Source organism: Gymnoscopelus braueri (genome assembly GCF_963280865.1).
Source record: "Gymnoscopelus braueri genome assembly, chromosome: 20".
Taxonomy (NCBI): domain Eukaryota; kingdom Metazoa; phylum Chordata; class Actinopteri; order Myctophiformes; family Myctophidae; genus Gymnoscopelus; species Gymnoscopelus braueri.
This window is the reverse complement of record NC_137622.1, coordinates 27,557,811-27,629,899: the sequence shown is the minus strand read 5'-3', so window position 1 is coordinate 27,629,899 and position 72,089 is coordinate 27,557,811. Positions and strand designations below refer to the sequence as shown.

At 40.1% G+C, this 72,089-nt stretch overlaps 1 protein-coding gene across 1 annotated transcript; it reads right to left on the bottom strand.

The window, feature by feature from the left end:
• Positions 1-24,587: 24,587 nt before the first annotated feature.
• Positions 24,588-39,046, bottom strand: slc25a48 (solute carrier family 25 member 48). Its single transcript, XM_080416196.1, has 7 exons — positions 38,890-39,046; positions 34,464-34,507; positions 33,984-34,055; positions 32,328-32,580; positions 30,216-30,503; positions 28,335-28,468; positions 24,588-26,182 (listed from the first exon to the last, which is right to left on the bottom strand). The coding sequence occupies exons 1-7, from the start codon at positions 38,969-38,971 to the stop codon at positions 26,078-26,080; spliced, it is 978 nt and encodes a 325-aa protein (XP_080272322.1). The 5' UTR covers positions 38,972-39,046; the 3' UTR covers positions 24,588-26,077.
• Between the last annotated feature and the right edge of the window lie 33,043 nt (positions 39,047-72,089).

Here is a 72,089-nt window from a genome sequence, read left to right as displayed (position 1 = left end):
TGTGTACAGAAATGTTAATGGGTGAAGTCTTTCGTACATTCCAATTCTTCGGTATTTGCACTAGAATATGCTTAGACGTTACCAACGGTTATGGGATCAAAGAATCTAAACTAAAAACTACCTGTATGATTCACCATCGCCCACCACAGGGCTACTGTTTCATACAAGACAACGATAAAGTTGAAAGGTTAAAATGTTCTTAAAAAGGGATTTTTATTTATTTATTTGTTTTGTTATTCAGGGTGAAAATGAATTCAGGGTGCAGAGGTTGAGAATGTAAAATATGAGTTCTTATGATATTTTTTCCTTTAAATGCATGTCATATACTCTATGTGGAACCCAATCACTGTAGAATTGTCTCATCAATGGAAATGAATCATACTTTTTGGAAATTAAATGCATTACACAAATAAAGAAAAATGTTTATAAAAAAGCTTTCAGTTTGTTTTCAATGAATATTTACAGTGCATTTGCATTATTACTGTAAGATAGTTTACAGGTAGGGTAAGAGCTATTTTTATAACGAGTGGGGCATGCATTCCCAACTTGCATCGTTTCCCAGTTGCATCGTTCCCGAGTAGTATCTGCAATTGGAGGGGAAAGGAACTGGTTGGAATAACGTGTTCCTTCCACGCGCTACGTCCAACCAGGGAAACTCCCCCCTGTCGGGTAATAAGAAGGCTTGTTAGCTCTCATGCATTGAAGGAGGCATGAGCTCGGCTCTGAGCTCTCCCTAGGTTGGCAGAGGGAGTGTAGTGCCCAGGATTACTTAGACAATTGGCACTGGGTGAAAAAAATGGGGTTACAAAAATCGTGGGATAAAAATTTAAGATAAAAAAAACTAAAAAACAACAGCAGTTCACCCTAAAGTGCTTTCCAAGAGACAATAGCAACATATAGACTGTGGTCTATTCACAAAGCAATGATAAAAGCCTATAACGTAATCAGAAAACAAAAATAAATAGAAACAAAACAACAACAAACAACAACAGACAATGACAAGAGAAAAAAGGGGCCCTGATCCAGAAAAAGTTGAGAACCGCTGTTCTAAACCATGCCCATCCAGGTCAAACACCTGTTCTGTTGTGAGTCCCCAAAGTGATGAAAGTATTGAGTGAATGGTACTGGAAGTGACAGATAAAATGTTATGCCTAGAATGTGATGTTTGCGTTTCTGTTTTATAGGCCCTCTATGGTATTCTGCAATTTGTAGGTTGGTAATTATTTGGGAGTTGAGTATTATTTTGTAAGCAATCTGCTTGTGTGTGTGTGCATGCAGTGGCACAGTCCTAATTAATCAACTCAATAAGGGAATTCATAGTTGGTGCTTTAAATACGTATGTGGCAGCATGGACTAGCCTTCCTCCATGTTAAGTATTTCCCATGGTAACTACTCTCTTAATTAAACACATCTCTTCTATAATTGTCTCCGCCGAAGGTGGAGAATATGTTTTCGCTTTGTGTGAGCAAACATTGTTAGCCAAGCTAACATTGGGCAAGCTCCACGTGACACGTGTCAATTTGTTGACACCAATGCCTCTGATTGGCTAGAGGGACGCGTGACGAAATAAAATTCTATAAATAGGTGTGTCACTTCAAAAAGCCCCTACTTTTTGAAGTGAGGTAAAACAGGATCAATCAGACTTGATTGGAACAGTACCTTCAGTAAGTCCAAGTCACCCGTCTGTGCGTGTGTGTTTCCCTCTGAGAACACCTAACATTGGTCAAGCAAAGGCGCAGAAGGCCAAAGCTAAGAAAGCATACTCATCTACAATTGTAACGTAGAAGAGGACTAGAGTTGAAATGATCCCACAACAAAGCCGAACTCTTAATACGTGTCAATATGTTGACATCAATGTCTCTGATTGGCTAGAGGGACGCATGACGAAATACAATCCTATAATAAAAAGGTGTGTCACTTCAAAAAGCCGTTTACGTTTTTGAAGCGAGGTAAGACAGGATCAATCAGTCTTGATTGGAACAGTATCTTCTAGTCCAAATCACCCGTCTGTGCGTGTGTGTGTCCCTTTGAGAACACCTGACATTGGTCAAGCAAAGGCGCAGAAGGCCAAAGCTAAGAAAGCATACTCATCTACAACAGTAACACAGAAGAGGACTAGAGTTGAATTGATCCCACAACAAGACCGAAATCTTAATACGTATTAATATGTTGACACCAATGCCTTTGATTGGCTAGAGGAATGCATGACGAAATACAATTCTATAAATAGGTGTGTCACTTCAAAAAACCGTTTACGTTTTTGAAGCGAGGTAAGACAGGATCAATCAGTCTTGATTGGAACAGTATCTTCTAGTCCAAATCACCCGTCCGTGCGTGTGTGTGTCCCTCTGAGAACACCTAACATTGGTCAAACAAAGGCGCAGAAGGCCAAAGCTGATCAAACACACCAATCAACTGCTGAAACTGTTCAAGACAATGAAGATGAAGAAGACAGACAAGTATTTGAACAAACCAGTCAATTATGACGACTCCCATATGATAGATTGCTTCAATGTAAACAGAGCATTGCTTCAATTAAACAGAGCTAAGAATCAAAGAAAGAATGAAATTAATCAGAGACAAAAAATCGCTAAATGACAAAAGACGAAGACTATAGCCATGAATGCTGACAATATGACACAGCAAAGATTGCTACAATCTCTGGAAGAAAAAGTAGAAGAGTCTGAAGAGAACATCGAAAGGAAAAAAAGGAACTGGTCAGAGTATTTAAATAATGAAAGACAACATCAACAAGCACATAACACGAGTAAGAAGAAACAATACAGATCACAAGAATTAGAAGTTAATGAAGCTGCTCTCGCATTCTACTCTACTGTATCTCATTAGTTATTGCTATGATAATATACTTGCTATAGTCTGCTGGCGGAGACTTGTGCTCCGAGGAGCACATTTTCTAGTTAAAAATATTGCTGCTTGTATTCCCCGGCATTGATAAGGCTCCTCATGAGTCATGTGTTAATCACCAAAGGCCTGTCTAACAATTGTTCACAAATCCTGCAAAGTCTTCTGTATTGTGCGTGGAGAGGTGATAAAGTGTAGCCGTTTATCGGCCGCTGTGTGTGTGTACTGTACCTGTTTGTGTGCCTGCGTGCGCGTGATTAAGGGGACAAGTGTCTTAAGCTCTTGGAAACATGCAGGGCCAGAAAGCCTTATTTTGAGTACATTGTAATACAACATGGTTTTCATTTGGCAAATACTCTGCCAATCACGTGCATGCAATTTGCCGCCACAAACCAAGGTTGGAGACGGAAATGCTAACTCTAGACAAATTGCATTGTGGTTGATAATCTTTGCATGTAAAAAATATATATCTTTTCAGCCAAGTTCTTTAGTTACACCATTGTTCTTGTGAAGTCGTTTTGGTGAAGATATTAAAGATTACTATGTACATTTAGAGATAAGCCTATTTTAACCTGCCTTGCTAACTTCCTCTTGTGTATGATTCCACGTTGAAGGTGGGGCAGCCAAAAACCCATCACTTAAATTTAAAAATGCAACCTTTTATTTAATGGTGATATAACATTACCGACAAAGGCCTTAACGATCAGACTATGATTACAGAGACATTTGAATGACCGGTAACTGAGAGAAAGATGGAGAGAGGTAGACAATGAATGTGTAGGGAGACGGCAGAGTGAGGCAGACATACAACTGTAAATCACATGCCACGGTGCCAGAATGACAGTCACTGGAAGAAAGCGTAAGCTAAATGTTGATTCAACTTGATCATTGCAACAACACTAAATTGTTTGGGGAAATCCACTGGGTGCTCTGTGCCTGAATGAACCCATTTGCACTCACTCATCTGCAAACGGTTTCTCTATGCATGACAGAAGTAGGCTAGCAGAAAATGGAGTTGAATTGGAGGGTTAATCCAGCTTAATTGCTAATATTATCAAAGATCTCAATGATCAACGGAGCTTTTTGGAACATCTTCCACACATCCTAGAATGATCATTACGGCTAAAAGCTGCATTCTGTGATAGATGGCGGGATGGATGGATAGATGGATGGATAGATAGATAGATAGATAGATAGATAGACAGACAGACAGACAGACAGACAGACAGACAGAAAGACGTCACTGACCTTTATTGATCTCTCTTTTCTCTTTCTTCGGACCAGTGTAATAACTGGATGGGGGGTGCACTACAAATACCGAACCTATGAACCTATGGTCGACCATTTGGTAGAGCACATTTTAAGTCACCATTTCGAAAACAATGCTGAATTTAACTCAATCTGATTGGGCCATCTCTATTTGGTTGAGGTGTGTTATGACAAAAAAAAACTCCACTAGATGCCACTTTGCTTTCCAATAGCATGCGGCCTCCGTTTGGTTGAAATTTCAAAGGTAAGAGTATTATTATTATTATTACTTTTTTTTTTTTTTTTTTTTTTTACATATATATAACGTCTCAGAGATCTTAAGCCTACTCAACATGATTATGTAACTTTATCCACTAAAATAATGTCTAAAAATAATCCAAATTAATAATAGGTGGTGAAAGTTAAACTAAACTAATTAAAATGTATTATTTGCTATGAATGTTATTTTATTATAATATAAGCTTAAATTATTAGAGCAGCCCTAGTGTAGCGGTCAGAGCACATGCCTCTCGTGCGGATGGTGGTTGGTTTGAACCCTGCTTGGGGTCGACGTCAGCAAGGGCTTATGATCTGAAGTGGTTCCTAGCACAGAACCTAATGGGTCCAAATCTCCTGAGGCGGTACGTTTGAAGCATGTCCTGACGGGAGTCTCCAGACATAAAAACAGATGATGAAAAATTGAAATAATTTTATATTTATGATTTTATAACTATATATAAACACACAAACACACACACACACACACACACACACACACACACACAGACACACACACACACACACACACACACACACACACACACACACACACACACACACACACACACACAGAGGAAACTAGAGAAAACTACTTGTAACTGGTGTACTGACCATGGTGTTACTGTGCTTGACTGACCAGCCAACTGGCCTGACCTGAACCCTGGTGAATCTAAGTAGTATTGTGAATAGCAAGATGGGAGACACCAGACCCAACAATACAGATGAGCTTAAAGCTGCTCCATAAGTTACACCAGCAGTGCCTAGGCTGATCATCACCTCCATGCCACAGCACGCCCTATTGATGAAGTAATTTGTTCAAAAGTAGCCCAGAAGTATTGAGTGCATAAATTAACATACTTTTCAGATGGTCGACATTTCTGTATTATAAAAATGTGTTTAGAGTGGTCTCATGTAATATTCTAATATATTGAGATATGGATTTTAGATTTTCATGCTGTATGCCATAATCATCGAGATTAAAGCAGGTTTTAAGTATTTCATTTCACTTTTCCCACAATATATATTTTTGATGGATCTGTGTGTGTGTGTGTGTGTGTGTGTGTGTGTGTGTGTGTGTGTGTGTGTGTGTGTGTGTGTGTGTGTGTGTGTGTGTGTGTGTGTGTGTGTGTGTGTGTGTGTGTGTAGTATTGTGCGTGTTTGAGGGGAAAAACACTGCATATTTAGCCTGGTTCCAGACCCTAGACCCCGCCCACTCTCTGAGTGAACTGCCCGACTGAAGCTCCACGCAGCTTCAGTCTGATAATCAGGCTACTGCATATCAGGACTGAAAACTCAAGCTGTTCTGTTATGCTAGTGAACATTGCCACCTACTGGTCAGTATATCACATTACCTTTTAAAAGTCAATTCCAATTCCGTTGTTCCTCACCATCTGATGATTGTTCAGAAAAAGACCATCATTACAGCATCATTTATTACAGTGGTTAATTTGGGGGTCCTTGACACGAAAAAGATTGAGAACCACTGATGTGTTCAAATAATGTGCAAATAACTTTTGCTTTCTATTCAATAACAGCTGTGCTAGTCAGATTTTTATTAGATTTTATAGATCTGCAGATTCACGCAAAGTTTTGTAAGTGTTTTTTATTAAACATAACAGTAAAAAAAACTTTCTCTGAGTGGATTCTCTCACATACCCCCTGCAGTACCTCCATGCATACCCCTTTTTTAGAAACAGTTCCATATTTTATTTGCAGATGAGTTCACAACATAGAACTGCCTGAATGGATGGATGGATGGATGAATGGATGGGTGGATGGATGGATGGATGGGTGGATGGATGAAAATCACCTGTTCTCAAGTCTCCTAGCACAGCGGTTGTCAAAGTGGGGACTAGGGACCCCCAGGGGTCCTAGTGGGGGTTCCAGGGGGTCCCCAGCAAAAGGAGTTCATGTAGCATCAAAATCAGTTCAACCACTTTAACCCTATTTTATATTTCGGCTGTTAGAAAGTAGAAGATCTACAAGCTCACAACTACGAGCTTGTAGATATAACAAATTATGAAAACTTAGAAAACTAGATAATGTTTGAAGAAAATATCTTAATTAGTCTTATTAAAGCATCAGGTATTAATTTACCCAGTGACTGTAGTTATTTTGATTCGTAAATGAATACCCTTGATCATACTACAGCGTCACACAAAAGCATAAAAAATAGCAGATCTACAAGCTCAAAACAAATTAAAATATGACCCAGGAAGTATATAGGGCAGTGGTTCTCATACTGTTTATGTCAAATTAATATGTATTTGACCATGGACCCCCATCTGAACATATTTTGTGCCACGGACCCCATAAGTGAAAATGATTCCAGATTTAGTTCGACAAGCTGCTTGTTAACTTTTCTTCAAACATCAAATATAACTGTCCAGAAGAGGAAGTTTCTCATAGCACTAGCAGCTGCACTAACCACTAACCAGTTGGCTAAAGCACCAGCAGGTCCACTAGGGAGCAGTCAGATATTTGTTACATTTATACCAAGCTCATGGAAGTGATGTCATTGGGCAGCCAGGTGTCAATCAACTCTAGTCAACCTAGCAGGTTTTGAGAGGAGGTGGGACAACAACAAAAAAGCAGGAAGGAGAACAGGTGAAAACAAAGATGTTTATAAAATGATCTGGTAAATGTTGTCACCAAGAGCCAGGGATAAATATCAGTGTGGATATATGTTTGTGTGTTGTTTGGAGCTGAGTTTTTGCTGAGTATTTCTACCATAACCAGCTGACATTAATAACTACAAGATGGGCTGTGGCTGGCCAACTAACTCACTAGCCAGGAGGAGAAGAGAGTCTGTGAGACATTTCAACACGTTTCTGAGTGAGTATGGACGCTTTCTGAGAACTGTAATGACATGGACATTTAGTTAAAGTATAGGACCTTTATAGCCCTAGAAGGCTGTGATACATTTCACTGCCACAGGAGGGCATAGGAGTGATCTATGGCTTTGTATATGGAATACATGGAATGTATGTAATATCACAGCCATTCTAGGGCTAGGACCTTTAATAATGTTGTGGTGTTTTGGATAGTGTGGCCAAAAGTACTTTTACTTTTGGTACTTTAAGTACAGTTTGATACCAATACTTTTGTACTTTTACTTAAGTAAATTTAGAATTACAGACTTTTACTTGTACTACTTCTACATTGCAGTATTAATACTTTTAATTAAGTAAAACATTTGAGTACTTTTTCCACCACTGATGAAGACTCCACGGGCGACCGTGGCTTTGCTGTGTTGGCAGTGGCACCCAAAGCTGTTGCAGTAGAGGTGCTCAGGACTTGTCACTGCATACCAGAGTATCCAGGTGCACACAGACAGACAGGTGGGGTATTATCCAGCACTCAGACACACAGGTGGGGTACTGGGTTCTTCAGCACACACGGGTGGGGTAGTGGGTTATCCAGCACACAGACAGACAGGTGGGGTAGTGGGTTCTCCAGATCATCTTGTTGGGAAACTGTTTGCAGCAGCTGTCTAAAGTTTTCAGTTCAAAGGAACTGAGAGACAATACTTTCATTGAGGATTTCAAATCAACTCCAACAAGCCTTCAGGACAAAAATAAATGTGGTTTGTGAAGCTAACTGTTTAAAATGTTCCTTTGGACTCGATGGGTCCTTCATGTTAGAATCATTTAGAAATTAAAGCAGAGTGATCCACTGCTTCTTTCTCTTTTTCATCTGTGATTGAAATGTCACTGAGAGGCCTGTCACAATTATGATATAATCGGCGTCATAATCGTTTCCATGTTGCAAAATGTTCAAATCAAAGGTTTTCCAAAGTAATGGAAATAGCTGATCAATAAGCTCACAACGCATCGCAATGTGACACGTTGTGAGCTTGTAGATCGGCTATTTCCACTTTTTTTAAAAACAATAATTTTGAAGAAATGAAAAATGTTTTTCTTTCTCCACCCCCGTCACTCACAGTGGATGTCTTGTCTACTGCTCACACAAGACCGAGCTTCTCTTCTTCCCAGGTAAGTCCTGCCCCACGCAGGATCTCACTGTTTCCATAGACAACTCCCTGGTGGCTTCTGTTCTAACGGCCAAGAACCTTGGTGTTGTCCTGGACAGTCAGCTCTCATTCAAGGCACACATTGCAGCGGTCACTCTAGCCCCTTTCGGGACCCTGTTTACCTTTTTTATATTTGGGAAGGCGGTATACCAGGGTCCCTTGTTATACCACGCTCTCTCGTACCGGCGGCTACCACTGTCTGGTCTCGGGCGTACAGCTCGTCGCTTAGAAGTTGCAGAGATTTCTCAAAGGTACCAACAAGAGCAATACTAACACGCGAGAAAGCGGCATCAAAAAGCGGGGATCGGCGATGCCGTTTAACATTTTTAATAATTTAGTAAACCTTAAGCTCCTTTCTCAGACTCTGCTCCTGCAGCTCCACTTCCCATGTCCCGCCTCCCCGCGTTGTGATTGTCATGCAAGCATGTAGGAGCTCGCCAATCAGAGGCAGTAACGTAGGACGCGCAGCTTGTCAGTCACCGCGGGGGGGCGGAACATGGGCAGTGGAGCAGAGTGTGAGAAAGGAGCTTAAGGTTTACTAAATTATTAAAAATGTTAAACGGCATCGCCGATCCCCGCTTTTTGATGCCGCTTTCTCGCGTGTTAGTATTGCTCTTGTTGGTACCTTTGAGAAATCTCTGCAACTTCTAAGCGACGAGCTGTACGCCCGAGACCAGACAGTGGTAGCCGCCGGTACGAGAGAGCGTGTTCTAACCAACAAGGGACCCTGGTATACCGCCTTCCCAAATATAAAAAAGGTAAACAGGGTCCCGAAAGGGGCTACGGTCACTCCATCCTGTAGGTTTACACTCTACAACAGTGGTTCTCAAACTTTTTCATGTCAAGGACCCCCAAATTGACACTTTGACACCCATTTGAAAAGATATGCCAAGGAGAAGATTTTTACGGCTCTAGCAGTGATTTTCAAACATTTTAATTTCAATGACCCCCAGTTTGACATGCATTAGGCACCCCCATTTAATGGCATTTCTATCTCTTCGACCCCAATTTATGTTGTAAAATCAATGTTAATTTAACTCTGAGAGTGTACAAATGGAACCAAATGGACCCTAACGGGTCCATTTGGTTCCTAACTATCTATCATTTAGCGGGGACCCCCTGGAACTCCCTCAAGGACCCCACTTTGAGAACCAATGCTCTACAACAGTCGAAAGATCAGACCCTTCCTCACCCCGGAGTCAGCCCAGCTCCTTATCCAGATCTCAGTCATATCAAAACATGACTACTGTAACTCGCTCCTTACTGGCCTCCCGGCATGCGACTTAAGCCCCAGCAAATAAAGCATGACTGGTCTTCAACCAGCCAAAGTTTTCCCCCCTTCTCCGCTCCCTCCAATGGCTCCCAGTTACTGCTCACACAAAGTACAAATCACGGATGCTGGCCTACAAAGCAACCAAAGTCATAGCCCCCGCCCCATACCTTCAAATCCTGATTCAACCCTATAACCCCTCCCACTCACTCAGATCAGCTAACACAGGGAAGCTGTCAGAACCTTCGCTAAAACATCCGGGACAACGCTCCACACGTCCCTTCTGGCTCCCAAACTGTGAAACGAACTCCCCATTGCAGTTAGAACTGCAGAATCACTCCCAATCTTCTGCCGTAATCTGAAGACTCACCTCTTCAGTCTCAGCCTCAGCCCTTAGCACTTCACTCTCCCCTTACTCCTTCACCCAGTATTGCCACCATAACCAGCTGACATTAGTAACTACAAAGTGGGCTGTGGCTGGTCAACTAACACAGTGGTTCTCAAACTGTGGGTCATGGGTCGATCAGGTCCCGACATGATTTTTGGGGGGGTTCCCAGATGACAGTGAAGTGTCAATTTAAGGTCTTTTAAGACCTTTTTAATAATGTTTTTGTTTTAAAAAAGACCATTACTCCATCAAAATTAATCCACACACTATACTATAACAATGTGTTAAATATTGGCCAAATTGTCAAATAATATAAGAAAAAAGCAAAAATGTTGAACATAGGCTTTGTGAGCTTGTAGATCTGCTATTTGCACAATATTTATCTGTGGAACCGAGTCAAACTAAATGTAATGCCTCAACTACTACAATTCCAAGTGCTTGTCAGGGTGGGGGTCCCCTGTTCAAATAGGATTATTTTGGGGGGTCCCCTGTTCAAATACGATTATTTTGGGGGTCAGGGCCTGATAAGGATGAGAACCACTGGACTAACACACTAGCCTGGAGGTGAAGAGAGTGTGTGAGACCCTTCACATTCTGCTCCATTGATGCTAGCGACTGACCTAGACGACCATGCAGACATACCCTGGTCATTTGTTCTCATGTGTTTGTTACTTTCTTGACCATAATGTTAACATTTTGATTTAGATAGCATGTTATGTAGACAGATGCTATGTTTACCTGGTATCATATAGTTTCAATGTACAGATACAATTGTGTCGCAGATCAAACTTTCTCATAGATTTCATAGATAGCCTCATAGACTACAGCGCTGTCATCAGTGTCGTGTTGGATTCATGTTAATGTGTATTTTCAGACATTTAACCACTTAAACCCTCAATACTTGACCTTTGGCTCTGTACTTGGTTCTGTTCATTTTTCCCTCTACACCAAATCTCTGCGATGCGTATGTAGATTGGCTATTTTACGTCAAATGTTTCCACCAGAATAGGGATGCTATAGGGTTCAAGTTAATGTAAAAAAATAAGAATTTCCTATCACACAAAGATTTGGTGGCCCCCCTGTAGTAACTCTGAGGACCCCTTTGCGTCCCGGACCCCCTGTTGAAGACCCATGGTTTTTAGACTGATGCTAGGTTCTTGGTTTACCTGTGATCCTAGTTTACTGAGTCACTACACTGTCTCTCTGCATTCTATGTACTGTGTATGTGTTTACCTTGCTTAATGTAAGTTGCTCTGGATGAGAGAGTCTGCTAAATGCCTACATTTTAATGTCACTGATCTACGATTTGATCCTTAGACACACACACACACAAAAAGGAGCACAATGGAAATCCTTTTGACAGATGTTTATTCATTATGCATTTGTGTCAATAAAGATGTCTTGAAATCAAAACCCACCTTTCCATGTTTTTTGACAGTATTATATTAGAGTAAGTTGTCATGGGATACTATGTAGTGTCCTATGACATGAGTTTTTTTTACTATATTGATGGTTATATTGAACATAGCATAGTATGTCATGAGGTTTTTATGTTGTAACAAAGACATTGAATGGACGTGATTGGCATCAATTCAATGTAAATTTCAAACAGGCAGAATGCTGTCTAAAATCTGTTAAAAAAACTGAATGCAGTTTGGCTCAGTTTATAATTGTTCATTAATGTGATATGCTGCATGCCATGAGTGATATATATATTTTTCAGTTAAAAAATATATTTTATGTAAAGACCTAAATTAATGTAAAAACCCAACAGCTAATGTGTTTGATTAGAAAATAACTTCAATAATTTTGGTCACCTAAAACTAATAATCAAATTACTTAAATATGATGAAAAAACGAAACACCACATTAATAATTCTAATATTAATATGGTAATATTCAAACATTTGAATATTTGTATCTTTTGACCAGCCAGCTCTTCCTTCAACATCAAGTATCACCTAAATTAATCGTTTTATGTGAAAGGCCTGGTGGCGTGAAGGTAAAGCACAGGATTCATAAGCAGAAGGTTGGGGGTTTGAATCCTGGCTATAGCTGTTTTCGTTTTTTTGTTCATTAGAAGAGGATGGATTTAGCCCGCCTTCTTCAGGTTGTAGAGGGAGGGGCTTAAAAAAAAAGATTTTAAGAAAAGATTTTTCCCACTCAGCTCTGCCTCCTTTCATCTCTGCCACCTTGCACCGTTGCCTTGGGAATCTCGTTCATATTGCGCCGTTGCTTTGGGAATCTCGTTCGTATTGAGGCGTTGCTTTGGGAATCTCGTTCGTATTGAGCTGCTGCTTTGGGAATCTCGTTCGTAGCGACACGTTGCTGAGTGTCACGATGGTCCGAACTGTCACTTTTACCATCTTTCGAGATTTTCTTTTTACCATCTTTCGGAGTTTTCTTTTACCATCTTTCGGGGTTGCCCTTTTACCATCTTTCGGGGTTTCTCTTTTACCATCTTTCGGAGTTTCTCTTTTAACATCTTTCTCTTTCATCATCTGTGAGGTTTGAACTCACAGTCTTTGCACTCCGAGGCGTTTATCTTAACCACTGCACCACGGTGGTTCATACTTAAGGTGTTCTCTTGCACCTAGTAAAGTGAAAGGTTAGAGGTACAGGTACAAGAGCCAGGTACAAACTTGGAAAAATGGTATTGCTGGATTTGAACTAAGAACCTAGGGTTTGTTAGTCCTGTATCTTAACCACTGCACCACCGTGGTTCATGCTTGAGTAGTTCTCTTGCGCGCTGTTCAGTGAAAGATTAGATAAAGGTGCAAGAGTCAGGTAAAAGTTGGAAAGATTTCCATGCCGGATTTGAACTAGGAACCTTCTGAGTACATGCCCTGTATCTTAACCTCTGCACCACTGTGGTTTACACTGATTCTGTTCAATTGCGAGCTCTTCAGTGAAAGGTAAGATAAACGTAAAAGAGCCAGGTAAAAGTTGAAAAGATTTCCATGCTGGTTTAGAACCCATAACCTTGTGTGTGCAAGTCCTGTATCTTAACCACTGCTCTACTGTGATCAATACCTCATCTGTTCTATTATGCGGCTTTCAGTGAAAGATTAGGTTACAAGAGCCAAGTAAAACGTGGAAAAATGTTTAAAAAAAAGAAAAGCAACAACAAATGTTTCTGCTTGTGGTAATGCAGGTACAAACTTGGAAAAATGTGATTGCTGGATTTGAACCAAGGACCTTGGGTTTGTTAGTCCTGTATCTTAACCATTGCACCACAGTGGTTGATAGTTGATTGGTTCTCTTGCGCGCTCTTCACTGAAAGATTAGATAAAGGTGCAAGAGTCAGTTAAAACTTGGAAAGATTTTCATGCTGGATTTGAATTGGGAACCTTCTGGTTGCAAGACCTATATCTTAACCACTGTACCACTGTGGTTTACACCTGTTCTGTTCAATTGCAAGTTCTTTAATGAAAGGTAAGATAAATGTAAAAGTGACAGGTAAAAGTTGAAAAGATTTCCATGCTGGTTTAGAACCCATGACCTTCTGTGTGCAAGGTCTGTATCTTAACCACTGCTCTACTGTGATCAATACCTCATCCGTTCTATTATGCGGCTTTCTTTGAAAGATTAGGTTACAATTAAGAGCCAGGTAAAACGTGGAAAAATTTAAAAAAAAAAGAAAAGCAACAACAAATGTTTCTGCTTGTTGTAATGCAGGTACAAACGTAATTGCTGAATTTGAACCAAGAACCTTGGGTTTGTTAGTCCTGTATCTTAACCACTGCAACACCATGGTTCATACTTGATTGATTCTGTTGCGCGCTCTTCAGTGAAAGTTTAGATAAAGTTGCAAGAGACAGGTAAAAGTTGGAAAGATTTTTCAATGTGATCAATTAGATGAAGGTAAAAGCCCCAGGTAAAAGTTGGAGAGATGTCCTTGCTGGTTTTGAACTCAGGACCTTCTGTGTGCAAGGCCTGTATCTGAACCACTGCTCCACCATGGTTCATACTTTCCCTGGTCTCTTGCACGCTCTTCACTGAAAGATTAGATAAAGGTGCAAGAGTCAGGTAAAAGTTGGAAAGATGTCCTTGCTGGTTTTCAGCTGTACGTTTTAAAAGTTAAACATCTCCAAAACTACAAAACATTTCAAAGTAAAAAGTTCAAGCATTTGTGTCCACAGTAAGATGAATTATAAAAAGGGTGAATGGAGTTTCTAGGTGAAAGTGTTTCTTGAGGTGCCAAACCTTTTAAAGGAGTATATTCATAAACTATGAAACATTTCAAAGATTTGTTTTCAGGCAAACATGTTCACAGTAAGATGAACATTTTAAAGTTTGAATGGGGTTTCCAAATGTTAAGTGGTCATTGTTGCTGTCTCTGGACTCCAAGTCTTGTCCTTCTGCTGTATTGCTGGATACCTGAGAGGTGGACATTGAATTATACAAAAGAGTTCAGGCATTGGAATGATTCCAGTCCGGTCCCCAGTTCAAATCCAACTTTTACCTGACTCTTGCACCTTTATCTAATCTTTCAGTGAAGAACGTGCAAGAGACCAGGGAAAGTATGAGCCATGGTGGAGCAGTGGTTCAGATACAGGCCTTGCACAAAGAAGGTCTTGAGTTCAAAACCAGCAAGGACATCTCTCCAACTTTTACCTGGGGCTTTTACCTTCATCTAATTGATCACATTGAAAAATCTTTCCAACTTTTACCTGACTCTTGCAACTTTATCTAAACTTTCACTGAAGAGCGCGCAACAGAATCAATCAAGTATGAACCATGGTGTTGCAGTGGTTAAGATACAGGACTAACAAACCCAAGGTTCTTCGTTCAAATCCAGCATTTACATTTTTCCATGTTTTACCTGGCTCTTGTAACCTAATCTTTCACTGAAAGACGCATAATAGAATAGATGAGGTATTAATCACAGTAGAGCAGTGGTTAAGATACAGGACTTACACACAGAAGGTTATGGGTTCTAAACCAGCATGGGAATCTTTTCAACTTTTACCTGTCACTTTTACGTTTATCTTACCTATCAGTCCAGAACTTGTAATTGAACAGAACAGGTGTAAACCACAGTGGTACAGTGGTTGAGATACAGGGCTTTCAACCAGAAGGTTCCCATTTCAAATCCAGCATGGAAGTCTTTCCAAGTTTTACCTGTCTCTTGCACCTTTATCTAATCTTTCAGTGAAAACCGCGCAAGAGAACCAATCAACTATCAACCACTGTGGTGCAATGGTTAAGATACAGGACTAACAAACCCAAGGTTCTTGGTTCAAATCCAGCAATTACATTTTCCAAGTTTGTACCTGCATTACAACAAGCAGAAACATTTGTTGTTGCTTTTCTTTTTTTTTTTTAATTTTCCACGTTTTAGCTGGCTCTTGTAACCTAATCTTTCACTGAAAGCCGCATAATAGAACAGATGAGGTATTGATCACAGTAGAGCAGTGGTTAAGATACAGGACTTGCACACAGAAGGTTATGGGTTCTAAACCAGCATGGAAATCTTTTCAACTTTTACCTGTCACTTTTACGTTTATCTTACCTTTCACTAAAGAACTTGCAATTGAACAGAACAGGTGTAAACCACAGTGGTACAGTGGTTAAGATACAGGGCTTGCAACCAGAAGGTTCCCAGTTCAAATCCGGCATGGAAATCTTTCTAACTTTTACCTGACTCTTGCACCTTTATCTAATCTTTCAGTGAACAGCGCGCAAGAGAACTACTCAAGCATGAACCACGGTGGTGCAGTGGTTAAGATACAGGACTAACAAACCCTAGGTTCTTAGTTCAAATCCAGCAATTCCATTTTTCCAAGTTTGTACCTGGCTCTTGTACCTGTACCTCTAACCTTTCACTTAACTAGGTGCAAGAGAACACCTTAAGTATGAACCACCGTGGTGCAGTGGTTAAGATAAACGCCTCGGAGTGCGAAGACTGTGAGTTCAAACCTCACAGATGATGAAAGAGAAAGATGGTAAAAGAGAAACTCCGAAAGATGGTAAAAGAGAAACCCCGAAAGATGGTAAAAGGGCAACCCCGAAAGATGGTAAAAGAAAACTCTGAAAAATGGTAAAAAGAAAATCTCGAAAGATGGTAAAAGTGACAGTTCGGACCATCGTGACACTCAGCAACGCGTCGCTACGAACAAGATGCCCAAAGCAGCAGCTCAATACGAACGAGATTCCCAAAGCAACGCCTCAATACGAACAAGATTCCCAAAGCAACGACACAATATGAACGAGATTCCCAAGGCAACGGTGCAAGGTGGCAGAGATGAAAGGAGGCAGAGCTGAGTGGGGAAAAATCATTTCTTAAAATCTTTTTTTTTAAGCCCCTCCCTCTACAACCTGAAGAAGGCGGGCTAAATCCATCCTCCTCTTCTAATGAACAAAAAAACGAAAACAGCTATAGCCAGGATTCAAACCCCCAACCTTCTGCGTATGAATCCTGTGCTTTACCTTCACGCCACCAGGCCTTTCACATAAAATAATTATTTCAGGTAATAATTGATGTTGAAGGAAGAGCTGGCTGGTCAAAAGATACAAATATTCAAATGTTTGAATATTACCATATTAATATTAGAATTATTAATGTGGTGTTTTGTTTTTTCATCATATTTAAGTAATTTGATTATTAGTTTTAGGTGACCAAAATTATTGAAGTTATTTTCTAATCAAACACACAACATTAGCTGTTGGGTTTTTACATTAATTTAGGTCTTTACATAAAATAATTAGTGGCTATAAGGTTGTCAGACAGTGTGGTATTACACCCATCCGTAAACTTCTCTCTGATTATCTGAAATAAGTTTAACTGAAAAATATATATATCACTCATGGCATGCAGCATATCACATTAATGAACAATTATAAACTGAGCCAAACTGCATTCAGTTTTTTTTAACTGATTTTAGACAGCATTCTGCCTGTTTGAAATTTACATTGAATTGATGCCAATCACGTCCATTCAATGTCTTTGTTACAACATAAAAACCTCATGACATACTATGCTATGTTCAATATAACCATCAATATAGTAAAAAAAACTCATGTCATAGGACACTACATAGTATCCCATGACAACTTACTCTAATATAATACTGTCAAAAAACATGGAAAGATGGGTTTTGATTTCAAGACATCTTTATTGACACAAATGCATAATGAATAAACATCTGTCAAAAGGATTTCCATTGTGCTCCTTTTTGTGTGTGTGTGTGTGTGTGTGTGTGTGTGTGTGTGTGTGTGTGTGTGTGTGTGTGTGTGTGTGTGTGTGTGTGTGTGTGTGTGTGTGTGTGTGTGTGTGTGTGTGTGTGTGTGTGTGTTGGGAGGAGAGCAGATATAATTATTACAGAAAACAACTAAATCAATAATAGATTAATTGAAGGTAGGGTAAGTGATATTTTTTGGTTAAAACAAAAAGTATTTTGTTAAAAAGTTAAAATACTATATTCTATAAAAATACTTTTTTTCGGTAGGTGTCAAAATCTCAGCCAATCAGGAGAAAGTACCCATTTGTAAGCTTAATTTGTATAGTGTTCCAGTTCCAATTTTGCCTGCTCATTTCTTAGTGTCATCACTTCCAATTTCACTTGTTTAATCTGTATCCTGATTGAGTTCTCTGTCCTGGTTGGATAAAATTAGAAATGAAACTGAAACTGAAACGAAAATGCATTTTCTGTTTTATAAAGAGCTGGAGAGACAAGGAGACTCCTAATACTGAACAAACACTCTATAGCAATGAGTACTATCAGAATATAGAGCTATTTACCACTTATTTTAACCAAAGCAAATCACTTACCCTACCTTTAATACAATGCCCAATTAACCATACAACTAAAATATGGGTGTATAGAACCTGTTTTTAATCTCAAATAATGTCGTTTTGTGGTGTCATGTCCTTTGATAACACTCAGGCAGGGTGTGGTGTTAGGGTTACATTCTTACCCTCTGGTAACACTCAACCAGGTTGTGCATGGTCTAGATAGAAGGTGGAGTTCTCTGCATCAGGATCATCGACTCCCTCAACAATGGATCCACACTGAGGTCAAACACAAAGGTCATAGGTCACAAACCGATGCACACAGTGATATTTATGATCCATTCATTTCACTGGGGCTCTTTTACAACAGTAGATGATCAGATCCTACAGAGCAGCCAGAGTGGTCACACTCTGGCTGCTCTGCCAGAGTGGTCACCGACCGTGGAGTGGTTAGGAAGATTTTTATAATTTAGTGCCCACCTGTTGTGTGTTGGGTCAACTATGGCCCTTTGTGAGTGATTCAGATTGCACCTCTAATGTACAACTGTGTTCAAAGAAGTTAACAACTAACATTAAGTGTGTCGCACACACACACACACACACACACACACACACACACACACACACACACACACACACACACACACACACACACACACACACACACACACACACACACACACACACACACACACACACACACACACACACACACACACACACACACACACACACACAGTGTGTGTCCAGCCTTCATAAGCTATAAAAACTACATATGTCCTAAACAGCCTGCACTGGGGCCGTAACGCTACACCACTGATAAATATCATCACAATCAACCAATACAATATTAAGGATCAAATCGTAGATCAGTGACATTAAAATGTAGGCATTTAGCAGACTCTCTCATCCAGAGCAACTTACATTAAGCAAGGTAAACACATACACAGTACATAGAATGCAGAGAGACAGTGTAGTGACTCAGTAAACTAGGATCACAGGTAAACCAAGAACCTAGCATCAGTCTAAAAACCATGGGTCTTCAACAGGGGGTCCGGGACCCAAAGGGGTCCTCAGAGTTACTACAGGGGGGCAACCAAATCTTTGTGTGATAGGAACTTCTTCTTTTTTACATTAACTTGAACCCTATAGCATCCCTATTCTGGTGGAAACATTTGACGTAAAATAGCCAATCTACATACGCATCGCAGAGATTTGGTGTAGAGGGAAAAATGAACAGAACCAAGTACAGAGCCAAAGGTCAAGTTTTCTAAGTATTGAGGGTTTAAGTGGTTAAATGTCTGAAAATACACATTAACATGAATCCAACACGACACTGATGACAGCGCTGTAGTCTATGAGGCTATCTATGAAATCTATGAGAAAGTTTGATCTGCGACACAATTTTATCTGTACATTGAAACTATATGATACCAGGTAAACACTGAACCTAGCATCTGTCTACATAACATGCTATCTAAATCAAAATGTTAACATTATGGTCAAGAAATTAACAAACACATGAGAACAAATGACCAGGGTATGTCTGCTAGCCTGGTAAAGCCTCCCTTCGGAAATCTCATTTCCATTTGAAATCAAATGGAAATGAGATTTCCGGAGGGAGGGTTTACCAGGCTATATGTCTGCATGGTCGTCTAGGTCAGTCGCTAGCAGCAATGGAGCAGAATGTGAAGGGTCTCACACACTCTCTTCACCTCCAGGCTAGTGTGTTAGTCCAGTGGTTCTCATCCTTATGGGGGGTTATTTGGGGGTCAGGCCCTGACCCCCAAAATAATCGTATTTGAACTGGGGACCCTCCAAAATAATCCTATTTGAACAGGGGACCCCCACCCTGACAAGCACTTGGAATTGTAGTAGTTGAGGCATTACATTTAGCTTGACTCGGTTCCACAGATAAATATTGTGCAAATAGCAGATCTACAAGCTCAACATTTTTGCTTTTTTCTTATATTATTTGACAAAGAGTCCGGGACGTGTGGAGCGTTTGCCCTCGATGTTTTAGCGAAGGTTCTGACAGCTTCCCTGTGTTAGCTGATCTGAGTGAGCGGGAGGGGTTAGGGTTGAATCAGGATTTGAAGGTATGGGGCGGGGGCTATGACTTTGGTTGCTTTGTAGGCCAGCATCCGTGATTTGTACTCTGTGTGAGCAGTAACTGGGAGCCATTGGAGGGAGCGGAGAAGGGGGGAAAACTTTGGCTGGTTGAAGACCAGTCATGCTTTATTTGCTGGGGCTTAAGTCGCATGCCGGGAGGCCAGTAAGGAGCGAGTTACAGTAGTCAAGTTTTGATATGACAGATCTGGATAAGGAGCTGGGCTGACTCCGGGGTGAGGAAAGGTCTGATCCTTCGACTGTTGTAGAGCATTGGTTCTCAAAGTGGGGTCCGGGGACCCCCAGGGGTCCTTGAGGGAGTTCCAGGGGGTCCCCGTTAGGGTCCATTTGGTTCCATTTGTGCACTCTCAGAGTTAAATTAACATTGATTTTACAACATAAATTGGGGTCGAAGAGATAGAAATGCCATTAAATGGGGGTGCCTAATGCATGTCAAACTGGGGGTCATTGAAATTAAAATGGTTGAAAATCACTGCTAGAGCCGTACAAATCTTCTCTTATGGGGGTCCTTGGCATATCTTTTCAAATTGGGGTCTGCGGGCTAATAATTGTCAATTTGGGGGTCCTTGACATGAAAAAGTTTGAGAACCACTGTTGTAGAGTGTAAACCTACAGGATGGAGTGACCGCTGCAATGTGTGCCTTGAATGAGAGCTGACTGTCCAGGACAACACCAAGGTTCTTGGCCGTTAGAACAGAAGCCACCAGGGAGTTGTCTATGGAAACAGTGAGATCCTGCGTGGGGCAGGACTTACCTGGGAAGAAGAGAAGCTCGGTCTTGTCTGGATTCAGTTTGAGGTGGCGAGAAGACAAGAAATCCACTGCGAGTGACGGGTGGAGAAAGAAAAACAGTTCAGTGTTTACAACGGTTACAATCAACCAATAGTAAGGAGTATTAGGATCAGATCCTACATCAGTGACTAGGGCTGTCACGATCATGAAATTCCACTTGACGATTAATTGTCATACAAATAATTGTGATTAACAATTTAATTGTCTTTTATTCTGTGAACATTGGAATATGTAGGCCTAAATACATTTTATGTTTAGCTTTTAGGCTTTGCAAACAAATATTGCATATGACAAATAACTTAAATATACGAAGAAATGAATGATACCAATAATTTAAATAAATGATATACTATAGCCAAAATAGGCCATATTTAATAATGTTATCTTCAGAATTATTGTTTTTAAAAAAAGTGGAAATAGCCGATCTACAAGCTCACAACGTGTCACATTGCGATGCGTTGTGAGCTTATAGATCAGCTATTTCCACTACTTTGGAAAACCTTTGATTTGAACATTTTGCAACATGGAAACGATTATAACGGCGATTATATCATAATTGTGACAGGCCTCTCAGTGACATTTCAATCACAGATGAAAAAGAGAAAGAAGCAGTGGATCACTCTGCTTTAATTTCTAAATGATTCTAACATGAAGGACCCATCCAGTCCAAAGGAACATTTTAAACAGTTAGCTTCACAAACCACATTTATTTTTGTCCTGAAGGCTTGTTGGAGTTGATTTGAAATCCTCAATGAAAGTATTGTCTCTCAGTTCCTTTGAACTGAAAACTTTAGACAGCTACTGCAAACAGTTTCCCAACAAGATGATCTGGAGAACCCACTACCCCACCCGTGTGTGCTGAAGAACCCAGTACCCCACCTGTCTGTCTGTGTGCTGGATAACCCACTACCCCACCCGTGTGTGCTGAAGAACCCAGTACCCCACCTGTCTGTCTGTGTGCTGAAGAACCCAGTACCCCACCTGTCTGTCTGAGTGCTGGATAATACCCCACCTGTCTGTCTGTGTGCACTTCCTCTGGTAAGCAGTGAGAAGTCCTGAGCACCTCTACTGCAACAGCTTTGGGTGCCAACACAGCAAAGGCGCGGTCGCCCGTGGAGTCTTCATCAGTGGTGGAAAAAGTACTCAAATGTTTTACTTAATTAAAAGTATTAATACTGCAATGTAGAAGTAGTACAAGTAAAAGTCTGTAATTCTAAATTTACTTGAGTAAAAGTACAAAAGTATTGGTATCAAACTGTACTTAAAGTACCAAAAGTAAAAGTACTTTTGGCCACACTATCCAAAACACCACAACATTATTAACGGTCCTAGCCCTAGAATGGCTGTCATATTACATACATTCCATGTATTCCATATACAAAACCATAGATCACTCCTATGCCCTCCTGTGGCGGTGAAATGTATCACAGCCTTCTAGGGCTAAAGGTCCTATACTTTAACTAAATGTCCATGTCATTACAGTTCTCAGAAAGCGTCCATACTCACTCAGAAACGTGTTGAAATGTCTCACAGACTCTCTTCTCCTCCAGGCTAGTGAGTTAGTTGGCCAGCCACAGCCCATCTTGTAGTTATTAATGTCAGCTGGTTATGGTAGAAATACTCAGCAAAAACTCAGCTCCAAACACACAAACATGCAGATGTATCCACACTGATAATTATCCCTGGCTCTTGGTGACAACATTTACCAGATTATTTTATAAACATCTTTGTTTTCACCTGTTTTCCTTCCTGCTTTTTTGTTGTTGTCCCACTTCCTCTCAAAACCTGCCAGGTTGACTAGAGTTGATTGACACCTGGATGCCCAATGACATCACTTCCATGAGCTTGGTATAAATGTAACACATATCTGACTGCTCCCTAGTGGACCTGCTGGTGCTTTAGCCAACTGGTTAGTGGTTAGTGCAGCTGCTAGTGCTATGAGAAACTTAGATTCAAATCCTCTTCTGGACAGTTATATTTGATGTTTGAAGAAAAGTTAACAAGCAGCTTGTCGAACTAAATCTGGAATCATTTTCACTTAAGGGGTCCGGTGGCACAAAATATGTTCAGATGGGGGTCCATGGTCACCGTCAAATACACATTAATTTGACATAAACAGTATGAGAACCACTGCCCTATATACTTCCTGGGTCATATTTTAATCCTCATTTCCTCACGTCCACATGATGTGCGTGACCCCCGTGTCTGTGACCCCAGTGACCTTGAACTTTAGTCAAAACACTGCATGCTGCTTTGGTCTACCTGCACTATATTGCCTCTGTCAGGGGGGAAACCTACAAGCTCAAAACGCGGCGCTTCGCGCGCGCACGGGGGGGGGGGGGGGGGGGGTTTCTTCATGAGAACCAGACTCCACAGTTGTGGGGAGGAGCTCCTGGTCTGACGGCTCTGCATGGTTACAGGATGCAGCGTATGCTTGAACAGAGGAAGAAAATGAAATATACTGTACAGATCCATTTCTACAAGTAGTTGGAAATTGGTTGAAAACATGTGGATCACCTAAATGTTTCACCCTGGTACTGGTACTGGAACTGGACCCCACTCTCACTGAGGACCAGCTGGCTACACCGGAGATCTCCTCTGGCCTGGAGAACACAAGCCTTGTTCACCTCCTCACTCAACCTTTCAGCCATGTTCACCTTAGACGCCTGGGATGATGCTTGGATGGCAGCCACCCTCAGGGCTTCAGCCCACCAACTCAATTTGTTAACAAATCATTTACATATGATTCAGAATTACATTATTAGATACATGCTAAATGCACCTCCCACAGCACAAAGGGAATCATGTACTGTAGGTCTACTGCCAGTGGAGAGACCAGAGTAAAACAAATTAAACTTAATCATATGATTAAGTGTCATTAATCAATGACATTATCCACAAAAATGCAAAATGTACATGAACTTTCAAATAGAAATGGTTAAGAACACTCATAATTGTAATCGTATATGGGTGAAAATACATCAAAAAGTATTTTGAATCACAAATCAAAAAATGTATCACAATACAAATACAAAATCTGTTTCTCAACGTAATGTTACTTGACATAGTAACTGTAATATTACTCAATTTGTATTAGTAATGTATGCATTACTTTATGCGATTCGTTAACTTACCTCCCCAAACTACATACATCCTCACTGTAAGACAAGTCTGTGGACAGGGTTGAAAGCAGTGGTTAATCAAACTAATTGATCCAATCGATTATATATATTGTTCTAAATAAGATAAGTAATCTATCCCTATTTTGGGCATGTCATTACAGGTGAAAAGTTTCCAAATAAGTTTTTATTTTTTTAATATATATTGAAAATAGCTGATCTACAAGCTCACAGTGAGGAGATACACTTACTTGTTTTAGCTCTTGCTCATTTGATTTTCCTAATTGTCTCATCCGTTTAAGAAAGTAGGTAGCTGATATATTGCACTTTTACCTTAGCGCTAGGTATACTCTTAGTTGCTTGTTTTAGAAGAGAATGCACTTTAGACTTCTGGTGATTAGTAGTTTCCTTGCCTACCTATGTTGAATGCACTTATTGTAAGTCGCTTTGGATAAAAGCGTCTGCTAAATGACTGTAATGTAATGTAACAGTGCGTGGCATTGCGGCACATTGTAAGCTTGTAGATCTGCTATTTTCACTATTTTGCATGACACCATCTGCTTTACAGTATAAAATAATGCTTATGTAGTTAATTGATTCATTGATATATATTTTTTATATTACCACAAAAACACGCTTCACGCCTAATGGAAGAATCTATCAATATAGTTGCAGCCCTAGTTGAAAGAATCAAAAAGGCTTTTTAAATTGTAATTAAAATCTTTATTTACAATAAAACATCTCGCCAGCATCTGGAATGCCATTTAAAATTATTTACATATGTATATTTACATGAGATAGAAACATTTTTAAGACAACTATTAGAAACATGACAGTAGGCAAAGGCATTATTTGTGTGCAATTACATGCAGTCCTTGTAAATACTGATTAGCTGCTCAGAGGATAATGATGATCCATTAATGTGGTGAATCTGAAAAGCAATAATACTGTGTGCGAATAATGTGTACCTGAATCCATTAATTAGTTAAAAAAAAAAACCTTGCTTTTCTTAATATAAGAAACATTCTAAGTATATTCAGTAACATGGGATGCACAGAAATAGAAAATCAATGTCAACAATGCAGAATGCTGTAAAGATGATGTGTAATGAAACACATTCATATTTGACAGGGTTTGTAATGAATGGGCAACGCAAATATTACCATATAATTCATGAGTGATCTGTGATCCCCCGTCTGACCAGGGTTAGGCCCTGTAGGACACACGGCCTTCATGGAGCACTTTACTTTACAATGGCCTTTTGGTTTCAACCTAAAGAAAAGGCATTCCAATTACACAACAATATGGTGTTATGAAACTTTACTTTAAGGCCCATTCATACTCCCTTTACCTATGAAAATAAATATGTCTGTTTCAAACGATATATATAACCGTCGCTGCTTACATACATTCATGTGTCCTATGCCGGCATGGATGTTAAGCAATACATCCACTAGAGGGCAGTTCAGAGTCAAGTTTTCTTCTTTTTTTAACAAACAGCAACGGTCAATCAGGTCATAATAGTGTACCTGTTAAGAAAGAGCTGTTCTGTAATAACTATTTGTACTAGCAAAGTGACATCATATAAATGTTTAAAAGTTCTCTCCAATTTAAGCAACTTCTCCCAAAAATGTTATGCCATTAAAAGAAAAAACAAAGTCTTAATCGCTTGAACTACATTTAGTTGAAGCGATTTCCGGTGGTACTGCTCCATTTTGTCCTCATCTGTAAGCTTTCATAAAATGTTCCAAGATGGACAAACCCACAACATGGACAGAAGGCTCCGTCTGTATCTGTACTTGTACTTAACATTAAGTATAAATGGGCTTTCATAAGTAACGTATTTAACATACAAAGGAAGATGTGACAAGTAATAAACACATAATCCACTACCTTATGTAAACCCTTTGTTTAGGATTTTCATTGTGTATTATTGAAAATACACAATAAAAGAACACAACTTCTTTAAATTATATATACAGTTATCATGTTTATCACTGAGATTTTAAACAAATACTGACAGTATAACTATGTAATCTCTGTACCTTTCTAGATTTCATTGGTTAATACATTGGAATTAATTCTTAAGTGCTACCAAGAATTCTGGATTCATAGGAGTAAAACTGCTACCACACTTCTCACAATTTACTAAGCTGAGCTCAATTGCCAATCATTCTGTCTTCCATTAATACCAAAATCTTTTTCCTTTACTCCAACAGCCATTAAAGGCTTCTGAAGAACTTGAGGGAGAGTTCATAGCTCAGAAACATGGTCGCACTCATCGGGAAGCCTCGGATGGCATTAACTGATGCACCACGGAAAAACACCTGGAGGGAAGATCAAAGAGAGAGATATTAAGCAGTGCAGTAGTGTGGTAAGTGCACTTACTGGCTGAGTCGCCAGCACACCCATGACCATTTCAAGCATTGAAGTTCAAGTTTATCATTCCATCAAGATAAAATGTAACTAATGAAAGGTTAAGGGTCTCAAATCAAATTCAATCAATAATATAAATGATCAATTTCTGAGAAATATTATATAACCTGGATGGCAAAGATTCTACAGAAGTTGCCCTGGAATAACCCTAGTATATTGATCCAACCATCAGTCTATGACAATAATGGTTTGAGTTGGCTGAGACTGTTCTGTAAAAAAATAAATGCAATGATTGTTGCCTATTGATCTGGTGTTTCAACACAGAACATCAGCTGTTTTCTACAATTAACCAATAGTTACTCAAGTTTATCTATCAGAGGGCTGCACGATTATGGCTAAAATCAAAATCATGATTACTTTGCTTAATATTGTAATTTTTTACAATATTTATACAATATTGGTCATCAGGATTTTTGTGACTATTGTTATGTCTTTGCTCAAAGGGTCTGTAATGACCTCTGTTTTGTTCTGCAGCCTGGTGGATGTGGAGATGGCTGCTACAATGTTCTGGTTACTAACCGTTGTGTGCGAGGCGAGGGCAAGGTTGACCAATGTTTGAATTAATTGCATGGTTTCACAATTGCATTCCCCATACATTTTGCAGCCCTGCCCTAACTTCACCTAACCTTGACCAACACTATTACTGTATTGCACAGCACAGCGGTAGGACGGGTATAAATATATAGTATGTTCAGGTGTTGTGTTGCACTAAGAACTGAAAAACTGACAAATTGTGACAAATCGTGGACAAAGTGACACCTGACACTGCTCTTGGCACTATGTGTGTTCTGATCTTGTGACTGTGGCGGGCACGAGTCTCTGCGAGTCACCTGCCATGACCTGGGTTAGTGACCATAGATGGTCACTAACCAAGGTCATGCCAGGTGACTCGCAGAGACTCGTGACACATAGATCTATGTGGAAATGAGAAGGGGTGAGTGAGAGTGAGTAGCTTTTTCATGTACTTGTACTCTGTACTGAGTACCATACATTCTATTCGCAATTAAGTATAAATCAAGCACAAAGTACACACCAAGCATTAATACTTTGTAAATATATTGTTTAAAATTAAATAAAAAAAAAGGTTCAAGTAGATGGCAGAGTCCACACCACAACTTTAACAATGAACAACATTATAGTTATACGGTAGTTATAGAGCTTTGTGTGTTCGGCCCCTGCTGTTATGTCACAATCTGATGATCCATTTAAGTTTTCTTTTAACCTCTTTTCCCTCATAAGTCTTTGAGAAAGCTTATAAGAAAGCTGAGTAGAATTACTACAGTTAAGGATTTGGTTGGAAAAATGGTTACGTCAGGATGGGTAAGTTCAGGTCAACTGTTACTCAGAGTCGTATTCAAACAAGCTACAATTGTACTTTTATTTGAGTAATCTCACTGCTACTTGAGTAATATTTAAGTCGAGCAACAGCACTTTTACTTGAGTAGGATATTCTAAGTACTCTTTCCATGTACAGTATTGCGCAGGTGGCAGTTCTGTAGAACTGTACCAATTCAAGAGTTTTTTTTGTTTGTTTGTTTGTGTGCTGATGTAATGGCTCGCTGCCATAACTGAAAGAACATTGACACACATTCACAGAGAGCGAAGGGAAACACACATGCACGCAAGCGTGCGCGCATACAATGAAGGCTACTACCACAGAATTAGAATTCCAGGAAGATACAGAGTAAGGGCGCTGAACTTTCCAAGTCCTAAACGATCATAGCATCTGTTCCTTTTCATGTAAACATGAATACTGGTAGTACATCTGCTTTGGACGGTTTGTTATTTTGGACTTTTGACTACAGCACTAGTACATACTGTAGGTGTAGTAGGTGATATTACATATCTGTACGTTATCTCTTAGAAATGTTTACTCCGATAAACAAATTATCATTATGGTCTTGTCCCCTGTTCCCTGTTGCTAATCCTCAGTGTTAATGTATACATTTGTAACTTTACGGGTCCATTTGGTTCCATATGTACACTCTCTAAGTTACATTAAGACAGATTGTACTGTGTATTAATGAAAGAGGAGTCGCTAACCTGTAGCCCCTCACTCCTGTAGCTGTGTATAATACAGTGGAGAACACCCTTGTATTTCCTGTGGAGCTGACCATCAGCCTGCATTCTGCTCTTTACCACATCCGCTGGTGTCGCAGTCACCCAGGAGATGGAGCCTGAAACATTAAGTTAACAACACAGTTACAGTAGGTGATAACGTGACTTTTATTTTTAATATACTCTATATACTGATTTAAGGCATTTTGTTCTGAATAACAGACCACTGTTCTGCCTTTGTTTAGTTGATGTGGAAGCGGAAGCTTGTAAGAGCAACTAAATATATTTAACGATATTTTGTGTCAAATTATTGATTTCTTCATAAGTAACTGTGTTATAAGCAGGATAATTATAAATACATTTCTCAATATATAACAAAATATTTGTATAACATATTTCAGTTTGATGGTGGATACTGGCCTGTTGCAGCAGCAAAGAATAGGCAATAAAACCGATACAAATTGTTATGTTATTAATGGTATCAATATATACAGTATAATATTGAATTTAATCATACAAATCTGAATATTGACCATTGCAATTGTCATCATAATTTTCATGAGACAGAGAGGTGCTTAAGTTTAGAACACAAGGTTATGTATTCTAGTGCTTTACAGAATCCTAACATTCAAATAATAAAGCAAAAATATTTGTCACATTCAAACTGACCATAACAAACATTTGTTTTCCCCTTTTGATTTAAAAATTTAAACTTCTTTCCATACATTGCAGTTGCAATATCCTGCCTCAAAATCCCATCATAAAGTTTGTATCGCGCATCTCCAAATTTTTCTGCATGCGCTGCAGCTGTTTCCAGCCTTTACTGTATTCCACAAGTATGGTGTCAGCATCTGGAAGGCATTTTCCCTCCAAACAAAACAATGTGGGCTTTCTGAAGCCAAACACTCCCCCACGCGGCACACGGCCAAGACTTCCTCCACATGGCCTCTTGTATTCTACTGTATATTGTTCTGCTGCAGAAGCACACTGTAAATCTGTGCCCTGTGTAAGTTCCTCTGAATCTAAATTAAAAAAGTTGTTGTGATCTGTAATAGGGAGCATGCATGCTGCTTGCAACTTATACAGACTGGCCAGTGGTCAAGATTCTTCCCCTATCGTACCGGGTGTAATGAACACAAGACGGACAAAACTGTGCAGTCTACAATCACCGTAACTAAGACAGTCAGCTAAACGTCGGAACACTTTAAAGCACTTTAATCTATTTCACCCAAAAATGAGAACAACCATGATGATAGTAATCTTGAGCAAAACATACCAGAAGAGCCATTTTTCTGGTATTTCTTTAATTATGCAGACCTCTAACTATTTTCATCCCGCCCACGAATAAACAAAAAAGCACACCTAATTACAACCATTCTCTTAAAGCAGGAAGCCGTCCACAAGGTTCCTCCAGAGCGTCTGTGTCATTTTAGATTTTAGCTGTATAAATATAGTACATTGGTTGGCTAGTCAGAAATAGCAGATATACAAGCTCATAGCGCGTCACTTTGTGCCGTGCTATGAGCTTGTAGATCTGCTATTTTGAAAGGTCGTGAAGATTTTTGCTAATCTTTGAATATATATTTTAAAGCAAACATTTTTAACTCAAATCTTTGCTTCTGGGGGTCCCTGGAACAAAATATCTTGAGATGGGGGGGGGGGGTCCGGAGCTACATACATATCATTTTGGGGGTCCTTGACATGAAAATGTTTGAGAACCACGGCTATAGCAACATACGTTTTTCAGGAAGCTGTTAGGATTTAGAAGGCATTTGCAGAAGGCCTTTGTAGAATCGGCCTCAGGCCTTAATGGGTTAAATTATGTTCACGCGCACACACACACACACACACACACACACAATCTACCTGCTAGACCTCCAGCCACCCAGATGGAGCAAGGATGAGGGTTGGTCTTGCCGTCAGGACTCAACAAGTCACAGAAGATGCTGTAGGGAATGAAGTAGAGCACGTAGCCGGGAACGTCCCTCAGTATCATGGCCCCGGCTCCTCTGTACATCCCCTGGACGCCCTCGGTCTGCAGGATGCTGCTGATGCAGTGGATGGGGCCCCTGTAGAGCCTCTGGCCCGCCACGTCCACAGAACGGAGGGGGATGTTGGCACCGGTGGACGTGTTGCCGGCAAGGTGCAGGTTCTCTGGGTAACAGCGATACAAACGTGGGTGGACGTCAGACATGTGAAATGTGGTCATGTTCTTTTTTTTTCTTTTTTATCATCTTGCTTGTTAACCACTTAAGCCCTATTCAAAGATTTTCAAAAATAGCCGATCTACAAGCTCACAACGCATTGCGATGCGACACGTTGTGAGCGTGTAGAATGACTATTTTTGAAGATTTTTTAAAAATATAAAATGTTTCTCCTATCATGACATGCCCAAAATAGTGACACAGAGGTGAAGGTGGTTAAATGAGCAGGTTTAATCTAATTTATACTTCATTTATACGTCATTTGGCATTGCAAGTCTCATGACGAAGTAATTAGGCTTTATACAGCCTACTGTCAACAGGAGCTTATCTTTTTTTTATTGTATTTTAGTATGACATGGTATCTTTCACCTTTGGGAGAGAAGTCATTGAACTTTGAGGGATGCTAAGCATGGTGAGGAGGCAGAGGGCAGAGTGGTTGGTTTGACCATGGAAATGTCCACGGTACTGTACAGTCCACCCTGCAAACAGCCACGTGTTCATGAAAAACACCCAGCCTACTTGAGTGAGTCAGCAAAGTGAATATTACTGTTATTACTCCGTCTAGGAGGTATGTCTTCACCCCTGTCTGTTTTGTAATAGAACATCTCAAGCAGTGTTCCTGAGCCAATGCCAAAACTGTCATGAACCAAACCACAGTACTTGCACTTTTGAACTCATTCAACACAGTCTGTCGTTGTGTAATGCCACACACAGCCAAAATGAGCATGAGGTCATAAAAGCAAATAAAACACAATAAAACTTACAGTACATTTAACCTGATTTCAATTACCTCGGTTTATGGTTTTACAGTGAATCAGAGTGACTGTACACCACACCCTAGACACAACAGATGGTCACAACTCAAGGCTACTCTATTGTGACACTGTCACAGATAATTCCATAACTTCCTAATCTTCCTAATTATCATACTACCAATAATCATACTCTTATCTGTAGAGCCCAAAATTAAATCCTATATATGTCTTTAACCAAGTTCCCCAGGGTTCTGTACTTGGCCCCCTACTTGTTTCCCATTACACCAAATATCTTCATAAAAAATTGCCAATCTACAAGCTCACAACACGTTGTGAGCTTATAGATCGGCTATTTCCACTGAATGTTCCTCTTATGACATGCCCAGAATAGGGACACTAGGGTTAAAGTGTTGTAAGATCTCTTGTACAGCCCATTTTAGACATCTTTGACTTTGGTCTGTATTTGCAGCCAGCTTTGGTCTGTAACTCTGTATTTGCAGCCAGGGAACTGAACAGGAGAATTCCAAAGGCCTTCAGCTGACAGGGGCCGTAAAACCTACCAGGGTTTATAGAATTTATTGAGTGATAAATATTGTGGGTCCAGCGGGATAGGTTGACATGGGGCTGATCCTCACTACAAGGAAACCAGTCACAAGTCACAAGCAAAAGCTCAGCTCACCTCTCAGAACGGAACTGATTATGACAAAGTCCCGTAATGTAACTTTGAAATTAAGGATGTGTCTTTATTTTCAAACAAATAAACCATCATGCGTAATCAATCAAAGTAAACAGTATGCCAGTTCACCTGCCTGCCTATATTCACCAGCTAAAATGTGCCGAGACTGCAGTCTGATCTTGATGAGGCCACAGTTAAACAATTAATAATATTCACACAGCAGCCATTTTCCTCTGACATCATAAAATATGATTATTGTAATCTGATCTTGACCAGGTAACTTTGGGGTAAAAGAACATATTTTAGTTTAATCACACAAAACAGTACAGCACACAGCACATACCTGCTAGAACTGTTTGTGTTTGCATCTGTAGTCGGATCTTGACCAGGTCTACAGGGGCTCCCAGACCCACGGAGACCAGACCAGTTAACATGCTGGCCACTGTCAGGTCCAGCATACCACACGGGTGCCTCCCGTCACCATAGCGGTACTTGCTTATGAGCCGCTGGGTGTTGTTAAAGAAGCCAAACACCATGGAGTTATAGATGGTGATGCTGGCCAGGGGAAACGACATGCCTTTGAAGAAACCAGTAATCTGCACAAGGGCATAAGAGGAAACATTACAATCATGTCTGCACTTTATGATACAGACAGACAGACAGACAGATAGACAGAATAATAATAATAACAATAATAAATGAGATCCCCTCTTGTGGGAGTGTTTGGAAGATGGCTGAAGAACCAGCATGGAAGCATTTTACTTGTTTCTACACCTGACAAAACAACAACACACAGCTGTCCTCAGCCTTAAAAAGTAATCTGATCCCTGACAAATGTGAGGCGGACTGGTGCATTGCCACATTTACAGAGGAACTGATGCCTGACTTTAGAACATTTGGTTACCGATGGGTAGAAAAGTTATATAACGGTATAAAACACGTGAAACAAATAACTAGTGGAGGTACTGATCAGTCGAACGGTTTACGAGATAAGCTCCAGACACACAGACAGATACTGACTCTCTTATAGACAGCTGGGTCTACAAGATAATTAAAAATGAGTTATAAAACAAGTTCAAATTAGAGATGTGCATAAATATTCAAACACATTTCAAAATATTCTGAAATATAACATTTCAGAATATTCGAATTTCAAAATATTCTGAAGCTATATACTGTATATACAGCCATATATACCGTACATATAGTAAAGCCATACGCTCTCTCTCTCTGACACACACACACACACACACACACACACACACACACACACACACACACACACACACACACACACACACACACACACACACACACACACACACACACACACACACACACACACACACACACACACACACACACACACACACACACACACACACACACACACACACACAATGCTTATCTCCTCAATCCAGCCGTCTTGTTTTTTTTTATAACCACCATCCACCAAAGGTGACGTTTCGAGCCTAGTAGCGTTTCCTCAGACTACTAGGCTTGAAACGTCACCTGGGTGGTAATAAGAAATACCTTTGGAGCTGGATCCAGTGTGCGGACTCTGTTTCCCTTTGATATTTGTCTCTGGCAATCACCTGGCCTCTTTAACTTTGGATGTACTTTATTCACCGTTTGCATAATGTCTGATACTGCCAACTAATCTTCTCTTCAGCGTAAATGACCAGAATGTAATGCCAAAAAAGATACTACGATAAGGGTGCGACGTCACGTATCACTGTCCACATGGAAAAAAGAACGGAAACAAACAGGTGGCCAACAAACATGAAAGCCTATTATTTAACAAAACCTAATAAATAAAAATGAACCCTAATGAAAACAAAGTCACAGATTGTGACGCAAACACAGTGAGAGGTCAGATGAGTGTGAAAAAAAGAGAGAACAACACAGACAACACAGGCAGAGAGAAATAGAGAGAAGAGAAAGAAGGTACAGTAGTAAGACACGTAGAATAAAAGAGCCAACAAGTGATATTTCTTACGGTCTCTTTTCTATAGATGGTAAGAACACAGTGAAACATGCTCTTGTAGCCCTTCCCTGCCTGTAGACGTGTCTGATGGGAATTAAATGAAAAGGAAGGGGAAAAAAGTCAGTGCACCCAGATATTCAGTAACTCAATACAGCAGAATATGATTTACTTTTCCCATTTTTTATTCATTTTCTATACTTTATTGTTCCTTGATTTGATACACTTGTAAAGCACTATGAATACATGGTTTGCTCTTGAACACAAAGGAACAAAGGATAATCAAACCAGGGCTATTCAACAGAGTGTTCAAACAAACTATTTGAAACAACACTAGTTGTTGAAAATAGAGGATAAAAAACCTCAATAAACGTTTAACCACCTGGCATCCTCATTTTGGGCATGTCATCATTGTCAAATGTTTATCAAAAATAGTGGAAAGTACAAAATAGTGGTTAAACTATGGTAAAATCAGGGTATGATGGTTGAAGGTACCTTCACTGTGTCCAACGGATGGCCCACAACCACACTGTTGGCTCCTGTAGAAGAGAGAGAACAGAAAGAGACAGGAAGAGGCAGGCAGAAAAAGAAACAAAGTTAGAGACTGAGTCACAATCACTCTGTTTTTGAGCTCACATTAGATTTCTGATTTTGTATCACAAGGGTTGCCAACTTGCCACACAATATATAAAAAAGCATCAGCAACGCAAATATCGTCTGAATCTTCCTGTGCTGCACAAACACACTCCAGTTCTGTTTCAAAAACATACAAAATGTCATTACATAATATATTTTTTTATATACATAATTATTCGTTGCTGTCCGGCAGGAACCAGCTAATTCCATTGTTCCGCTTTTGCATTTTCCCCCCCATAAATCAGTGCTATTGAACACCCTTTACGTCTGTGTGTTGGTAAAAAAAATAATAATAATAATAATTGAACCAATGAAAAGTATTAAAATGTGCTTCTGACAAAAGCAGCTAACTCCATTGGATCCTCAAACTTTCTGCTAAACCAGCTAATTCCAGCAAAGGGGGGTGGAGTTAGCTGGTTTTGCTGACTCCAGGCTTCACCCCCTTTTGACCGCCAACCTCATTGTGAGCTTGGAGGTCCATTCAGCTGTTCTTATCAATGATGAACAAAACTTCCTAACTCTATTTTCCCCCCCTTTTTTTCATTTCCTGAAAATTTTTGATTTTGGAGTTAGCTGGTTCCTGCTGGACAGCAGAGATATGTTAGTCTTATCTAGCAGGGGTTTTCAACTGATTGTGAACCAGGGACTACCACCCTGACTAAGAATCAACCTGGGGACCACTGTTGTTGTGTTGGGTGGGGATATGGGCTAAGATTCTTTTTTTTGTTCTTTTTTTCCGACTTGTTGCATCCCATGTCTATGCATCTCATGTCTATGCATCCCACTGTTTCTCAACCAGTGGTCCACGGACTACTTGTGGTCCATGGTATAATTAGGTCTGCAGGTGGTCCATGGGATTTTTGTAAAAATGGAAATAAATAAAATTGATTAAATGTCCATTAAAAAAACATATTTGAATTAATAGGCATGGTGTGGGAGGAAAATCTTGAAATGTAATGATCCTACGTGCTACGAATTATATCAAGGCCTTATCGGTCATTATTTAACTGAAATATGCTAATGGTCCAGAGCTCAAAAAAGACCACTAATCTATTCTTATCGCACGGTTACCCTAATTCCGTTCTCTTACTTTATCCAACCTTCCATATTAAACTCATGTTAACTGATATACTGATTGTATGAGCGCCGAGCACACACGAGCACACACGAGCACACACGAGCACACACGCGATATGCATTTCCTAATAATGATGATCCCTGGTACACTTTAGAACTTTCTGTGGAATTTCTTCAACTCCAACTTCCAAGTAAATTACAACATTGACACATCATAATAGGTCACATGCAGGCCATTTAGTGCACTGTTTCTCAACTACAGGAAAATAATTGAATAAAGATAAAAGACTGTCTTCACTTTCCTATGTCTCTAAAACGCATGATCAGGGACCACATGCAATTCCTTCACGGACCACCAGTGGTCCATGGACCACCAGTTGAAAACCCCTGCTATATAGGACTGTACTAAATATGTTTCAGGACATTAAAGATTTTTTTTTTGCACATCTTTAAATATGGATGTGAAGTCTGAATTAGAGACGGTCAAGCGGGCTTGGGACATAAAACAGGGGTAGTGTTTTTGTCTTACTGGAACCCAGAATGGGTGCCAGTAATCCTGCTCACTAAGCAAAAGCAATCACAAGTTTCTGGTGATAACAAAAGTGTCAAAATAGTTTGATATAGGCCTTTCATCTTGCATAGGCAGTTTAGATGAATAGTAGGCTACATTATATCTATTTGCCTTTTTTGCCTTGCATATGTATTGACCTTCCTAAAATTACAATATTGAATCACAATGCACATTAAGAAGCAATCAGTATACTTTGCATATGAATATTCTTCATTAGAATAAGAGAGGGTTCTCTCTTATTCTAATGAAGAATATTCATTAGAATCAAATCATTCTAATGAGCACATGCAACCCCACCTGGTGGGGGTGAAAAATAAATTCAGATGTTAAAGGAATAGTTCACCCAAAAAATTACTTATTTTCTATCAATTACACACCCCGTGAAGCCTTAAATTCATGGACAGTTTTTAGTTTTTTACGCATTCCTGAGCCAATAATTTGATGACCGGGTGCATTTCCGGTAGGAGACTGCGACTTCTTTGAGTCTCCTATTCTACTGGATACAATAGCATATTTCTTCCCGTAATTAAATTATTGGCTTAAATTATCGCCATTTTCATGGGGTGTGTAATCAATAGAAAATAAGTAATTTTTTGGATGAACTACTCCTTTAACTGTCTAGCTTTGCCTTATCTTTACTGCATACATCTGTCTGTGCAAAAGCGGAAGCAGATTTGAGAAATAACCCTCTGGAGGGATGCATTTCTGTCTATGTAGGCCAGACTGACCAAAGTCCAGCCAGGGGCCAGTTGTGGCACAAGGGCAGATTTTATATGGCCCCTGGCTTCCTGCCTAAAATGTATTATTTATGGCCCGTCACCATCAGCATAGTCATGTGAAATCCATACATTGATGTTTCTGGGTGTTTTGCAGTGATGGAAGAAGTAGCCTCCTCAAATTGTTTTACTTGAGTAAAAGTATCAATACCGCCATGTAGAAATACTCGTAAAAGTTCTGTACTCAATTTACTTGAATAAAAGTACAAATAGTTTTGGCATCAAAATATTCTTAAGTACTAAAAGTAAAAGTACTCATTATGCACAATATCCCATTTCACATTTTTCCAAATGTATGAAAATCCTTTGAAAATAGCAGATCTACAAGCTCACAACGTGTCGCAAAGCAACGCGTTGTGAGCTTTTAGATCGTCTATTTTCAAATAGCCATGGCTGAAAGTAACTAGTAGCTAAAGTTTTCAAATAATTGTAGAGGAGTAAAAGTACAATATTTGCCTCTGAGATGTAGTGGAGTAGAAGTAAAAGTATTCAAAATTGGAAATACTCCAGTAAAGTAATAATACATCAAAATGGTGCTTAAGTACAGTACTTGAGTACATTACTTTCCACCACTGGTGTTTTGAAATTAACCTGGGCAGACAGGCTATTTCTCAGCACAATTCCTAAGTATCCCTATACCTGCTTATTCCTTGTGTTGTATTACTTGTTATAACTTGTAATTGTAATGTAGCCTACTGTATGTATTGTATGTCTTACTGATGAATCAATATGGAGCACAATGGAGAAGAAAAAAAACCTAGGGAGTTTTGTGTTATCCTTTCTGCATAACTTTTGACTGTACTTCGTGTACTGTTATCAAACTTGTCAATAAAGTATTCAATCAATCAATCAATTTGAGCAAAATGCTATTTATTGGACTGTACATAATAGCAATATGCTGTGCATGCATGTGGGGAAAAAGGCTGCGCTGTTTTTTTTATGGCCAAAAGGTACAGTATGACAGGAGATGCAGTCAGCCATAACGTATTTTCAAATATGATTTAAAAGCCATTATGGACGTTTAGAAATATTAGTGGCTACATGTTACTTCATTCAATAGCCTAACGTGTCAAACTGCGCCCCTAGTGGAGGTATCCTGCATTCTGCATTCCAAATGAATAGCGGTCTTCTGAAATATTTCTTTAGCAAAAACAGTGGGAATGTGGGAATGGCAGCAGACCTTAATATAACTTAAACATTAGAATACTATATTCATATAGCTATTAGATCAGTTTACTTTGTGGTCAAACAGTTGGTTAAGGAAGCGTATTTACAATTGGTCAATTGAAAATTTAGTAGGCTATATATGCATTCTGAGGCCATATGGCCTTCTATAATGAGTGAGCAATATTAGTTCTAGGCCAGCTCCCCAGAACAGAGCAGCGGAGGGAAACAGAGAGGCTTCTGTGCAGCGTTGCCATATTTTGTGAGAGAAACAAGCAACCTGGTCTAGGAAAACAAGCCCAAAAGAAGCAACTAACTAGGCCACATGAACACTTCATAAGCTATTTGAAAATAGCCGATCTACAAGCTCACAACGCAGATCTGCTATTTTCAAAAAATCTTGAAATTAAATGTGGAGTAACACGAATCTGGCACAAAACATTTTCAGATGTGGGTAAGGGCAGGGGACAAATACATATTAAATTTGGGGGTCCATCATGACGTGAAAATATTTGAGAACCACTAGGTTTAAATACTAATTAGCCTACACAAGGCCCAAATAAGTAACTACACTTGACTCGAGAAACGAGCCCAAAAAACCACAACCACCAATATTTACAACTTGTAAATTACAAGTGACCTTTCAGCCCAAAGTCGCTTATAATAAGCGGACATGGCAACACTGGCACACACTCACCGCCGATCCATCCTGCAATGAAATCGTCCAAACGAAGACAATTCCTCGTTGATGTGGCGCTGGCTGCAGTTGATGTGCTCATGATTTGTTAGTTCAAACTTCCTCTGTGTCTCTGAGGTCTACCGAAGATCTGCAATCCCTCGCATCTGCACTTCTGACAACAACTCCGCAATTCATGGAAATCCACTGAGTTCAAAGGAAACTTTAACCGTTTATCTTTAATGGTGTGGGCGGGCCCACAGCACACGCACACACACTCAAAACCCATAGGTATCACGTTCAGAGACGGACGAGCCAATCAGAGTAGTGCGTTTCTGTGTGGCAACTCCCTCGTCCAAACACGCTGCTCCGTTAGTTAGTTTATAGCCTGCAGCCTATGGAAAAAGCCATTGAAATGAGCCATGAGGAGAGGACTCAACAACATCAGCCATGATGGGGAGATATATGACTCAACAACAGTGTTGCCAACTTAGCGACTTTGTCGTTAGATTTAGCTTCTTTCCAGACCCCCCCCAGCGACTTATTTACACTACAACACAAACTTGCATACAGTACATCTCTTAGCTCACAATGCGACGCATTGTGAGCTTGTAGATTGGCTATTTTCAGAAGTTTTGTTATACTTTTTGAACTTGTGAAATGGGACATTCTGCACAATCAGTAATTTTACTTTTGGTACTTTAAGTATATCTTGATGCCGATACTTCTGTACTTTTACCCAAGTACATTTTTAATATGGGACTTCTACTTGTAAAAGAGTATACATTGCAGTATTGATACTTTTACTTAAGTAAAACATGTGAGTACTTCCTCCACCTGTATCTTGCCTGCAGTCACAATTCACGAAGCCAAAATGCCAACACTAAAGTCTCTATTCTATTCTATTCTATAGCATGTAGAGGAACTATTGCATCATTGTGTTATGAAGTCATGGCTATCATATAACCTGTGTATAAAAACAAACAAAAAAACCATTGCATAGGCCTAAAAAATGGTTAGATAGCCCCAAGCACGCCATCATGTGGATTACCATAGTAACAGATTAGTAGGCAGAGTTTGCAGCCTCAAAAAAGTAAAAAAGCAAGCTAAATCTGATATTGCACTCATATTGCTCAGTCAAAAAATATATAAAAAAGATAGGTGAGAAATTGTTTCTATGTTATGTTTGCAAAACGTTCAAGAAATATTGTTTGTAAAGGTACCAGGCCAGGTATATCTTATGTACTACTTTAGCCTTGTGTGAAATACAGTACTTATAAGATCAGCTAAATCTTTGTTGATCCCCAGGGGAAGCTCAGGTGTCATAGCAGCAGCAGCAGCAAGAGGGAGAACAAAAGTGATACAAAATAAAGAATACATTAAATAGTTAAGGTCAGGTTGTGACCCAAGTCATCTGCACTGGGTGCCTGAATTAATGGGTTAACATACAATACAGTCTATCAATAAATATAAATATACAAGACCCTGAAGTTTGCCTCTTAGGCAACTTCACTGCTATCAGTGCAAAACTAAGAAAACACCAAATTAAATTTATAGAGGTGGCACTTGGAGTGGCTAGGAAATGTATTGCAATAACATGGAAGTCTGACTCCCCCCTCGGCATTGCGAGATGGTTCTCAGAAATGAACAGTTGTGTCCCTCTTGAGAAGATTACTTATAGTTTAAGAAATGGGTTTGACACTTTTTTGAAGATTTGGCAACCTTATTTGGACTATATGGAAACGTTGTCCCTACCTGTATCAGAGATGTTATAGGTTGTTATCTACAGCTATCTCGGTCTAGATCTATTATTTCTCGAAGCTACTTAATGTTTTTACAACAGATTTGTCTCTTCTTGATGTTCCTTTTCTTTCTTTTTTGTACCTTTATTTTTGATTATGTTTTGATTATTTTTATCTTTGCTGTCCTTTATGTATGTGGGTTTGTATGTGGGGAGGGATGTGGGGGGGTTGTATGTATACTTTGTGAAAAATAAAAATGAAAAATAAAATATTCAAAATAATAAAAAATAAATAAATATACAGTATCACCAATTAGTATATGAAGGAATATATGTAGACCGTCAACAATGTATACAGTGTCAACAGGCTTCAATGGTTAGTATCTAATGTAAGTAGTCTCCCAACAGTGCATTTCTTTTTTTTGTCAAGGTTTCTTTATTGGTATTTTCTATTTTCACATATAGGTCAATAAGACAAAAGCACACAAAGACAGTGTATGTTACCCCTCCCACCCCCCCAAAGTTCCCGCTCCGAAAGAGCCACAACCCTGGTATCTTGTTGTACCATTAACACAAAAAGACAATACAAACAAATAAGACATAATTGCAATGAAAGTTGAAAGAAAATGTAAAACAAAGTCAAAGAAGTTAAGTATACACAGTAGAATATATAGAATAAAAATAAAAATGTTTAATTAAAATATACAAAAAAATAAAATAAAAATACAGTGGGGTCAGTTTTATGGGTCATTAATGTCAGCAGCATTCATCCTCTCTATATACAGTATGTTAAAAAAAAGGTTGCCAGGTGGTGGAAAATTTCAGAGCACACCCCCTTGTGGAGTAGCGAATTTTCTCCCAACAGTGCATTTCTGAATGAACAGTAAATCAACATTATATATTGAATATATGAGTGAATATTAAGTAACTCTTCAGGTATCCTTAACAGGCATCTCTTAAGGTTCTGCGGTGTAAATCCTAGTAGTCCATGTGCAAGTGCGTCAGTCAAAGCATAAATCAGTAATCCAAAATAATAGAACAGACAGTGCAAGTCTCAAAGTTATCATATGGGGGTCAAGCTTGGTTTGGAGCCTGATAGCTACTAGCCCAAAGGACTGTTCAAGTCGCTTTGTTGTGTGTCAAGGGGGGATGAGAGGTTAAGACGATAAGGTAAGAGCCAAGTCAAGCCCTTCTCCAGTTAATCTTCTCAATTTCAGTCATAAAAAAAAAGGAAAGGACTTGCCTCCAGGAAAAGTTGTATTATTTCTCTGAAAAGTTGGGTGAATATGCTTATTGTTACATTATCATATCTGTTAGTTTCACTTCCATCCAAGTGTGCCAAGGTTTTTCAGAGAGATTCTCAACGCACTGTCCACGTGATTTGTGGGCTGCCTGCGTGGGGCTGTCAGACAAACGGAGACCACCCACTGATAAGGGGCAGATAAGACAAACAGCATTTCACACTCTGTGGAAAGTTACTCAGCAAAAACAAGTGGTCCAACAAGTAACACAATGTCACGCACTTGCTCCTGTAGCTCTCTCCTCCTGCTATTTTGCTCCCAAGCACTTCTCAGTGCAGTAGTGAAGTATCATTCTAGGTCTCATGAGTCTTATGTTACATCTACTGCCAGGACACTGTGGATATGAACCAATTCCTACTTTCTGTTGTTCTAGAAATATTGGTGAACTGGGACATTGAGTTTGTGTTACGGGTCCACTCTGGATCAGAGCATAATTTTAATATAAAGTATGAATAAAGTATACATTTAAACTGAACAAAACTGTACATGTATGTGAAAGGCAAGCCATGTACAGCGAGTTTGCCATTTCCAATAGTTGTTCTAATGGGAACACATTTTCTAATTTGCTTCTGTTTGTCTACCATTGATACACTGTTGATATGCTTATTCTGTCAAAACTAGACCTCCTTTAACCCCGACCATGGCTAGAGCTAGTTTCTTTCCGTCAACATTGAAATCATATACGAGTGCTAGAGATGCCATAACTATGATGGGAAGTTACTTCATTAGGTCAAATAGGTTTCTGCAGATGGCATCCACACTAATTTGAAGCAACAGGGTAAACTGTATTTACGGCAGTTAGTACAGTATAAGTAACTCTCCACTCAATACCAAACCATGACACACCGTGTCTCTCCGGACAAATCAGGTCCAAAAGGTGACTAATTTAAAACGATTAAAATGTAGGATATAACATTGATTAAATTAATGAAAAATTATCATTTAGTCCCCACTCCTTTGGGGTACTCTTTTGTCACTGTAAATTAGCTTATAATATGTGAAATCTGTCCTCTGCATTTACCCATACTAACTATATACTGTAGGAGCACTGTGCGCTATTAATACAGCCCCCAGGGAGCAGCTAGGGGTTAAGTGTCTTGCTCAGGGACTATTCGACACACAGTGGACCAGTGGCAAACCTGGGACCTTCTGATTCCCAGTTGGCCTCTCTTAGCCTGGTAAACCCTCCCTCCGGAAAATCTAATTTCAAATTACAAATGAGATTTCCGGAGGGAGGGTTTACCAGGCTAGGCCTCTCTACCATTCAGCCATAACTGCTGTAATTTTTTTGTGGGACACAAAAAATAATGGAACAATACAGAATGAAAAACACAGATATCATGTTTCTAGTTTACAGGCTTATCATTATTACAAATTCTCTCTCCTCCCTAGCTCGTGGTATTCTAAAAAGGTAATTCAAAAGAAAAATCCATTCTTGTGACAAATGATCCAGAATTGGGACTGTCCTTCAAAACATGTATTGTTCTGTCAGGACCACTCTCATCAAAGTTAACATTCATTAGCAGTATAAACAATATAATACATTTATATTTTGCATTATGGTTCTGTTCCGAAGCCCCCCTGCTCATCAGTATGCAGGATAAAGTAAGCAATATCCCCCCCCCCCCCCCCCATGCAGTGTCAGGATGCAGAGTGAGTAGTATAGGGGGCTGTCATTAAAAGTACCACCTTGTTTGTGAGACAAATGTGATTGGTGTGTGAATCAGCGTAGCTGTCAACAGACGTGGATCCTGCCGAGCTGTGCTGTCAGAGAGCTAGGAGCTTGACTAGACAGTGAACTAACATGATGCTCAAACTACTTTTGAATATTTTGTATGCATTTTCTTGTGTTTATTTCCCACTGTGTGTGTGTGTGTGTGTGTGTGTGTGTGTGTGTGTGTGTGTGTGTGTGTGTGTGTGTTAAACAAAGTCTACCGTGACTTTGATTATCATTATGCAACGTAAATGCATTAATTAATAAAGTAGTCCATAGCTGGGGACTATGTCCCCGACTATGGACTACTTTACCCGATGTTTTTGATATTTTTCTGATTGCAATTACATTACATTTAAAAAAAAGGTAAGGATGTTGCAAACTACATTTTATATCTGGCCTCAGCTTCAGGACAAGGGAGCAAATGTTGTGAGATGAAACATCCAGTATCTGGATGCAGACGAACATTCTATTTCTCTATTTCTATTATGTAAATGAATTAAATAGAAAACAATCAAAATTGCATGACTTATTTTTCTGCATCCACCTGCCATTAACCAGTAAGCAAAAAAATAAATAAAAGTTTGTTGAAATGAACTCATTGAAGCTATATATAGTCAGTGGGTCAAGCTGCCAGGATGGGGGTCTCTCTACTGTAGGTCAGGTGTCTCTATGCTGATGGTGCATCTTGTGTTTCAGTATCACTTTGCAATTCAGAGGACTTCCCACAGACTCTGGAGCTCTAATAGGTGACATGAGATAGTACTGCAGTCATCAGGGCTCAGAGTTACAGTATATCATCGCACTCGGGTAGAAACCTTGTATGTCCAAAACCGTTACTTTCCAAGAAATGTAAAAAATAACCTTTGTTCCAATGGATCCGATGTACTGTAGTTGTTATTTAGTCACTTTCATTGGTATTTGGAGATATAAGATTTCCACCCGACAGCGACGATATTCTCTCTGATTAGGTGCTGGTGTAGCAGCTGAGGTCCCTGGTTGCTCCACTTGCGTCTTTCGTTTTATGAGTAGTGCTCGTGTTTGGAAGCAATCCATTAACAACAGGTCGGTACTGTACAGCTGTAATTACAGACAGAACTCAGCGGAAGATGACAGGGGAAATGGGATGCTGGTCGGGTACAAATTCAAACTCCAGCTTGTAGAATCACACCCATCATATTTTACAATGACAGTGACCCAAAGCATTTACAGTAAATCCGATTTTTGTTTTCCTGATATTGTTCATGTCTAAAATATGTGTGCATGCATAAACCATTCGTATATACAGTGTACACAGTATATATATATATATATATATATATATATATATATATATATATATATATATATATATATATATATGAAATATGCATATACACACACGCACAGTATTTGTCGTTGCCCAGGCTCAAACTGAGGGCAGGTACCTATACTGTATAAGCACAAGCAAACCTCTCTCTCTAGGTCGTACTCAGAAGCGCCCACCGATTGTGTTACCATACAACTCAATCCTCCTATAGCTTGCCAGTACTTTCCGCACCAAATCTTTCTTATTACATCCATGTACATTGATGTGGGACGCCCTTGTGATCAATGCCCATTTGTTTGTTTTACCTGACCGGCCAGCCTCATTCTCCTTGTTGCTACCTTCTCACTCACCCTTTGTAACTCCCCTACGCATGCTTGTTGCCAACTTATTCTGGTTGATGTGTAGCACTGCACACAGAATTCTGATGTAGCACCCATTGCCAGGGTAGGCTTCAGGGTCCAGCATTCACAAGAGAACAGCCTCAGCAGATGCAGAGCTTGGCATGGCCATGGCATGGGTATGCCATTCAGAGCCCCCCATTCAAGGGGGGGGGGTCAAATCATAAAAAAATCAAAAACAGAACAGGAGGCAAGCTTGCAGAAAGATCATAAAGGTTTTAATTTGATCCAGGCCAGGGCAACAACAATTGGAAAAATGAAGAAAATACAACCAAACAATTTAAATTAACCTCTCCCCTTGGCAGCCTACAATCCTACTGAGCTGTTTCCCTTATATACTCCACCCTTCCATTTCTAATCAACCAACCACAGTATAATAGCAATCCACCCAAGATGCCACCCACATTCTAATCAATCAGCTAACAGGCACCCCTCAATCAGATCTTCAGGCACCAATCACCCAACTACACAGAGCTCTAGGCTTCAAACAGGCCTCTCCCCCATAATAACAGCATCTTCTGTGCGAATAAACAAAAATACATTAAAGAGATTCCAGTTACAAAAGAATGTGCACCAATCTACAAGTTACAAGCACGACATACAATTCAATATGAATGTGTACTGCTGAACTTAAACATGTGTGGAAAATTAGGCCACAAGAAGCTGCTCTGTGACAGTCTTGCTTTGACGAGTTGATCCATGAGCCAAGGTATTTGAGGTAATTAACTTCTTTCAGTGCAGTGCCTCTGTTGTCTTTAGAGGTGGATGGTCCCGGAGGATGTTGTACTGTAGGTGATAACTTTGGTTACCTTGGCATTTAGCCCAAGATTAAGTTTGACACATGTCTCCACTCTGGTCAAGAGCACCTGCCTGCTTCACACAGTCAGATATTGTAGCACGCAAATGTCATTTGGGTCCCTTAGGACTTCAGCAGGGAGTCGTCTGTCAACCGATGGCCTGGAGTGCTGCCAGGATATCAAACTCTTTGCTGTTGCCATCTGGGGTAACCACCTCGTCTCTTGTCTCCGTTAACATGGTCCCAGGTACATTGGATGGGACACCGTAAGCCTTCAGTATCTTCATCATCACCATCAGAGAGAGAAAGAGAGAGACAAATGTCATGAGCCAAATATTTATCTATACAATTGCAGCTACAGTAGGACTATGTACTGTACACATTCTGACTGGCTGAGAAGCCAGGGTGTGCCATGTTAATGCTTACATATTTGATTGCCTACAATCAACTGTAATGATTTTCATGGGAAATCTTCCTCTAGATTGAGTGAGTGCTTTGATAGAGCCAAAGTGAATAATGATATGATAAGATCCCAGAGCTTATCAGTCATCTGTTCGTTATCAGATAGATACTGTAAGTAGTACTTTCATCATATCATTTTGGCAGGATGTATGGTTTGTAAATGAAAATGTGGTATTAAATGTTATTTCTATCAGTATGATCTGTAAAATGTTGATTCAATATCTTCACTATACAGATAATTAATTAAAAAATGTATTGTAATTCTACCAGTATTACAGTAGTGCAAAGGCTTATTTCTTTATGTGGAAACTCTCTATTCTATTCTGAATATTGGCACTGTAATTCGAACGGCATTGCTTAGGTCAGGACAGCTCATCCAGACACTGTTTGTGTTGTGTCCAAATGATATCGATTGATTGTTCAATACCTTCTCTTCTGACATCATACGAAAATGGTCGATTCTGAGTCAACACTAAAGCCTAACTTATAATTAGCTGCTCAGGTTGCACACTACACGTAGCCAATCCCTACTAACGTACCTAGTGTATAGTGTATCACAGGATACAAAAAATAAATAGTGCAAAAAATAAAGAACAAATCATGCTTATAATCATTAGCCTAGATGTATGTGTGCACATGTGTGTATGTAGGCCTGTATCTGAAAGAGAAAAATGATAGAGACATTTTAACACTGGGGGATTGTCCTCAAATGAACCACTTTCAACCTGCCATCCCTCATGTCAAGTGCAAGGTGGCACCTCTTGGTATGCACTGTGTGTTGTTATAATACTGTGTAGAGTTTATATAAAGCTCAGATGGGGCACAGTGAAGGGGGAGCACAGGGCACTGACTGGTAGGATTCAACCAGCTACGGGGCAGATGCAGGTCTGACACAAGAGCCTGGGCACTCAACCAGGCTCTTGTGTGTCTGTTTCTGACCTGACTTCAAAGGGTGTTCCTTAAATCTGGCCTATCATTGGCCCCCGCACTGGGACAGATGGATATGATAATGATAATGATAATGAATTTATTTATATAGCACATTTCCAGACAAATCACAAAGTGCTTTACAGAGCAGAATAAAAAGAACAATCATGATAAAACTTTGGATAGAAGCTGTTACAGACGATAAAGCAAGTGGCACACATACATACAGATATACTCAAATAAAACAAAAATGACAGTAAAATTTAAGAAAAGGCCTTAGTAAAGAGATAGGTTTTCAGAAGAGTTTTAAAAGATGATACTGATTTTGCACATCTTAGGGTGACAGGTAGGGCGTTCCAGAGCTTAGGGGCCCGGACTGAAAAAGCTCTTCCACCCTTTGTGATGAGCTGGGGTGTGGGGGTCTCCAGGAGGGCCTTATCCGAGGATCTGAGGCTGCGTACAGGCCTATAAGGTTCCAGCATGGCAGAAATATAAAAGGGGGCCTGTCCATTCACGGCTTTAAAGGTCATAAGTAAAATCTTAAAATCAATTCTAAAATTAACAGGTAACCAGTGAAGAGCAGCTAAAATGGGGGTGATATGGTCACGTTTCTTGGTGTTGGTTAAAATTCTAGCAGCTGAGTTTTGGACTAATTGGAGACGTGATATAGATTTTTTGGAGAGGCCTGAATATATGGAATTACAATAATAGAAATAAAAGCATGAATCACCTTTTCTAGGTCTACAGGTGTCAGGAAGCTTTTTACTCTGGCTATGTTTCTTAGCTGAAAGTAGCAGGTTTGAACAGTGCGTGTCACTTGGGGATTAAAATATGACAGGAGCACTGCATACACATGCTCCTGAGAGTGGCCTCTCAATGAGGTACTTCAGCCTTTATTGTTTGTGTTTGCCCGCTAAATCAGATACCGCACAACACTGAAGGGAGTTTGATTCCGTATTATAGTTCATATCACCCAACATAATGTTGGATGATATGGATAATAAACTTGAAACGCAACACAAAGCGTACATCTCATTAGTTATATGACATCAATCCTTCACATTCATGCAAATTCATAACTACTTCTAAGAAAAAATACAATCTTAAGGTTTCATTCATACTGTGTATCCATGTTGTATTTAAGTTACCAAACAATTTATGTTTGCATTTAATTTTTCTGATTACTTTCCCATTTCTATTGTAGCCTATTATTGTTGTTAAATGAGGTGAGATTAACTTTATAAACCACACAAGGTGTTCTAAATCTCACATGCACAACCCACTATTATGCTGTTGTACAAATTTGTTGTTTTAAAATGTGCAAATAAACAATAAATACAAATAAATAAAATGGTATTGTGTAGCCCCTCCAGAGGAGCTGGGGAGTGAGTGCTTTGCTTGCTATAATGGCACATTGAGAGTAGTTGATCAATCTATTCACTTTACCACATAGCTTTTATGATCCAGTCAAGTAAAACAAAACAACATCCTTTTGACTACAAGCACATTTTCCAGCCTTTACACTACAGCTAAGGTTTGATTCTCTTTAGGTTTGCTATTGTGACAGAGCCTTGCCAGTATATCCTATAACCAGTGTGGAAAGTAACTAAGTACATTTATTCAAGTACTGTACTTAGGTACACTTTTACTTCACTGTATTTCCAATACTTTTACTTCTAATCCACTACATCTCAGAGGCAAATATTGTACTTTTTTAATCCACTACAGTTATTTGAAAACTTTAGTTATTGAGTCTGACTCTGGAATGCTGTTCAAATTCTCAGAAACTGAGTCATTGTATGTGTGGTTGATGGAGACTGATGATGTAGAAGCGCTGTTTGGGTTTTCATCTCTTTTGTAACATAAGAGCAATGACCTGCAATGAGCAATGACCATACAAACATGAGACATTATTTGTGAGAGGATTTTTTTTTTTTTTTTTGGCACCTGAATTTCCCCCAACGGGATCAATACAAGGTCTTATCTTAGGATCATGAACCTGTAAACGCTCTACAAATACAATATTATCTACATTTGTCTGTATTTACATAGGACATCCATCCCAAAACATTTGCTTTTTGTAAATATGAACTGGAATACGTACAGGACGCTCTGACCTTGTACAGTATGTTGTAGTTAAGCAATATGAAATGAGAGGGTGGGTTTTAACGCCATTACTGTATTGGCACGTGTTGTGGTCAGGACTAAAGCACTTGCGCAGAGTTCCGTAAGCATGTGTGATTGCATATTTTATTGTATCTTATATATTTTGAATCGTACCACAGTTAAGTCAAAAGGCAAAATAGACAATTATGTCCCATTCTTTTGTTTTAACAATTTCGTTAACAACTTAAACTCTATACACTTTGTTGAAAGGGGTCCCCCAGGGGCCTATACCTTCTCCATCCACATCTTCACAACCTGTGACATTGTGACGCCTTGTGAGCTTGTAGATCTGCTATTTTCATCGAATGTTCACCTATTGTGGCCAAACTTTTGCCTATTATGACATGCTCAGAAGAGTGATGTTAGGTGGGTAGAGGGACTTCAAGGGCAGAAAGTAGAGCACATACATTATAGAGCACAGACATCGAATCCCGTTGTCATTCATACACTGTAACGAGTGCTAACACAATTTAAAACTGAAGACTGTTCAATTTAGATTAACACTGTGGACTTCGCTGTGTAGCATGCATTTTACTTGAAGTTGCCATACGAACCCCAAACACCATATGTCACAGCATGGCTTTAGATTCACTCCACATGGTTTTTCACAGCTTTTTGGGAGTCATAAAAAGGTTTTCATATCCAGAGCACTAAGGCCTGATTTATACCTCAATGTGCGCCAGTGTCGCGCACCTAAAATAGCCAATCTATAACGCATCATAGTCGCTGGGAGCTTGTAGATCGGCTATTTTAAGTGCACGTCACGATGCGCAACTAAGTGTGAATCAAGCGTAACAATGAGCTCAAAAGAAACTCATGGGCAGCCAACTTTGCAAACAACTGGTTATTCAGAGTAGTTCAAGGTTCAGAGCCAGTGTACTGTAACTTGATAACAACTGTAACACACTATTGAACTACAGTAGCACTTGGAACCTACAGTACAGCAGAATGGCCATGCACTATAGAAAGGAAAATAAGATCAAAGGAGAAGAGAGAGGCTAGTCTTTAATACAGTAACATATTAACTGAAATAACCAGAATAAAATACAGATGAATTGCATCCTTACACTAGGGGGCAGAATAACTTAATCTTTGAATTTGAAGATGGCCCATTAATTCCCCTTCTGTCCTGCGTTTCAATGTCACATTTTCAATTACGGCTGACCTTTCAGCTCACACTACAGCATTCGTGTCACGGAACATGTGATTTCAATGGTATGCCTAGTAAATATGTTTGACCTTAGCCCCAGTGCATGGCACTGAAAACACAGAGGTCTGCTTTCTTGGAAAATGCATTTAAGCTGCTCCCAGGCTATTCAAGGGCATTCACAGCACAGTATGAAGAATAGCGCAAAAATAGCTTATTTTGGAAAGTCTACAGCCTATTACTACTACTACTATCACACACACACACACACACACACACACACACACACACACACACACACACACACACACACACACACACACACACACACAGCTTTTTTATTATGTTACTTGCACATTTGTATCCTTTTTTTCTCATGTTTGTCGCACAATTGTTTTTATTTTTAAAGGACGACTTCACCCATTTTCAACCTTCATATACTTGGTCCTCACTAATGCTCGCTAAAGATGGTACCATTTTTGTCTACCCCGTCTGTGTCTCAGAGGGCTGTGGACAGTTCAGAGACCCGCCAGTGACATCATCGATGGGGAATCTACCCTAATAGAAACTGCAGGCTTTCTATTCCTGGAAAGTAAGCTATAATGGAAGTAATTTTATTATGACCATTAGTGAGGACCAATTATATTAAGATATCGTTGAAAAACATAGAAGTTGAAAATGAAGTCGTCCTTTAATGCTGTGTGAAGCGCTTTTTATCTGTTTTTAAAAGTGCTATAAGGTTTATTATTATTACTGTTATGAATTAATAGTAGTAAAAAACACATCCCACACACACAGGCACCTGACAATTTACATATGATGATGACTCTCTCACACACACACACACACACACACACACACACACACACACACACACACACACACACACACACACACACACACACACACACACGATTATATATACGATTATATATACACATTTAAATCTTGAATCTTGTAGGAAAAATTCTTATGGATGTGATATGAATATGAGACAAGATGTCAGATGAAAAACATCCTTTATATTTGCAATAACAGATCGACACTGTAATTGTACTATAATACATAATCAAAGCGTCACTGGATCATCATGAAGCAAAATATTGGCCAAATATTACGTAAGAAAGAGGCGAACATTGTGAAAATAGCCGATCTACACTGCGAGGCGTTGTGAGCGTAGTTCGGCTATTTTCACAATTTTTATCTGTGGAACCGAGTCAAACTAAATGTAATGCCAATAGACCACTGAAGTCTGACGTCATTTACACATCCTTTGTTTGTCTACCTGGTTCGCAGTTTTCCACCCCCATTCTGAATCCCATAGACGTCTTTAATATCGTGTCAAATAAGAACTGTGTTCCAAAAATAAACAAATGACCCCGGCGGTTTGACTCTTATGGATATGAAGCATCAACTGACGGTGAGAAAACGATAATGTTACTTCCGCCGAATTAGTTACATTTTCTCCAGAAACAGACTGTATCAAATATAAGTGACTGACTATCATAAACGATATAGAACCTCCTCCCTGACAATAACGCCGGGACAGTTTGTTTATTTTTGGACCACAATTCTTATATGAGACGATTCTAAGATGACCCAATGTTATTCTCCATAGAGAAATTACTTCCGCAAACCTGGGGATGAACGAATGACGTCAGGACTTCGCTGGTCTATACAATTTTGGGGGGTCCCCAGTACAAATATTATTTTGCTTGTCATTTTGGGGGGGTCGTGGCCTGAAAAGTTTGGGAACCCTTGCCCTACCTTACGGCTCCTCTTATGCCAATGCAGACCTACGCAACCATTACTACACTAAGGACACTGGATAGATATACCATAGTCTCCATGACAGGAACAAACATGGCTGCCTGGGGCTTACTCATTAACTCTGCCACTGAACATTCCCCAAGGCAACAATCATTTGATTCATTCTGTGCCGTGTTACCAACAGAGACAATTTGTCAGCTGGGCTCAAGTTTTAAATGAACAGACAGAGAGCTTTTGATTCTGCATTTTGATCATTTACACGCTCTGTTCTCCACTGCAGTTGGTCTTAAACAAGTACATTTACACTGACTAGACTATACTACACAACTTGCCTATTATTATTATTGAAATTGACATTTGTGTATCAGTTTTGTTAATCAACTTTGGGGGAAACAAACATATTAGGGCGAGGCACATGAGACTGTTTCCGCTCCTGTCCGTCCGTACGTGTGCGCACGTGTGTGTGTGTCCATCCGTTTGTCTGTGAACAGATCATCTCTGGCACCGTTGGACCGGTCGGCATGAAACCTTGCATGTCTATAGTCATATCTCTATAGTCATGTACTATAGTCATGTACAGTACTATAGTCATGTACTATAGTCATGTACTATAGTCATGTACTATAGTCATGTACTATAATCATCTCTATAGGCTTCTCTATAGGCATCTCTATAGTCATCTCTATCTATATAGTCATCTCTATCTACAGTATATAGTCATCTCTAAAGTCATCTATATATTCATCTCTATAGCCAGCTCTATAGTCATCTCTATTGTCATGTACTATGTCATCTCTATAGGCATCTCTCTAGTCATCTCTATAGTTATCTCTATCTATATAGTCATCTCTATAGTCATCTACTATAGTCATCTCTATAGTTATCTCTATCTATATAGTCATCTCTATAGTCATCTACTATAGTAATCTCTATACTCATCTCTATAGTCATCTCTATAGTCAGCCATCTCTATACTCATCTCTATAGTCATGTAGGATAGTCAGCCATCTCTATAGTCATATCTATAGCCAATTTTAATATAAGATAGGATGCATGGGCACAGTGGGGAGAAAATCCATCCATCTGGGTATGCCTGTGATTTGTTGATTTTAAAGTAAAAAACTAAACAAACAAAAAACATGAATGGCCAGATAATTTTACTTTGCCATTCAATATCTTGTTATTACAGTTTCTTCTCTTCATGACTTTACTATCTAAGGCATGTATGCGGCTGCATGCACAAGGGTTAGAAAATGAATTAGCTTCCAATTTTGTTGAAACAAAGCCAATTCACTGAGTTGTTTTCCATGTTTGCCTTTTGGCCAAACTAGGGCTTGTAAAAGATCATGTAAAATACTGACTACATACTAAAATGTCAGTATACAGTCTAAGCAAAAAACTCTGACACAACATTAACACACTCGAAGAAAACAAGCACTCTTTTTTCAATCTGACTGGTTCTTCGTACTGTAGCATATGTACTAATGGGAACAGAAATGTACATACTTACTGACTTAGGCCTTTAACCACTTAAGCCCTATTTCAAAAATAGAGCAAATAGCCCATCTACAAGCTCACAACGTATCGTGCCTATAATGACACGCACAAAACAGGGACGCCAGGGTTAAAAGTGGTTAAATTCATAGGCCATCCTCTCCGGTTTTGTGCCCTCCGAAAGACAATGCAATTGGCTTGCAAAATTTATGGGAGGAGCCTATTTCTTAAAAACAAAACGTCATACTATATATCACGAACGCAGGATCCGATCAGCACCAAATTTGAATCGCACATTGCATGGCCTCCAACGCTATTCCTCCCGGCGTATTCCTCAGGTCCCGGCAGCCGCAACGCATGACTTGCGCCGGTGCGACCGCACTTGCAATTTCTCAAAATTGTGCCTTTCTAGTTAGGGGTTATGTGGTTAAACTTTAAGTTGGAACCCAGGATAGGTCCAACACTTGTTTCTGCCGTATCCCCAAAACACAAAGAGTAATTGTTATAATTTTTCATGGCATTTGGCTCCAGGGTAAGATTATGTTCTCTCAGTTTGAGTCCATAAGCAGGAAAAAGTTTAATAAGCCCTGGTATAGCATATTCCAGTGCAGCGTGTACATGTTTTGTTTTTTTAATCCCCAGTCCCCAGGTATCACTTCCCAACTGGAGGCTTGAGTAAACTAAGAATACCACACTGGCTTTATTTGAGCCAAATCTTACACATTCACAAGCGATATTACACCAGGGGGTCTCAGCTAAATGAGTTGTAGTCTAATTTCACTATAGTTCAATTCACTTTAATTCAAATGATATAACAAAACATTTTCTTAAAGCTTTAGGTAAAGCACTTTGAATTGCCTTGTTGTTGAAATGTACTATACTATAAATAAACTTGCCTTGCTCTGCCTTGATTGACTATGCTATAACAATGTTTCAATATCACCTAGAAGTATTTATCATTTAGACAATTATATATATATATATATATATATAGACAATATAATTAAATTTAAACTTTTCAAATCGGGGTCAGGGACAGAATTAAATCAAACGGGGGGGCATGGCCTGATGAAAGTCAATTTGGGCATCTGTGAAAACCCCTAATCTAAATGACATCAAAGGAAATACTGACAATCATTGCAAAGCCCACAAAGAACATCATTTTCCTGTGTCGTGTATTTCTTTTTCTTTCTTTGGTGAAGTCCTCCCTAAGTAGTGAACTAATGAGCCTCTGCACCATGGGCAGTTTATTTAAAAATCATTGGATAAACTACACTCAGAATAAGCAATAGTTTCACTTCCCAACCCTAAAAAGAGCTGACCAATCCTACCAATGACAAAAGGTAATGACAAAGAGCTTTGACCCACTTCACTCTTGCTTTTAGCTGATTATTTGGTTGATTTTTAATTCCTCACTGTATTGTCTATTTTAATGTTGTTTTATGCCTTTGCTTTTATTTTATTTTATTTTTGTTTGCTTTATTGTTAAATTGGTTCTAACTGTAATTGTATTCTTGCTCTGTAAAGCACTTTGAGCTGCATTTCATGTCATGAAAGGTGCTATACAAATAAAGTTTATTATTATTATTATTATTATATGACCCTAGCTGACAGCTGATCTACAAGATCACAACACGTTGCAACAGGACGCATTGAGGGCATACAGATCGGCTATTTTCGGCGAAAACATTCAGTGTGGAGGGAAATCATATAGCGGACCTAGTATAGTGGTTTGTGTTTTATAAGACCATGCAGTGGTGTTGGTGTTGGTGGTGGAGGAGGAATGTGGGATAGGCCAGGGTCAAATACTAAGTTCAAAGTTCAAGATACGTGAACAACAAACACACTCACACACGTGCATGCAGAGATTTCAGGCATTTATAGGATGTGGCCATAGATTAATATACTGTAAATGTGCAATACAACTTATTGACTACTCCCTATAACTGAACTTATTGTTCATTATAGGGAGTTAATATTATGTATTATTTGTTAATGGCGTGTCACGTGTATCTTTCACAGTTTTTTCTCCAGTATAAAGACCCAGACTTCCCAGCTGATATTTCATTACGCTTAAAAAAACATTTTATAATAATGTAATAACGGTAATTATAATAATTAGATTGTTTTTTACTTGGGGCCAATTTCTCATGAGGTTCAAGCAGAAAACTGTCAAAGCCTGATAAGTATGATCCATGTGTAAGGGCAGAAAATATTCACATTCCATTCTGATATCGTCTCTGTCGGGTGGAAACCTCATATGTTCAAAACTGTTACTTTTCAGGATTCAAATTTAGCAAAAGTTTTGATACTTTTGTGTGACTACTTTTGTGTTCAAGTAGGGCGTTAATTTACGAGAAAAAACACAAAAAGCTATATTAATATGGAGATGTTTCTCCTCAACAACAACGATATATTATAAGTAGTCTACCACTTCAATTAAACAGAGGCATGCGCACGTGCACAAAAACACATGCACACGTTTGCATATGCCAAACAATGTATGCACTTGTACACACACACACACAGAATGACGTAACATGTACTTTACCCTTACTATGGAATGACACATAGTAAACCCACTGTGTTTTTGTACAGTATGAGTTTTCTGGGCCATAGGTGTTTATAGTCCCCCTTACAGTAGTACATGCTTCAAAGGACAGCTTGATTATCTGCCAAGCTGTTACCCACTGATAACCATATCCACACGAGACAACCTCTGGAACCCTACACACATTGTACACAATACACAACCATTCCTTTAAACATGGAATTTACACAGCCAAGAGGGAGTATTTTGAGGAAATTAAAGCGAAATATGAGAGAAATAAGCCAATCTTAGCCACCAAATTTGGAGGCAATGTCAACATACGTCAGTTTACTTACCATGGAATGGAATTAAAGAGAATCATTATTTATTAATTGCCAAAGTGACAAGAACAGTGGACACGTTTTATAGCTACATGAAATACTGAATAGCATTTTGCACAAAAAAAAATCATCATCCTATTTTTTTATTTTTTTCACAATTTAGTCATTGTCATTTCCCTGTGTGTACCCGTTGCTCTAGGTAGGGGTAGACTCACACCACAGACAACATGCCTCCTTCGATATAGAGTAGAGTCGACAGATGCTTTCCACCTGACAGGGACAAGTTTCACTGGGAGAGCATAAATTGCACAGGGGTTATCTTCCCCAGTTCACCAGCGGGAGTCGCTAGAGAGCAGAGACAAGGACACAATGCCCTGCCGGCTTCCCTCCTGAAAATAGTGCCAATTGTGTTTACTAGAAAAAAGCGCCCTGTGGGCATACTTGGACCCTTCCTACGTGAAAGCCCCCTGTACCCCCGGACGGATACAGGTCCAGTGGGCACCAGTATACATGATTTTAACATGCAAGGCACATCATTATCAGACCTAACGTTACCCATCAACTTATTTTGTATCCCCAAATTTGTGTTTATTGGGGCACAAGGCCAAGCCAAAGGCATTGCTATCAGGAAGTGTCAAGGGCCATTAATGTCCCAATTGATTGTAATCATCACTTTATTTACAGCAGAGAGGCTGAACATGTTGAAAGGGTATGCGTGTACCTTATCTGAGGGTCACCTCAGATAAAATGAAAGTTGTTTGCAGTTGGACTCAGGGGTTCTAGCTAATCGTATAAACCACTGAAATTCTTTAGTAAGCTATAACCTATATAACCAATTTCACAGAGGCATTAAGTGTGCAGTATTTGCTCGGTAGTGGTTATGGTTTTAATTATTTTTTTTATACTTTCTTTTTATTCTTTTTGTTTTTAGAACAAGCATTCTTTCTGTTTTTAGAACAAGCATTATTTTTGTTTTTAGAACAAGCATTATTTTTGTTTTTAGAACAAGCATTCTTTTTGTTTTTAGAACAAGCATTATTTTTGTTTTTAGAACAAGCAGGTCATCTTGGGCATCACAGTACAATAAAATGAGTACATTTCAGTACAGGCTATTCAGTCCAGAAGAGATGGATCCTATATTAAAGCTACATCAGTCCTTTACAAAGTTCTCAGTCCGTTTCTCCTCGATGGCAGTGTCCATGGCAGTTTGCCAACAGATATTCCATTGATTCACTCCTAATCCTAACAGCACGGTAAGGTTTTATTTTATTTTTTATGTAAAAATACAATAGGCCTATATGCAAGGAAAAACTGCTCTCATTCATACCACCAAGGTGGGAAAACAAGTAAATCATTTGATAAGGAGTTCATCTGCAAGGGTTATCTTTATTTGATTTGAGTGAAACCCCAGTAAAGTTTTACAAGGATGAGTTTTGATTGAAGGGCAACACGTGCTGCAATCCTGCATTCTACACAAGTGAATGTTTGAACTCATTATGGGAATTTAGATAACATTCAATTTTATCAGTAACCCACCAAGTCTTTTATTGTATGTATACAAAGATTAAAGAGAGAACTATTGTGCTTCCATACTGCTCAAGCCAACCTGACCCCAGTCGAATGAAGGGAACAGTCTATTGACTGCTCCTACAGAGCGATGTATTGTGAACTGTTCTAATTCAGTTTTGGTGAAGGTTAGTCTTTGACTGAGAAATTACATTGTGTTTAGGCCTTGACTGCAAAGTCTCAATGAGGACAAGCATGCAAGAAAGAAAAGAAGAATAGAAGGTGTGGAAAAAACTATTAAGACTATAGGGTGACACGCACACAAGGGTGACACGCACGCACGCACGCACACGCACACACACACACACACACACACACACACACACACACACACACCCCCACACACACACACACACACACAGGTTTTGAAGAGGATCTTCAAAACAAATGGAAAATGGGATCCTTGATCTTAAAAATAGCAAAAAAAGAGTAGCGCTTGAGCAATACAAAATACACAAATCACAAAGTAAACATGATGCAGGCAGCAATTGGCAGCCAGTGAAGGGAACGCAGAACATTAAAGGAGGTTGAAAACCAAAGTGTTACTGGTTGAATGACTTAAACTTATCTGCTGACCATGGTTTGAATGTATTAGCTTAGTTTACCACTACCTCTTACTTTAGAGCAATTAAGCAATTAAGCAATTAAGATGAAAGGTTAAGTGACATTGAACACAGGAAGGGCCGGCTAAAACGCCAGTGAAATGAAGAAAGTGAAATTCCGTAAAAGGTTAAAACTGTAGCCAGTGCCTTCAGAGATATGAGTCACAAGTTGGTTGGATGTGGTGTGTGCACATGCATGTACACGTTTTTAGATGCAAGGGGCCCATTTAGCTGCATTTATGTATGTATGTGCGTGCGTGCATGCGCATGCACACACGTGCACTTGAGTGTGTGTAGTACGTGTGTACAGTAAGCCATCTATTTTGTGCATGTATGAGTGGGGCTGTGTGTGGGGCTGGGTGATTGTGCATGTGAAAGCACATGGATGCTTGGATGTGTGCTGTATTTGTGCGTGCGTGCGTGCGTGCGTGCGTGCGTGCGTGCGTGCGTGCGTGCGTGCGTGCGTGCGTGCGTGCGTGCGTGCGTGCGTGAAATAAAGTGCCTCCACAGACAGACTGACTGAGGTGCATTATGTAAAAGCAAGGGCAAGTCTACTGTTGGTTTCATGGCGAAAATCCCTAACGTGGAGTGACACCGGTGAAACACAACACACACACACACCACTTGTCCTGTGGCACAGCACGCACAGGAAGACATTGAGAGGAAGAGGAGGAGGAAGAGGTGGATGGGGGGTGGAGGTGGAGTATAGAGAGGAAGGGTTAGAAGAAAGAGGAAGAGGAGAGAGGAGCGGGGGAGGGGTAACGTGGATGGAGCAGCGATGGAGGAGAAGAGGAGAGGGGAAAAGGAGGGCAGGAGGAGTGAGATGAACAGGGCTTGGCCACAAGGTGATGAAGCAACCTCCCTAATGGAAGGGAAAATAATCCAAAAGAGAGCGGGGGAACAAAAGTTAGTGTTTTTGCCCCTCTAGTGGTTTTGTGCGAGTCGCATGCAGCACAAGGTTAAGTTAGGTTAAGTACAAGAAACCGCTCCTTATTACAATCACTCAGAGGTGGAGGAGAGCTATAATGACTGCGTGTGTGTGTGTGCGCGTGCGTGTGTGTGCATGTGCGTGTGTGTGTGTGTGTGCGTGAGAGACAGAGAGAGAAACATCGGATCTCTAAGGGTGATTTGTATTTGGTTGCACGCCGGGGTCGCACACCGAAAATAGCCCACAGTGAGTCGTGCCATGACGTGGTGTGGCCTTGCAGATCGATTATTTTCCTTGCAGGCCGGGTGCACGCACGCACGCACGCACGCACGCACGCACGCACGCACGCACGCACGCACGCACGCACGCACGCACGCACGCACGCACGCACATGTCCAATCAACGAGGAGAGCACAGACGCACACAGACAGAGACGCAGACAATCAGTGATGATCCGTCTTGCTGACTGACAGACACTTCTAGGCAAGCAAATGCTGAAAATACTTAATAACTGAAACTGCTCATTTTACTTTGATAACCAGTAATTCAAGGCTACTGAATTGTTAGGGCAGGCTGGGAGTTCTTGTGGCTCTTCTTGCAAAGATTGTTTTTGTCAATGTCCCTCATGATCAGGTGACAGTAACTTTTGCATGAATATTGTTCATGTTTGTGGAGTAATTTTTTCAGTATTCCTAGTGTTAATTTAAAATGAGATATTTCTCTAAATCTGGGTAGAAATGTAAAATTAATTCCGGCCAGCGCCCAACAATAGGTGCCCTTTTGAAATTCAAGCCCCTACCTCTCCAAATCCCTCTGCACGTCCCTGTTATGGTCCTTGTACTTGAATAACTATACCACTTTTAACAGCCTGCTCAGGGACTACAGAAAATTAGCCAACTCTGGCTAACTCTGGCTCATTTACATGGACGTGAATAACTGACATGTTGATCAATGTGCATTGTCCCTGTTAAATAAATAAATAAAAAATAAAGTACTAGTAAACGGGGAATATTTTCCCATGAGAACCCCCCCCCCCCCCGCCACCTAGAATTAAAAGTAAAAGTGCCATTTGTATTCAATATGTCCTTTCCTCATTGTCCATTGGTGGCGTGGCAGGAAAATGAATGTTAGCATGGCGCTAAATGAAGCATAGCGTTAGTTCATGCATGACACGGGAGTCTTACAGCTCTAATCGGCTGTCAGTCAGCTGATTGTTTACAATCAGCCTAGCTTCCTATTCTCCATTCACAGCTCTGCTGGTCATTGCGTCACGCTTTTCTACACTCAGATCAGAGCTCACGCTCTTCACAGAGCGGCTCCATTAAATACGGCTTCTCCATTCACTAGATCTCTGCTTCTCTTGCTGCTCGCTACACATCTGCTGCTGCTATAGATGCCTCCTCCACCACAGCCTCCACCTTTTGATCAGAGTCTGGCATAGGCTCAAATACTTTTGTGATTTTATGGCTGCTGATTCAAGTTAATATGTCAACGTATTTAGGCTCTTATAATGCAGGGTTTTGCTTAGCGTTCCCTGATTTTGCTTAGCATGCTGCTTGAGCAAAATGTAGGGAACATCCCAAGAGCGGGGCCATTAATGCCAAGTTTAACTGTATTACATTTGTTGCAATAAATGGTTAAAACTACTTTGACACGGGTTTTCCTGACTGAACTGGAGCAGTTAGAGGTTTCACACCCGAAAAAGGAAGGAAATCCCATGGGAATGCCCTCCCCAGATCTTAACCTTGCCACACAAAACCCAAGCCCAAACTTAACTAAATTTAATTATCTAAACCTATACCTAAACTTAATGCAGGACTTCCTTCCACTCTGGTCGGCCTTCTAGTCTGGACTCTGGACGGCCCAGATAGACCTGCAGAGTCTTTCAAGAGTTGAGAAAATGTTGTTAATTAATTGAAATGCCATGTCAAACTAAACTACACTATTTACCTTGCCATGTCAAACTAAACTACACTATTTACCTTTAAACTGGCAAAGAATCCCTCTCATTGAGTAATAGTAAAATGTTACGGTCAGTCAGTGCTTTCCTGATAAACATGACCTTCATGCTGGCTCAGTTTTTCTATGGGTTGCATCTATCAGTAAAGGTGTTATGCATTTGCTCTTAGTCTTATCTGCTGAAAATACAGTTAATTTTCACAATTTAAACAATGACAATACAACTTCAATGAAAATTTGAACTTGATGTCAAACCTTCTGTTAATAACAGAAGTTCTCTCTCATCCCCTTCCTTTCTTCCTCTTTTTTCCCCCATTGCTTTCTCATTCTGACCATATTCCGATTTCCTATGAGTTCTTACACCCTCGCTTCATTCTTTTTCTCTGCCCCTCTGCTCTCTTCTCGTCTTTCTCCCCTTCTCTTTGCCCAGGGCACCACTGACATGAAAATAAATAAATAAAACAAGCATCATCGGATGCTGTCGGCTGTGCTTGTTTTTGCTTGCTGTCTTGTGAATACTCTCCTCCTCTGACACTGGGCTCAAGGGCAGTGAGAGAGAAACTGACCTGGGAGTCATAGCTGACATCCACTGTGTGATCAAGGGGAGAGAGAGAGAAACCTGAGACAGTACTGCGAGACTATCTATGCCAGTGTGAGGTTTGTCAAACATGTGATATAATTCTTGGAATACTCTGCGGTGAGGTGTGGAATACTATTTCTGAGATGTATGGTAGACACAAAGTGGCCTGCAAATGCCAATCTTCTGTGTTTATTTTTGTGTGATTAAAATTGTAAATACATGCTTATGTTTTCAACATCATTAACTAACACATTTGCATTATTTTGTTTTGCACCATATGTCCTTGCAACAGCTTGTTCCATTTAGAGAATATCCAGAAGTAAGTAGCCACTGTGGGGTATACAGTAGCCAAAAACTAGTAGTAGCATAGTTGCTTTGAAATAATGACTAAAATAAAAGTAAAAGTAGCCATCCAAATAACTACTTGAATAAGAGTAAGAAAGTATATAGTGAAAAGATTACTCAAGTAGGCCTACTCAGTTACTTCATACGATCTGATTGAAATGTCTAAAATATAAAATTACGAGTGCATTTCGAACATAAATATGCAAATTTAAATATGTTCTCACTTTAAATAAAACATCACACAATAAAAACTATATATAATATATCTGCTACTTTTAAAATAAAATAAATAAAGGCAGACAAAGAAGGCATTGCATAATGTAGCCATTGTTAGTCTGTCCACTCATTATTCTGTGTATAACCTCGTGTCACCTGCCGGCATGATTCTCTTCAGAAAGGCAACTTAATTTACCATGGTTCTCTTATAGTCATTATGTATTTAATAAAATTATAATAAATGATTTAGAAACATGCTCTGGCAATGTAAGAATTATCATATAGTGCCAATCAAGCTTATTGAATTGAAGATGAACTCATAATTGGTCAGAAGGGAATCCTAGCTTTCACCTGGCTATGTTGCTATAGCATGCACAGTGCTATTTTCCAAACATCATTCATCATTTAAGTCATCTCAGGGCCCCTTGTCAGAGTGTGAAATTTGACAGAAAAGGACACACGCTATGGTGTGAGGCCGTTGCTGCTGAATAGAGAGAGACTAATTCACCTCTGGGCTGAGCCACATAGCCCCTGAGCTCCGACCTGCCTGTCTCGTATGGGTTGTCGCAAAGCTACTAATCTCTCGAGACAGATGTTGATTTGCATGAAAAACTGTCACATTGGTATAAGAAAAGTCCACATAATAGCGCTCCTAAGGGGCCTTTGAGTTGCAAGCATGCTGCGCTTTACCCATGGAGTGGACGTGACTGAGACTCACTGTAAACCTCCACTGTGTGTTTGCAAGTAAATAAGGATCCATGGAAAATGAGTTTTGACACTACACTTAAAATATCGAGTGTTTTGATCAAATACGTAAGTGTATGTAAGTGTGAAATAGCTCTATATTCCGATCGTAATCATATACAGTAGTCTTTGTTCCGTAAGAGTGGTCTCCCCATCTCTCCAGCTCTTTAGTAAACAGAACATACTTTTTCAGTTTGGAATAGCACTTTTATCCAATCAGGAGAGGGAACTCAAACAGGCTGCAGGATAAACAAGTGCAATTGGAAGTGATGAAACAAAATAATTGACAGATACATTTGGAACTGGAACCCTTTAGAATTGAAGCCGATAAATGATCTTCGTGGAGTTCTCTCCTGATTGGGTTAAGACCTGGTCGCACCTACACTGTAAGAGTGAGTGACAAATAAAACGCTGCTTGAATCTTGAATCTCTCTTGAATATATTGACTATAGAAAGGGAAGAGAGGGAGACGAGGAACAGTTTGAGGATGACAGAGCAGACACTAGTGATCTCCAGACTTCAGAAGACCTGTCAATCATATATTATTTAGCATTTGACTGAACCTGGCTTGGGAGGGTACTCTGTTGTGTGTGTCTGTGTGTTTTTGGCTGCACCACAGAGCAGGGCCAGCCCTATAAAGGTCAATGACTGACTGAGTCGCAGATTAAGTTAAATGCGAATGTTGGTGACTGACTGAGATGCTATAGTCAAACAGAGCAAGCATCCCTCCAGGCTATGGGATGTAGTCTCACTGCCTCGACACCGTTTGGTTTCCATTTCCAAATACAGTAATTATTAATTACCCATTTTTTTTAAAGAATCGCCTCAGGTCTTAATGGGTTAATTACTAATTAACCCATTAAGACCTGAGGCGATTCTTTAAAAAAAATCTAAATCCTAACAGTTTTTTGAAAAAAATATAAAAAATATTTTTTCGCGATTTTTCAAAAATAGCAGATCTGCAAGCTCGTAGCGCGGCACTCGGTGCCGCGCTATGAGCTTGTAGATCTGCTATTTTTGAATAGCCAAAGAAATCTAAAGTGACACAGATGCGTTCCAGGTATTAATGGGTTAAGAGCAACTTGCTTAATTACAGGATTACATACAGTAGATTATTACCATCTACTGTATGTTCCGGGGCTTGTTGAGAATTTAGTGTGGCCGTGTATGGCTAACATGTCCAACCAAGCTCAATACACTGGGAACAACACCTGTTCCCATAAAAGTAGTGCTTGCCTCTTTCTGTGGATATTCGGACATAGGCCTGCCTGTCAGACAATTTGCTTTATATTATAATGGTCTCATAAATGGCCAGAGGTGGGAAAAGTACTAAATTTTTTTACTTAAGTAAAAGTATCAATACTGCAGTGTAACTCTGTTACAAGTAAAAGTCCGGTAATCAAAATTTACTTGAGTAAAAGTACAAAAGTATTGGCATCAAAATATACTTAAAGTACCAAAAGTAAAAGTACTCATCATGCAGAATGTCCCATTTCACAAGTTCAACATGTATACAAATCTTTTTGAAAGAGCAGATCTACAAGCTCACAAACTAAACTGTCGCATTCCAACTTGCGGGAATCTTAATCCCAGACTAATTGCTGAGTACATACTGTAGATTCGACTCATCATGCTGTGCCGATCGTGGAGGATGTCAATCACAATCCTAGCTTGGCTGACATCCAAAATACACCGCCAAGCACAGCGGTGAACCCCTGATGTGCCCCTGAAGGATAAACTAGACAGATAGATACCTTTATTATCCCGCGGGGCAAATTCAGAACTCTTTATCATCAAACTATGCAAAATGCAAGACACCACAGTTTATCATCAAACTATGCAACATGCAAGACACCACGGTTTAAAACTCCACTCCTTGGAGTGCAGGTCTCCGCCAGGCTGGGTTGCCTTCCCAGGGCCAGCGAACTTTGGAAGTCAGCCATAGCCAATCGGTATGGAATATGAAAAATCGGACTGATACATGATAATGTGTAGCAATTTGTGTGAGTTTTAGACCAATTTTGTAGTAGCAAAAATGTTTGTTATTTATAAAAAGTTTGTGTTTTGAAGAAAACCAAAAATAGTGAAAAATCGATTCAAAATTTGATAGTCATTAATCATAAATCATGAACCTAGCATCCGATTGGCATGAAATTTGCACACCCTCCCAGGAAGAACTGACAATCCAAATCTTCACTTCTGCCTACAGGGGGTGCCACAAACCCCACAATGTTCACTATCTGCCATACACCCCCCCCCCTGCACCCAACGACTGACAGCCCTGGGTAGGCAGCACACTTTTCTAGTTTTGTTTTTTGCTTCTGGGGGGGGAGCACATGGCCAGCCCCAATTCCCATATTGGTGGCAAACCGTGGCCAAATACCTCCACCTGTTAGGGAATACACCTTGCCCCTGAGATGGCAGGATCTGGGTTTGGGAAGACTGAAGACAAGATCGTAGCCTCCCAGAGCATCTGCTGGTCCTGTGTAATGTAATGGGTAAAGCATGGTTCCAACACCGTCAAGGTTATAGGGCTCCCCTCCCTGTGTAGATGAATTGGTAGAATATGGCACAAACACTGCTAGGGCCACATCCTGTGTGGCCCTCAGTGTATCTCAATGGGTAGAGCATGGCATTAACAGAGCCACAGTGAGGACTTATATGATACACATTTATGTGCATATGAATTTGTACGTGTGTGTGTGTGTGTGTGTGTGTGTGTGTGTGTGTGTGTGTGTGTGTGTGTGTGTGTGTGTGTGTGTGTGTGTGTGTGTGTGTGTGTGTGTGTGCGTGCGTGCGTGCGTGCGTGCGTGCGTGCGTGCGTGCGTGCGTGCGTGCGTGCGTGCGTGCGTGCGTGCGTGCGTGCAAGAGAGAGAATACTGTGCCCTGGCTTTTGCAGAGAAATGTCTCCCCCTGTAGCTGTATAGTCTTAATGCAGTAGTGAGTATCACAAACCCTGAAGGCTGGAGTAACTGTGATGAGTTGTATCTACTGTGTTTACTTCTCTGCAACAGTGTGAGTGTGTGCACGTACAGTATACATGTGTGCATGCTTATCTACGTGTGTTGTGTTAGATCTCCCCAAGCTAAGAGGTGTTTCATGGATTATTTTCAGATTGAATCTCTGCAATTGGCTGGAAATATCTGCTTTCGCAGCATATCATTGTAACCCTTGAACATGGCAGAGAACCACTGACCAAAACTGGAGGGCTGTGGTGCACGGTGGCACCAGAAAGCTGACAATAATCTACCTTAAACTGGAAGGCAGTGTGGTGGTGGCACCAGAAGGCTGACGGTAATGTATGTTCCCGCCGGAGACTGTTACAGCGAGTACAAATGCTCCCATAAGACAGCGATTTAAAAGGCAAATTTTGCGGGGCAACTAGTGTAGGCAGCAGAGCTCAGGGAGTCGCCTCATTACTGATGCTTTACTGTAATCACCTGAGAGAAACACTGAAAATTCACCATCCTCCTAATCGCACGGTCCTCTATCCTCCCAGCTCAGCAGCAGGGATGTCGGTCTAATGTGCTAGTGACTAGCGAGCAACACAGGTGCTCCCCAGGGCACCGAGCTGTCACCCTTCCTGCTCAGCCTCTACAACCTCAGACTTCCGCTTCAACTGAAAAAAACACGTTACCTTCCAGAAGTTCTCCGATGATACCGCCATCGTCAGCTGCATCACAGGTGACAGCATGGTGGCGCATGAGGACGTGGTGAGGAAGGAATCGTGAGGTGGAGCGAAGCGAGCAGTCTCCGGCTCAACCGCGGCAAGACCAAGGAAATGGTGGTGGACTACTGCATTGGTTCTCAAAGTGGGGTCCGAGGACCCCCAGGGGTCCTTGAGGGAGTTCCAGGGGGTCCCCAGCTAAATGATGGATAGTTAGGAACCAAATGGACCCTAATGGGTCTGTAACTCTGAGAGTGTACACATTTTTACACTCTCACAGTTAAATTAACATTGATTTTACAATATAAATTGGGTTCCCAGAGTTAGAAATGCCATTAAATGAGGGTCCGTAGCCTAATGCATGTCAAACTGGGGGTCCTTGAAATTAAAGTTGTTGCAAATCACCCCTAGAGCCAAAAATAATCTTATCTTATGGTGGTCCTTGGCATATATTTTCAAATGGGGGTCCGCGGGCTAATAAGTGTCAATTTGGGGGTCCTTGACATGGAAAAAGTTTGAGAACCACTGGACTACTGCACGAGCAAGAGGGTACCACCGGTCCCCGGCGTCATACACGGGGAGGTGGTGGGGATCTTGGATGACTACAAGTTCCTGCAGTGCACCTGAACAAGCTACTTGACCTGTCTGGCAAGGGCTGTTCTTTCTGAGGAGACTCAGGTCCTTTGGTGTGTGTGTAACAAGATGCTGCAGATGTTCTACCAGTCTGTAATGGCTAGTGCCATCTCCTTTGCGAGTGTCTGCTGGTGTTTTTGACACTGGGACTGTGTGTATTTTTAGTTCTGCATAGTGCAGACTAAGTATAGGGTGTATTGTCATATTCTTTTTGTTTAATATTGATAGTGTTTCTTTGTGATGTTATTCTCTATGACCACAGTACTTATTTATCTTAACTGCTGTGCCGCCTCTAGTGCCTGAATTCCCCCATGGGATCAATAATAGATCTATCTATCTCACTAACAAAATGTCCTCTATCCTCCCATCTCAATAACAAAATGTCCTCTATCCTCCCATCTCAATAACAAAATGTCCTGTCCTCTCTCCTACCATTTATCTAACACAATGTCCTCTGTCCTACCATTTATCTAACACAATGTCCTCTGTCCTACCATTTATCTAACACAATGTCCTCTGTCCTAGCATTTATCTAACACAATGTCCTCTCTCCTCCCATCTCAATAAAAAAATGTCCTTTGTCCTTCCATCTCAATAACAAAATGTCCTTTGTCCTTCCATCTCAATAACAAAATGTCCTTTGTCCTTCCATCTCAATAACAAAATGTCCTTTGTCCTTCCATCTTAATAACAAAATAGCCTCTGTCCTTCCATCTTTAATAACACAATGTCCTCTGTCCTTTCATCTTTAATAATAAAATGTCCTCTCTCCTCCCATTGCAATAACAAAATGTCCTTTGATTTCAATAACAACATGTCCTCTATCATCTCATCTTAACAAAATGCCCTCTGTCCTCGCCATCTCACTAACAAAATGTCCTCTCCACCCATCTGGCATGGGGACTGCAGGTGATAATGACCTGTCACTCGTCCAAATTGGAGTGAATGGTCAGTTTGGCATTCTGCCAAGGGCAATAGTGTGTGTGTGTGTGTGTGTGTGTGTGTGTGTGTGTGTGTGTGTGTGTGTGTGTGTGTGTGTGCGTGTGCGTGTGTGTGTGCCTGCGTGCCCATGGACCCACTTATGTGTGTGCATGCATTTGTGCCCCCCTCCCGCAACACCTTGTCCTACTGTGCGTCTATTTCGTAGTCCTAATGTGACCTGACAGCAGTGAGAGTGGCTGACAAAAAGCTGTGGACAGCGTAACGTGGCATGAGAGCTCCATGGGCACAGCATTGCATTTGGAGGCCTTAGTAAGAAATGTAACTACAGGCGAAAGGGGCTTAGAGAGAATGAGGGAGAGAGACACAGCAAGACAGAGAGAGAGAGAGAGAGAGAGAGAGAGAGGGGGGGGGGGGGGTTTGAGGGAGAGGCAGAGAGAGAGAGACCAACAAAAAGACAAGGCGAGAGAGAGAAGTGATGACAAAATATGAAATATATTTTCCAATTAGATGACGCAGGGTAACTACGTTCATACATGGGCAGCATTGTGAAATGTTTCCTAGCAGGGCTCCTGTGGGATGCTAAAAGTGTACAAGTCATCAGCGCACATTCACAAAGCCAACACTTTTTTAAGATGAGTGGGCAGTGTGCTCTCTTCACATATCTGTTATTCTTTCTTTGAGCTTGTTAATGTAAGTCACCGCTCTTGTCCTTCGGTGACTTACACTTTAAATTTGCGTTTTTCGCTGAGTCTGTTATCCAGAGCGACTCACAATCAGTGCAGAAGTAATGGCTAAAGCCTAATTTATACTCCATCATTTGATGCTGTCCAGCGCCAAAAATAGAGGATCAACGTGTTGTGTTGCGAGCTTGTAGATTAACTGTTTTTGGCGCAGGGCACTGCCGTCCGACCAAGTATAAATCAGGATGAAAACTTCCTGGATAATCAACATTACATGATGTAACATTAGCAATATATTCATGCCTCGTATACTTATGTATAACATACAAGTGGTACATAACAAAATAAGAGCCAGGCATTTATAATCCTTAACCTTGCATTTAATTTCCTTCTTTTGTGTGTGTTTACAGCAGCATCAATGCGAGACAACTACAGTGTGAATGAAATTTGAGTTCAAGATTAATACACAGAGAAAAGTCCAATTAAAATGTGTTCGCAAGCCAAACACTTGCTTTCCTTCCTTGCCTCTGTCAGAAAGTGCTGATACATTCATTATATGAGGCAAGAGGCAGAGTCTACCTTATCACTCAGATACAAGCAATTAAAAAGCAATTACAAATTATGTAATTGCTTTTATAGAATTTAGTTGGGATGGTCATCATTGGGTAATAGATTCCAAAACAGTAAACCACTTACTCATTCCTTGTATTTGTATACAAGTAATCTTGTCTCTGGAAAGTCTCTTTATGTGGTCATACTAATCTGTATCAATTAGCATCCATTCCCTACATCCCCTCAACCCATTGTTCCCTCAATGACATTTCCACTACTTTCAACCCTATGTTACCTCAACCTTATCTGTCTGTCTGTCTGGTTTGTTTAGTTTGAATACTACTCAATACAAAATAACTTCAAGCATTCAGCTAACCATTGGTATGTCCTTTGTCTCTCCTGCTAGATATTCCCTCCAACATCTCACCTTCATTAAATCATACTAAGCAAATTTCACTGAAATGCCCTTGATCATTTGTTGCAACATTTATGATGTAAAATGTTATTCTACCCCAAATAGTGATGGTGTACCAGTTTATACTCCTTGCCTCTGAACCCACGAACCTATCAAACCCATCAAATCGAATGGATTGAATGCATCAAACTATTTTCTATGCTGCCCCCTCAGCTTTCTTGGTTAAAAAACAAACAAACATATAATTATGCCGTGACATTCTTTATGAGCACCATCAATTAATTGCTGCAGACAAAATTTGATGCTGAAGAGTCTGTCAAGAGCAGATGTGAATTCCTACAGAGAAGAGGACATTTCTCTCTGCTTGCATGGCTTGGGGAGTCTGTGTCACCTTGAAACAGCCAGGTTGGGCCTTGCCCTGTTACATAGCTATCTGCCGAGCATCGTGCCAGGTGGCACCGACAGACTTGAGAGAATGGCTGTGCTACTGCCACCACACACACACACACACACACACACACCTCTCGTTCACTTATTGAGAGCAGATGGCGAGGATGCAATAAGGATTTGTTAGCCATGACTGTTGCTGCTGTCACTGCGTTACAATTTTGACAAACTTCAAAATGAAGTTGTTGTTCTGGTCTTCTTCTGACTAACGAAAGATTGAAGACAGATCTGTCATTGGGATGTAATGGCTTAATGAGTGCTCCTGTAGAGGAGAGATATGGGGAGAAGTGCAAGAGGTAGGGGGTAGGAGAAAGGCTCAGAAAGGATCAAAGACAAAGGGACAGAATGGAAACGAGAGCGCAAAGAGAAGGAGAGCGAGACAAAGAGAGAGAAAGACAGAGCGATAAAGAGAAAGAGTGAGAAAGAGAGACAGAGGTGCTTAGAGAGTTATAGTGAGAGTGTCGCAATGGGAATTGAGTATGGACTAATTACTTGTACCAAAGCCAGTCTATCATGTTCTTACACAGCTGTACTCTATGGGGGGAGAGACTCTCCTTGGGGGGCCTGTTAATTGTGTGCGAGTACAGTATGTGTGTGTGTGTGTGTGGGAGGGTTATGTTCATGGTTGTATATTGTATGCGTGTAAGTGTTGTGTGCTCCGGGCCTTCCTGTTTTGCAGTGTTTTTATCTTTGTATTCATTTGCAAAGATTAGATGAAGGATTTGCTTGGATTTATGTGTGCTTGTTCATTGTGTATACATAATTAACTCCCTTTTCCTTTAAGGTAAATGCATGCACACTGCACAAGTTTGGCCGTTTTACAGTATCGTAACATGTGCTACGTGTAAC

Coding starts and splice junctions, on each gene's coding strand:
- slc25a48 (XM_080416196.1), bottom strand. CDS start 38,971: ATGAGCACATCAACTGCAGCCAGCGCCACATCAACGAGGAATTGTCTT. Junction 34,056..34,463: donor ATCCGTTGGACACAGTGAAG/GTACCTTCAACC, acceptor AATTCCCATCAG/ACACGTCTACAGGCAGGGAA. Junction 28,469..30,215: donor GGTGGCTGGAGGTCTAGCAG/GTAGATTGTGTG, acceptor TTAATGTTTCAG/GCTCCATCTCCTGGGTGACT.